The sequence below is a fragment of the Alosa alosa genome, chromosome 22 (assembly GCF_017589495.1).
Source record: "Alosa alosa isolate M-15738 ecotype Scorff River chromosome 22, AALO_Geno_1.1, whole genome shotgun sequence".
In the NCBI taxonomy this organism is placed as follows: Eukaryota; Metazoa; Chordata; class Actinopteri; order Clupeiformes; family Clupeidae; genus Alosa; species Alosa alosa.
Genome location: NC_063210.1, coordinates 17,940,542 through 18,012,630, shown reverse-complemented (window position 1 = coordinate 18,012,630; position 72,089 = coordinate 17,940,542). Strand labels below are relative to the sequence as shown.

The 72,089-nt window shown below is 44.1% G+C and overlaps 3 protein-coding genes and 1 long non-coding RNA gene across 12 annotated transcripts; 3 read left to right on the top strand and 1 right to left on the bottom strand.

Annotated features, from left to right (window-relative positions):
* The first annotated feature begins 726 nt into the window (after positions 1–726).
* Positions 727–3,837, top strand: LOC125287047. Its single transcript, XR_007192292.1, has 3 exons — positions 727–837; positions 2,862–2,933; positions 3,125–3,837. It is a non-coding gene; the product is annotated as an uncharacterized LOC125287047 (long non-coding RNA).
* Positions 3,838–3,916: 79 nt separating this feature from the next.
* On the top strand, positions 3,917–18,229 carry LOC125287046 (E3 SUMO-protein ligase ZBED1-like). 7 transcript variants are annotated; one of them, XM_048232445.1, is made up of 5 exons: positions 3,917–5,876; positions 9,799–10,077; positions 16,053–16,148; positions 16,518–16,616; positions 16,735–18,229. In XM_048232445.1, exons 2-5 carry the CDS (start codon positions 9,801–9,803, stop codon positions 18,213–18,215), a joined length of 1,953 nt encoding a protein of 650 aa, XP_048088402.1. In that variant the 5' UTR covers positions 3,917–5,876; positions 9,799–9,800; the 3' UTR covers positions 18,216–18,229. The 7 variants fall into 7 exon arrangements, with proteins under 7 accessions (XP_048088402.1, XP_048088404.1, XP_048088403.1 ...); XM_048232447.1 differs by having other exon boundaries at positions 3,917–6,588; positions 16,753–18,229; XM_048232446.1 differs by having other exon boundaries at positions 3,917–6,588; positions 16,750–18,229.
* Positions 18,230–22,636: 4,407 nt separating this feature from the next.
* LOC125287909 (E3 SUMO-protein ligase ZBED1-like) lies at positions 22,637–33,678 on the top strand. 3 transcript variants are annotated; one of them, XM_048233992.1, is made up of 5 exons: positions 22,637–22,664; positions 23,882–23,947; positions 24,247–24,351; positions 24,684–25,672; positions 33,173–33,678. In XM_048233992.1, the coding sequence occupies exons 1-5, from the start codon at positions 22,652–22,654 to the stop codon at positions 33,662–33,664; spliced, it is 1,665 nt and encodes a 554-aa protein (XP_048089949.1). In that variant the 5' UTR covers positions 22,637–22,651; the 3' UTR covers positions 33,665–33,678. The 3 variants fall into 3 exon arrangements, with proteins under 3 accessions (XP_048089949.1, XP_048089948.1, XP_048089950.1); XM_048233991.1 differs by lacking the exons at positions 22,637–22,664; positions 23,882–23,947; positions 24,247–24,351; positions 24,684–25,672 and adding exons at positions 28,827–29,288; positions 31,898–31,963 and having other exon boundaries at positions 32,199–33,678; XM_048233993.1 differs by lacking the exons at positions 22,637–22,664; positions 23,882–23,947; positions 24,247–24,351; positions 24,684–25,672 and adding exons at positions 30,130–30,925; positions 31,898–31,963 and having other exon boundaries at positions 32,199–33,678.
* Positions 33,679–42,273: 8,595 nt separating this feature from the next.
* On the bottom strand, positions 42,274–59,326 carry cdc42ep4b (CDC42 effector protein (Rho GTPase binding) 4b). Its single transcript, XM_048232904.1, is given in 3 exon segments — positions 42,274–42,989; positions 42,991–43,971; positions 59,203–59,326. Coding segments are annotated over 2 exon segments (1,200 nt in total). The 5' UTR covers positions 43,663–43,971; positions 59,203–59,326; the 3' UTR covers positions 42,274–42,461.
* Between the last annotated feature and the right edge of the window lie 12,763 nt (positions 59,327–72,089).

The window sequence follows — 72,089 nt, the reverse complement described above, 5'->3', positions numbered from 1 at the left end:
CATTGGACACCAGCAATCTAGCAGCAGTCACCAGCAGGGGGCGACTGCAGTTATGGATGTCTGTATATGCAGGAGTCAGAATGATAGTGTTGATTTGGATATAAAAATAAACAAACTTAAGGACCTCAATGCTATAAAGTAGAATGCTGCCCTTATTTCACTGCCAAATCTAGCATATTGTATTGATTTTTGAGTGTTCTGTATACAAGCAATAGAGAAGATTATATATATATATATATCCTATGCATGTCTTTCATTCAAGTACTACAGCCTAGAATATTTTAAAAGATGTTAACTAATTATTTGGATTATGGAAAAAAGTGTGAAGAATGTTAATACGGTGACTTGGGATAAAACCATTGACCGAATCATGACATCATGGGAAAATGCACACACATAGTGTTATGCGATATGTTCCAGACCACTTTCATTTTTTCAGAAACAAAACTGACAAGGACACTACACCAAGCTATTATTTGTGAATGTATTTCTGATCATAACACACCCATATCCTGTAATATGACCAATGGTATGGGTGTGTTACTTTGAGTAATCATCCACTGAATGGCACAAGCACACACTATTTTTGCAATTTGCATTGGTGTGATTTGCATACCCAAAGAACAAGGACACAGTTGGAGGAAGCCTCAGGCTTCATGCCCACAGATGTCAGCTGATTTTTTTTTCTCATGAGACATAAAAGACCAATGGGTGTGGAGAGAACAACCAGCTTCATTCCAGCACCTTTAAAGCCACAACACACACACACAGACACTCCACACTGAAGTCACTGACAAGGTGCGAAGACACAAGAGAGTGTTCATAGACTACTGTGCGGTAAGTTGATTCACACTTGCACTAATACAAAGAATTACTAGACATTTTCAGACTGAGTTGTTTAATATCAAGCTGTTCTTTAGGCACTCACTCAGCCTCAGTATTCAGGGTTCACTGGTGTAAAATGTGTACTAGTACACTGCTATGCTGTACATTTTGCCAGTAATATGATATATAAGTAATATATGGATTTTTCATGGCAAATTGTTTTTTTACAGCACAATTTCATGTTACTGTGGTCAGAAATACAGTACAATGGCTGAGAATATTATATATATAGAATATAGAATATATATAATAAGGTACTGGCCAATAGCTGCCAGGCTGGGGTTCATCTACCAGCTTGCTATGAGGTTCCTTCAGTGGTTCTCTGTGAGGTTCCTCCAGTGGCTTGCTATGAGGTTCCCTCAGTGGTTCTCTGTGAGGTTCCTCCAGTGGCTGACTGTGGGAATGCTCTACTGACTCTGTGAGGATTCTTCTGTGTATCTTTGTGTGTGGTGTGTGTCTTGCTGTGTATTTCTGTGTATCTGTGTGCATTCACATCAATTTGACCTGATCATCTTATGAAATGGGTCAATTTGACCTGAACATCACACATGGGTTAAAAAGTGCAAAACAGGGTAGGCAGAGGTGAGGGTGGAGTCCTATGTGACAATGTGCTGTCATATCTGGGATTAAAGCTGTCATTCCTAACAGCAATACAGTTTTTTCAACTGCTTACACACTAAATCTTTGCTTGTCACACAATTTTCTAAACATGTCCTCCAAACATCATAACCCGACACCAAATCTGCAAAACCATACACTAATTCTCAGTGTTTGACTGACTAAAACACATTTTGCAAAACACCACACACAATTTTCTACCTAACACACAAAAATCTAACAGGAAGTAACTTGATTTCGTTTTTCAACACATAACCCATCAAACACAACCCATCAAAATGCCACACTAAATCACCAGTGCTTCACTCTTTCTCTTCACATGTGTAAACACTCTTTACTTTACTGAACACCATCCAATCATTGCCTTAGTATAGGTCTATGAATAGATATACTCTCTATATAGGTATGGACCCTTTCAATCTGCTCCTAAAGATTTCCGGTTGAAATATTCAGAACCAATGCAGATACTTTGAAAATTACAGTAATCGGACTTTAGCTTACAGTAATGTTCTACAAAAAGTTGACTTTATGTATGTAAAATTTGTCTTTTTACTCTATTTTTGTTTGTTCCTATGTTACAGTACCATTAGCTCAATACATTTTTCTGTGCCTCCAGAAATGCCTTAGGAACGCTTACTGTAGAATTGTTTGTTTCTGCAGTTGAAAGGGTCTATAGGCCTATGAATACACTGTACACAATCCCCCCCCCCCACACACACACACACACACGCACACACTTGTCTTTGGAAAAAAACAAAATCAGTGTTTTCAAAACTCCATGTACATCTGGTGGTCACTGTATTCTTCTTTGCTTTTTTTCTTGTTTGCTGTAAAATACTGTATTCAAGAACTCAAATTATTTGGGAAAAATCACTATTTTGGTTTGAATATTGCTTGCATTTTACTGTGTATTTCAACTTCTCTTTGTTGATACCGTAACTTTCACTCTTGCATGGAAATACATATAGAAAGCCTAAGACAGAAGAGCTTTTAGTTTTGAGCAACAGTGTGTACATGATGTATCCAAAATGTCATATTATGACAAAAAGTGTTTGTAATGTGAGGCGAATGTTTGCTTTAAAGATGTGTTTTTGACATTTTGAATGTTGTGTGTCATTTTGCTGGAGATTTGAGGCATTTTGCATTTTGTGTGAGCAATTGTGGGTTTTGTGTGTGGAGTTTTGAAAAATAGACACAGAGTTTTGAAAATGTGTGTAAACAATTGTAAAAAACTGTAACACATAAGAGTCTGACAGTTCTTTCAACCAGAGTTGAAATCAGACTGTCAAACTGACAAGTTATAATATGAACTACTGCATGTTATTTCTAACTAAGTGTTTTGTGTTTGTATACTGTAGGTTGGATGTTATCACAAATCAGCGGTGAACAGCCATTTTGTTTGGAAAAGCCACAAGAAGACATAACTAAAGGTAAGTATTTTTTCCAATATCAACATAATCACAATGGAACTTATTTGATATATAAATAGCTTACACCAAAACAGCCACATTGTTTTCTAGTGAACCAGATACAAGTTAAAACAATTAATTTAATAACTATACACATATTTAATTCAGTTAAATATATATAAACAGTTCATGTTTGGCTACTATATTGACAGTAATGGAGTCATCTGGGTGTCGACCTGTCCCAGCTGCCGAAGTTGGCAGAGGTAGAGGGAGAATCAGAGGGAGAGGAAGAATCACAGGGAGAGGAAGATGGAGAGGGAGAGGAAGATGGAGAGGGATAATCCGAGGAAGACTTGAGTCACCACACCAACATGCTGAGAGTGGTTTTAGAAGACACAGAAGTCGTTCCAAAGACAACTCTGATGGGTCCAGATATTATTTCAGTTTCACAAAACAGTGGACTGGAAGAAACCAAGCTTACAGACCTTCCCCGACTTCCCCGAGCTACAACCCGATGTCCCCCAGCCTGACGTCGCCATACTACCACCCCACCTCTCCCCCCTACAACCCGACGTCCCCCAGCTACACACCCAGCTCGCCCTCCTACTCGCCGGTCTCTCCATCCTACTACCCCACCTCTCCAAGCTACACCCCGACGTCCCCCAGCTTCTCCCCCACCTCGCCCTCCTACTTGCCGACCTCTCCATCCTACTCCCCTTCTAGCCCAGGGTACCCCCCACAGTCTCCCACTTACACCCCAAGCTCACCCTCCCACACCCCCAGCTAACCCTCCTACTCCCCGACTTCCCCCAAATACACCTCCACCTCCTACAGTCCAAGTTCCCCAGAGTACACCCTAACGTCCCCCAAGTACTCCCCGACTTCTCCCAAATACTCCCCAACCTCGCCCAAATACAGCCCCACCTCCCCCACCTACTCCCCCACCCCACCCAAGTACAGCCCCACCTCGCCAACAGTGCAGCCCCCTCGCAGCCCCCCCCACGTCTCCCAACTACTCGCCCACTAGCCCCAAGGGCTCCACCTACAGCCCGACGTCCCCCTGATACGGCTCCACCTCCCCCACCTACAGCCCGACGTCCCCCTGATACGGCCCCACCTCCCCCACTGCCTCACCCAGCCCTGCCATCAGGCCTGACGACAGCGATGAGGAGAACAGTTTTTCAACTTTAACTTAAACTTTTCTTCGAGTCGTTTACTTTTGTCTATGTATAGTTAAAGGTGCACTATGAGTTCCTGCATGGTTTCAGCGCAATTTCATTTTTGTCTCAAATCGTTGACATCTCTCCTTGATAAAAAGTTGCCTGCCCCCTGAACTTTGAAAAAGCCCAGTCTATGGACACAACACAGGGTTCGTAAACGTCAGACAAACACTAGGGGCACAGGCTGTGCACCAATATATAACAAACCACGTTCCGGCCAATCACCGACAAGATGGTTGGGGGTGTGGGTGGGGGTTAGTGTGCGTCGAGTTGATTGAGTAGTGTAAAATATTGTATAAAGACCTAGAATATAATTTTACTCACTGGCTCAGCCATCTTAGCGTTAGCGTAGCACAAATCCACTTTCCATTTCCATGCGCGTTCATGACAGTTACGGAAACGTGGGGGGAGGGGCAAGCTTGCTCTGTTTTGTTTGGTATTTACTTGGAACGTCAACAGAAGTGATGTCATGCAGGAACTCATAGTGCGCCTTTAAGTAATGATTATTCTATTTTTTATATATTATGTGCTTGAATAAGATATATAATTTACACTGGCAATGTACTTGTACTGTCAATCTCTTGCACTATGATACCACTGCACCTTTCTGCATTTTATTCCACACCCTTCCACATGATACAATCTAACTTTACTGTAATGGCACACTATTGATCTTCCTTTGGATTTTTGTAGTATGTATGTGTGCGTGGATGTCATACAGTATGTCTGTGTGCCTATATGTATGTGACATGGTGACATCATGGCGACTTCCTGTCCCATCTGAGGAAGTCGGACAGCATTTCTAACCAGCATGCATCGCGTTCAATCTAGTCTGGGTCTCTCTCTCTCTCTCTCTCTACTAGTGTTTACACTCTTTATTTTTTGTTTTTTGTCTTCTTTGTGGGTCTCCCTGCATATTTTGAATGAAATGTTTTACACCATGCCATGACCTACCCAGCTAAATAATACTATCATATTATCAAGGTAAGAGCCACAGTAATTATAACTATATAGTTTGGAGCCCCACTGCTTAACATAAGTGCAGACAGCAGGGCCAGGGTGGTGGGGTCCCACAGCCACCAGAAGGACAGATCAACAAGAATCTGTTGCAGCTGCACCATCTGTTGATAAGAGTACCATGTTGAACCAGTCTCGAAGACATCAACAACTCTTCCCAAGGTCTCAAGGTTGGCAGTGGCACCTCGGAATGTGCGACGAGTCATCACGACCAGTAAATTTCCACACCAGAGACACAGGGCTGCTTTCTGCCCTGCTATGATATATAAGATAAGACTAGAGAGCACATTGTTGGTCAGCTTAGCTTTTTTATTCTTCCCTTGCCAGCTTGAAACGGAGAACTCCTTTTTTTGTGTGCTAATAAAACTGGATCGGTGATAGATTGGGCAAAGAAAGTCCACTCTAGACTGTTTTTATCCTGTTCTTCATTGCATTTTTATCCTTTTCCTGATCTTCTGCCTCACTGCTACATCGCTGCTGAAGTTTGCTCAGGAGTAACCTGCCCATACTGATACTGTTAAGATACCAAGATGTGGAAACTCTAGGGGAAACAGATCCAGAGATAAACGGGAACGCCGCGGGGGGAGACAACAAGGGAGAAACGCAGGACCCGTGGAAACAGTCTCCATTGCAACCAACCACCACACTCAGTTACCACAATCATTATCCCCACCCAAAGGACTTCTCCGCCTGGCCCCCGCTGTCCAGAGGCCCTGCTTTCCCACAGGTGATTTACATTTATTCATTTAGCAGACACTGTTATCCAAAGTGACTTGCCTAATTCATAATGCATAATAGAATATTATGTCAACTATATTACAAGGGATTACATTGCAAGTTGCTGTCCCCTGAGCAACATCTTGCTCAAGGGCACTACGGTATTGAACCCACAACTTTTCAGGCTACTGCAATCTAGCCAGGCTCCTTAACCACTACACTACAACCCAGCCCCCAACCCGGACCGGCTGTCTATGGAGGGCATATATGGGCTGATGAATGGCCTCCTGACTACTAAAATATGAAAGGTCGTCTTTGTCTGGAGCCAGACAAATCTTGACACATGAATTTCTGCAGCTACATGACTGTTGATAAGAGAATACCGCTTTAAACCAGTTCAGACACCCAAAAGCATTGTCATGTGATCAAGGTCACTGCTGTGTGTGTGTGTTGTTGATTATCAGGTGTGTGGTGCCTCTGTGTCTTAGCCCTACCCCTTGGAGGCATATATATATGACCAGTATAACTATTGTGTATTGAGAAGCAGAAACCTTTTTTGTATATTAATGAAGCTGGATGATTGGTGAAGATCGAGCAAAGAAAGTCCAATCTATTTAGATTTTTGTTGTGTTCCTGATTGCATTTATATTTTTCCTCTTTTGTGTATCATCATTATATCAATGCTGAAGTCTGCTATAGTGTAACCTGCCCATACCCAGAAGGTGAGTCCTGTACTTATATTAGTTTTTATTAAAAAATGTAGAAAACCCGTTCACTCGTAGGCCGCCATGGTTATGTACGTCTCAATGCTTTCTGGGTAGTGACGTGAGAAGATGAGTCCTACCTGTACTTGTGGCAAAAACCTTCTTCCAGTAGCAGCAACTGGAATCCATGCATTTTCACGGAATTATTTCGCTCAACTTATCGTGACTAAATTCAAGATGGCTGCAAACGCTAAACTTTGTGAAGATACTGTCTGTATAAATCGTCTTGTAAGTAAACTACCAGTGCTTTTTTAAAGTTCTCAATGTCTCGTTTTAAATGTCAGGGCCCTCGGAAGTCTACCAATGAAGTGTGGAGATACATTGAGCCTCGTGAAATGGTGTAAAACAGTGATTTATTTGCATGGCTAGCCCGATGCCAAGCACCACCATTGAAAAAAAAAAGCTGTTGGTAGCATCGGCTAACTAGCGCCAGATTTTGGAGTGCAGGGGACAAGCCGAGATGGGCTATGAGACATACGTTCACACTCGGTATCATGTTTCAACACACTTTAGGTCAATATCACACCGGATGTCTGTTCTTATCAACAAGACGCTGTGGGATACGGAAAATCTCCTGCGTCTCTCTTTCTCTGCACTGGAAAGGGGCAGAAAGTGGCAGAACCTGCCAGGTGCTGACACCGATTCAGAAAGCACCAAAGTGCCTGACACATACGCAAAAGGAAAAGTGATGTGATGAGCTCGATCTGAATGTCAGAGAGCAAATGAAGAGCTCTTTTCCAAAACACTAGAAATACATTTTTGAAAACATTAATAAGTCATGTTGATTTAATTGTGTATTTCAGGTAATATCAATAATATTGTGTGTTTTTATTGAGTAAAGATAAATCGAAAATAACAATGACCCAAATACAGTTTTCAACAAAACGTTATACAAGATTCAAAAAAACGTTTTTATGAAAATGCATTAAAATGGTGGATATAGCGTAAACTCAAAGCCTTTACACTTTTGGTGAATAAAACATAATGGGAAAACTCTAAATACATGCGTACTGTGACTGAGATAAATTGACAGTCTCAAAACGCACGGTAATAAAATAAACAGATGGCAAAGAGTGAATAAAACTTGAAGCCTGAATCAACTTTAGGGAGAGTGGCCTTGTGAGGTCCTCCTCCTCTGCAGTTGAGCTAAAAAATACAGCCAGACTGTCACAAAGTGAATGCAGTCACAGCTGAAACAGAGACGTGAGCAATCTCTGACATAAGTATTCCTACGAGAGTACGGAGATCTCGTCACATACCCAGAAGGTGAGCCCTACCCGTATCTATGCCAAAACTATAAACATGCTAAGCATGTGTTAAATATGGCTGAAAGGAAGGAGTGGAGTGGCTGTGTAAACCTCCTCCTGGACTACAAACACACTAAACATGTGTTGGAACATGATTGGTTGTGAATGCCTCCTCATACTATAAGGCGGTGTGAGATAACGAAAATCCCTTTTGTTTCTCTCTGCCCTGAAAAGTGTCAGAAGCTATAAAGTGCAGAGGTGAATAAAATAAAAAGTCAATACACCCAAATCATATACAAATTGGATTGCAGTGTCAGGGTGTCATGCATAAACCTGACTGTCAAGAATTCAAAGCCTATACAAAGAGTTTAAAAAACTCAAAGCTTATAAAGAAAAGTGGATCAATGCCTAAACATCACTAAAGGGAGAGGGCAGCCAAATCCACTTTCATATGTGTATGAAAGAGAGAGAGGGAGATAGAGTGATATAAAGGCCCCAAAGTGTCCCATGCATTTGTCAGTCTGACCCAGCACAATTTCACTGAGGACATGTTAAAGATAAATATCAATTTGAGCACATGCGTGGGGGTGGACAATGAGAATTCTATTTTGATTTTGGGTAGTGGGTGTGGCGGAAACAAGAGATGATCAAGAGATGCCATATCTCAGGGAGACTGACAAATCCCCACCAATAAAAGAGGAGGAATGTGTGTGAAAGAGGAGAATTTTGTGTATAAAAACAAAAAGAACTGTCTCATCTTATGCATACTGAAATAACTATGCAAAACCATAATGGTTATTTATTCTACTAGTGCAGTGCCCGTTCAAACATGCCATTCCTGTGGAAAACTTGTAGCCCAATTACATGCCCGCAGGTATGCCTGCTTTAAAAATAGGATGATAAGGAAAACCATCATTCCAGCTAAGCATTCAATAATGAATACTGAATATTATAATATATTAGCCTATAATTAGTGTGCAGTAAGCAGAATTTATGCATGGCTGTATGTGACATTTTTACAGATCAAAATGGCATAAGCCTGCTTTGAGTTAAGGCTATATGTTTATTGTGAAGCTTATTGAATAACTTCCTGATAGAGAAGACAAACCATTTTGTGGAATGATGCATCATTGTATAAAATTTGCAACGATATGACTCAACAATCTGTGGTAGGCCTAGTCTACATCATTTTTACCTCATTTTGAATAGCCATAGCATACCCATGTTTGTTGGCATGTTGTCTGCAGAATCTGGCTCTCTGGCACTCTGAGACACAGACTCACCCTCTTATTCGAGAGACTTTGCTGAAAAAAAAGTGTTTTAGGGAGTACTCTAATTCGAGAGAACAGTTCAACAAACAACCGAGACTAGCCGTTATGACCGCTGCAGCTGCTGCTGCAGACAGTGAGTGGACTAACAACTCAGACCCTGCTGAAGAAACAGACAATGAGCAAGAAAGACCATTCAGGCAATGCGAGAGGCCATAGCCTGTCACCAAAGCCCAGGGGGAAAGAGGCGCCGTCAACCAACATGCACCTCTTATCCAACACAGTGTTGGACCTAGACTTCCGTACAGACAGAGGCACCTTCCTTAACCTGGCTAACACTATATACTGAAAAAAATCTGAAACTTCCATACAGAAAATGATTATGGACAAAATAAGGACTCAGGTCAGATGGAAATGACATGACCGTCGGTCAGTCCTCATTTCACTTGCAACTGAAAAACATAAATGACAACATTTACATTCCATTGGAATTGAAAAATAAATGCATAGACTTATATTTTTCTAGCCCCATCTTATGTGGATTCACCATCCTTGGAAATGTAGTAGAAACAAACAAATCTACCTTTTCAGATCTGCACTGATTGACTGATTTGAGATGATAAGCTGACAACTTGCTTTGTCTATCTAAACAGCAATGGCAAGAAACTCAGGAGGTGTTGAACTCTTCTGCGCTGGCAGCAATCTCAGTGGTGTGATCCATGCCAACGTCAGCGGTCCAAGAGTCTGCAGTTCAGACCAAGAGGATAACATCAGGGAGGACTTCAGGGGAAACTGTGTCAACGTCACAGGGCTCGGTGGCTGGACAACAGACACCAGATTCGCTACGCAAGGAAACTGGCCAAGACATAAACAAACAATGCCGTACTTCGACAGCTGGTCACCTGCTGATGGAAATCCCACTGAATTCCCAGGTGAGATGAAAATGTTAATACGTTCAAATGAACGGAGACAGAATCATGTTGGGTACAGGCTAAACCGGACCGGTTAAGCTGGGCCACTGCTCATTAGAACAGACCAGACTCTGAGTGATGGGGAGAGCAGAGATGCTGATGGAGCAAAGTGGTGGCTGTGTCTAAGTTTCAAGTTTTCCACATTTTGTTATGTTTCAGACTCATCTTAAAATGGATTCAATTCATTTTTACTCCAACACTCCACAAAAAAAAACAGGTGTATGGAGTGTTTTGTAAATTTATGAAGAATAAAAGACATATCCCATTTACATAACATTACATCATATGGCAGATTTAGCTAAAACGTGTCATAATGGATTGGAAATGGCTACAGAAGTCACTGTGTCACAATGGAATTCTAAACAACAGCATCCTCTGCCACCATATGGCATTATTCATTGTTAAATTCCTTTAATAAGCAAGATCATAAGTGGCATGACATGAACCATGTGAAAAAACATCAGTACTATGGATTAAAGTGAGTCGATACCATCATAAGAACAGGAACCTGAGACACAAGACACTCAAGAATATTCCAGGATCTCCAAAAAAAGAAATATAAAAGGCAAAAAGGAGAAACGCAAAAGGTGATCATCGAGGTGCTGGCAGAGGGCCCTTTAGCAGTGGAGTAAACCATGCCAGACCGTGTAGCCAGGCCGAGAAGAACAAACAGAGACATGAGGTCCAGAGATCTGACCTCACACACTCGCAACCATCGGAGAAGAGGGAGAAGTCAACCGCCCCGTAAGAACACACGTGCAGGAACCAGACAAGAACATCCTCCTCCACACATTCCGTCCTTGTTTGACACCTTGTCTTTCGCTGAAGGAGCCCCCAGTCAATCCCGAGGTGAGGATTGTCAGATAAAAAGGGTTGATCATTTCAGTGTTCTTTTCAGAGATGATGATAACCCTTGATGGTCATTCTATTACATGATCTCATAACAACATGAGAATGTTCATGAACAATTGTAGGCTCTCAGTAATACTCATTGAGCTGATCCAACTTTGGGCCTACAAAGAAGCTGAGGAATGTTGTAATGTTGAGTAAGCTGTATAGTGGCTGCCACTGCATTTCTGAGTGCATCATCTAGTGGAGATTCATGGCAAACTGGCAGCAATCCAGAGTTATGCTACTGCAGATTGTGTGTGTGACAGACAGATATGACTAAAACCGAACAAAACTCTAAAAAGAAAACAGCTGTAGGCCCAAGATTGAATGCCATTCATTCAATGTTAATCAGCAGAACATGGGCATATAATATTGTCTTAATGTACCAATAAAAATGTCTTAAACAGGTCAATATTTCATAAACTAGATGTACCGCAGAGCGGTACAAAATATGACCGCCGCCCAGTCCAGCACATTTTGTCCACAAAAATAAATCACGCTGAAAGGCCTATATGATTCTAACTGTCTAACTAAATTGCATTATCCACACTCAATTCTCACTGGTATCTGCTAGACAACAAGTACCAAAACATGATTAGTTCATAGATTTCACATGTAAAATTCATTTTATACAACCCCACCCCCATCTTGCCTGTTCATAATTCTGAGAAATTCTTGAATTGTGTGCATGTGTGCGTGCACGTTTATGTTTATGTGTGTGGGTGTGTGTGTGTGTGTGTGTGTGCGTGCTTGTGTGTTTGCCTGCGTATGTGTGTTTGTGCATGTGCATGCATGCGTACATATGTCTACTGTGTGAGTATGTGTCATACGTATGATTACTGTGAATGTATGTGTGTGCGTGTGTATCTGTTTATGCACATGTGTGCACATGGAATGGGTTAACATGACCCCTGGAGGCAAACATACGGAAAAAATTGGTCATCCTAGGCCCTACGGTTCTCAAGATATTCACATAAAACTGTGTCTGCCCTACCCTCCTTTCGGGGGGTCCAGTACAGCGAGGGGGCTACAGATCAAAACGAAAAACGATGGTTCCATGCTATCCATGTGGGGTTCCATTCCCACCAAGTTTTGTGTACCCCGGTCTTTCAGTGTCCCGGGAATCCTTGTTGGTGTACGGTCACTAAATGTACACATAAATTATTTTATTGTAAGGCCCCCCATGAACGAAGGTTCACAAAACTTGGCATGCATTCGGAGGGTGTCATAATGATCCTACACCCTCAATTTCGTGCAGTTTTGACCATGTCAGCCAGAGATATTGTGATGAAAACATGAAAAAAAAAAAAAAAAATCTGACTAAACCTATATGACCGCCGCTTCGCTGCGCGGCGGTCATAATAAGACATTGCCAAAGGCTGGGATATTCTGGAGACACAATGTTCTAAATCTCAAGCACAAGTATTGGAAGGTTGTTTCCACTGTGCTTCCAATAGAGCCCTGTTATTTTACTACTCCTTGTCATTTTCTTTAATTTTTGTTTTTATGTTCATTATTATTATTAAAAGGGCCATCTGTTGTTATTTTTGAGATTTTTCATCTGTTCTTATCTTTATTCAGTCTATTAATATTTTATCTTATTTTTTATATAAAGCACTTTACATGAATTGACTTGACTTGACCAGACCACAAGCTATCTGAGGAGGAGTCTGTTTTGGCCATTGATGTCACTATGGAATTTAAGATATGAGTAGGCCCAAGCGTGTCACCGTGAAATCAGCCACCACAGATTGCCGATTGTTATTAAACAGGAATAGGCCTATGCTCAAAACATGACATTCTACTTGCTTGTAAGAAACCCCTAAAGTTCAAAAAAGCTACCATCCGCTATCTTGAGATAATTTCCTACGGGAAAATAACATGGGGATTTTGAATTACCGCACCTGTTAAACTCGCGGGTAAGAAGAAATCGGACATGCAAACGTTTTCCTCTCTTTCCACACTTTATTTTTTGCTACCCCAGAGCTAAATTGCAATGCAACTTACCATAGGCAGTTAGCTTCAATTAACACCCGGATCTCCTTATATGAGCAAAGATGGCAGCTTTGGGCACTTTTTGTAGGCGAACTTCAGGTCTATGATCCCTGTGTCACACTGCAGATCACGTCCAATGTTCCTCCTTTGTTGATTTGTTTCCACCCCTCAAACGAAAACACACCTGTTTCTGATTCTTCAACACTCATAAAGGACTTTATTAGGCGATTAGCTCCAATGGGAAGTCAAAGAGTGCAAATGGAAAGTCAAGGTGGGTATCTGAATGGTCGATGTTCAGATGCAGAGGCAGGTAGGCCTACGGGCAGGCAAGGGTGCTGAGGGTGCTCATCTGTCCCTTTGCCCCTCAATGTCTAGGCTTAACCGTGGTGTTTTAATCATTTAACAATAACTGCAGTTAGCTGTGAACGTTTAATAATAATTTATGAAATAATAATTCATGTTGAAACAAATAAAAATAGCTGGCTGCATGTTTATGTCGACGTGAACTCATGACGCGCACTGACGACTGATTATGTTGAAAGAGAAATTAAGCAGGTTAAGTTAATTTAAATAGCCTAGGCTACTTAAGAATGTCTGTTAGCCTGACCATTCAGTTGATGTTGGGAAAACAAACAGTTTATACTATTTATCTCGTAACGTTTTTTTTCTTTGAAAACAATCTTGTTTTGTTGTAGGCTATATTTGCAGCATTGGCTTTTCAACAAAAATGAATGTAAAACGACCTGACGTCAAACGTTATCATTTATTTTACTGTCTATGGTTATTACTCGGTTTCGTTTCCATCGAAACCATTAAGCTCTCAATATCTTTTTAAAATGGCAAGGGGAAAGCGTCGTTTTCAAAACATTTAATTGTTACCTATGCCTACATTTTATTTTGGGCGAATTTCTGTCCACTCCTGGCTGCAGTAGGCCTAGCCTAAGAATGCAAAAGTGTGCGAATGAATGCAAATCTGTTGCGAGGGAACGCAAAAGAGTGATCTGGCTACTGGCAGAGGTCTGAACTCTCCGACTAGGTTCTATTTGTCTCTCGTATCAATTGAGGAAGTGCTGTATGTTGCGTCTGACTTTTGTTTTGTCAGAGGTGAAACTGGCTGGGCTGTATGGCAAGCCGATTGAGCATTTATTCAGATATCTTGATATCAGGCATAATTGTCATGTACATGCAAGCCATTTCTGGCCACTAGTTAACTAGTGAGCCATTTCTGTGTGAACTAGTTAACTAGTGACAGCAAAATGCTCACTAGTTAACTAGTAAGGCTAAATTCTCTCTAGTTAACTAGTTCATATGTTTCATATCTTACTAGTTAACTAGTAATGCTCAGCATGTTCACTAGTTAACTAGTGGACACTGAAATGTGCACTAGTTAACTAGTTTAAAGACTTATATATTTTACTAATCAACTAGTAAGGTACAAAAATGTTTACTAGCTGACTACTGAATGTCAAATTCCCACTTGTTAACTTCTATGTAATTTGGCCAGCCGCTTGAGCATTTATTCTGATATCTTGATATCAGGCCAACATGCAAGCCATTTTTTAGTTAACTAGTGAGTCATGTTTGTGCACACTAGTTAACTAGTGACAGCATAAATGCCCACTAGGTAATTAGTGAACACATATTAGCTTCACTAGTTAACTAGTGAGAGCCAGAAATGTCCACTAGTTAACTAGTAAAGGCCAAAATGCATACCAGTCAGCTAGTTGAAGGCTTTTGGGTCTCACTAGTTAACTAGTGACAGCCAAAAATGTGCACATGTTTACTAGTGAAGTCAAAACTCTTCACTAGTTAACTAGTTGGAGTAGGTCAATGTCACTAGTTAACTAGTGAACCATAAATGGCTTACTAGCTAGCTAGGTGATGGCAGCAGGCTCACTAGTTAACTAGTTGATGCATCCTTTGTCCAAACTAGTTAACTAGTGAGGTCATAAATGTATACTAGTAAACTAGTTGAAGCCTAAATTCACACTAGTCAGCTGGCGCAGAATTAAAATTAGGAGGCGGAGAACTCTGAAAATTGAGGCTTTCTATTGGCTCCCTATGTCCAAATAGAACATGACAACCAATCACAGCGCAGAATTTCACAAAATCCCACCCACAACATTTGCATGTGGCACACAAGTTAACATGCTGGCCAAAGGAACTTTAACTAGTAAACTAGTGGCTTCAATGTGACACTTACATGTAAACTAGTGAAGGCAGAACTGCTCACTAGTTAACTAGTGAAGACACAAATGCCCACTAGTTAACTAGTGAGGTCTGAAAAGTGTCACTAGTTTACTAGTGTGCACCAAAACACCCACTAGTGAACTAGTGGTGGCAATTTCCATTTGACTAGTTAACTAGTGAGGTGCAAAAAGTGTCACTAGTTTACTAGTGTGCCCCAAAATGCCCACTAGTAAACTAGTGAAGGCCATTTCAGCCCCACTAGTTAACTAGTGAGATGCCAAAATGGTCACTTGTTAACATGTAAAGGCCAAAATACCCACTAGTTTATTAGTGAGGGTGTTGTAGGCCTTACTAGTTAACTAGTGGCATGCATATTTTGTTCACTAGTTAACTCGTTACACCTAAAAACAAACAAGCTGACCGTTTTTGTCCACTAGTTAACTAGTCCTACTGCCATTTATGGTTCACTAGTTAACTAGTGACATTGACCTACTGCAACTAGTTAACTAGTGAGGTGTTTTGCCTTCACTAGTAAACATGTGCACATTTTTGGCTGTCACTAGTTAACTAGTGAGACCCAAAAGCCTTCAACTAGCTGACTGGTATGCATTTTGGCCTTTACTAGTTAACTAGTGAGCCTTTTGGCTCCCACTAGTTAACTAGTGTGCATATTTTGGCCCTCACTAGTTAACTAGTTCACACAAACATGGCTCACTAGTTAACTAGTTGACAAAAATGGCTTACATGTACATGACAATTATGCCTGATATCAAGATATCAGAATAAATGCTCAATCGGCTTGCCATAGGGCTGGGCATATTACAATGCGCTGCTGATGGTTTGCATGTTGTGTTCCACAGCCCCACTGAAGACGGAGGAAACTTTACTCTACAAAGAGTATAACCAACAACAGATTGAAGTGGATATCGTCAGTTATCCCAGTATCATGGCATCCAGTAAGAATCCCCAACAGAATTCCTCAATAATACATCAACAAACAAGCATTTTTCAAAAACTGCTTCGATGCCATCATGTTAAGCCCGCCTTAATGGTTGTGATTGGTGCCTGGGTTTAGGGACATTGGAAATCGGAGTGAATGGCCTCTTTGCTAGACGGACCTGCAGAGCAAATTCAAATATGCCAAAGGTTCGTCTGGGTTCTCCCAGGCTAATGTCATGTAGAAAACAAAGATAATTTAAAATAGTAGTTCTAATGAGTGAAAAACAACTACAAATAAAGAACTGCTGTTCCATGTGTCAAACAAGAAGACAAAAAACAAGATACACATATTAACTGGTGCTGTTAAATCTGTTTGCTTGAAATAGGCAGGAAGCAATGCAGAAGGAGGAGTGGGAACAGCAAGAGCAGAAAACGATACTTGGCTGAGTTACAACCCGTGACCGTACCTCAACAAGTCTCTCAAGGTTAGTATTCATGACCTTTTACAAATCTAAAATCATTTGATCATCAATTATGTTATTATATATATTATAATATAACATCATATAGTTCATGTCAGTTAATAGTCCTTTTAATCAACAGTGGTATTCATTTCAGAAGATGAGCATCTGAAGCACCACCTTTTGAAAATGCTGGTAACTGACCTGCTGCCCTTTAGCAAGGTGAAAGACGTGGGCTTTCGAGCCTACTGCCGGGCCCTCAACCCGACCTTTGACCCGCCTTCCTCCGCCCTGTGGGTGCGCACAGAGCTCCAGAGCGTGTACGAGCACATCAAGGCTGAGGTGCGTAACATGCTGCAGTCGGTCCCAGAGGTGGCTCTGACCGCTGAGATGTGGACGCACACCTCTGAGGGCGTCTACTTGACGGTCAGCTGCCACTTCATCGATCGCTACTGGAAGCGCCGGAACTGCCTGCTGGAGACGGTGGCGCTAGATTCGGAAAGGGATGCGTCCCGCGTGGCCGAGCAGCTTCTGAAGACGTCCAGCGACTGGGGCATCGCCGACAAGGTCAAGGTGGTCGTGTCCAACATGATTTGCAAAGGCAGCATGACGGAAAGTTGCGAGGCCAAAGGCTGGGCGCACGTCCGCTGCTTCGTGTGCAATCTGGACATCGTGTTCCGCGAGGCGCTCGCCAAGCTTGACGAGCCGTTGTGGCGCGTGCCACAGCTCCTGCGCAAGTGTCGTGCCATCGTGCGCTTCTTCCAGCAGGAGCGCGATGCCCAGCGGCAGCTCCGTGCCAACCAGGAGAAGCTGAATCTCAGCCCATTGCGGCTCGTCCAGGCCGCCGCGGAGGACACATGGCTGGACGTGGGTACCATGCTCCAGCGGTTGTCCGAGCAGCGAGCTGCCATCAACCTGGTGCTCCTGCAGCATGTCAAGGAGGACCTCTGGCTGAACGATCGCGATGTGGAAAAAATCAATTCTGTACTAGCTGCCCTGCAGCCCCTCAGGGACACAGCAAAGGAGATGGTGAGCGACGGGTACGAGTCACTCTCCAACATCATCCCGCTCGTCGACAACCTGCAGAAGTCGATGGCCCGGCTGTCCGAGGATGGCAATCAGGTGGCCAAGGCGCTGGCAGACGTCTGCTTGAGGCGCTTCAGCCATGCGGGGGACCACCGCTGGATGGCCTTGAGCACTGCGATGGACCCGCGCTTCAAGAACATCATGCTCTTCAGCAGCAGGGCGCAGACGATCGAACAGAAACTCCAAGCGGAGCTGAAAGCTCTGTGCCCGAGTAAAGACGCCAGTCCATTGGGCTTTGGGACAGACGAAGTGGACGCGATACTGAAGAAGTACAAGAGCACCAACACGATGGTCAGAGATCAGAACCCGCTGGACTTTTGGAGACTGCCCAGGGGGTTTAAGAAGCTAAGCCACATCGCACAAAAATATCTTACAGTCGTGTCGACGGCCGTCCCTCTACAGAGGGCCTTCAACCCAGAAATTTCCAGAAGGGTGCACCACAGCAGGTGTCACCTGGAGCCTGAGAACGTGAACTTGATGATGTTCCTGAATGGACACTGGTCCATCGAGAGCAGTAACTCACCAGAGTCAGAATAAATTTTGTTTTCATACCTTTTATATGTGGATAACCTCAGTCAATCTTACACAATTCTGTGTTTCTGGCCTTACTGATAGGTTACGTTGTGCCACTTGAATATGACCGGTTGAATGTAGGATAAAAGTGTGATTTATAAATATATCAGAATATATTTTTGATGAGTACAATACATTTTGTACAATGTTTTATGTTGGTTTATTGGTGACACAGACATACATAGTACCAAACCTGAATAAATACTACCACCTAGTGTTACAACAAAAAAACTGAGTTCTAAATTGAAATAAAATGTCTACTGGTACACCAGTACAAGTGTGTTGGTCATTAAATATTGTCAAAATCAAAGTGAAAATATGTATTTAGGCAACCATGAAGTTTTAATAAACAAGGCCAATAGTTTAGAGGACATCCACACTGTAGATTCTGCATGCAATTATTTGTTATAATATAGAACACAATGTTTCGGTCTCACACCTTCATTAGGTACATTCACCTGATGAAGGTCTGAGACCGAAATGTTGTGTTCTACAGGTGCTGGTCATATAATTAGAATATCATGAAAAAGTTGATTGATTTCAGTATTTCTATTCAAAAAGTGAAACTTGTATAATGTGTACATTCATTCCACACAGACTGATATGTTTCAAGTGTTTATTTCTTTTAATTTTGATGATTATAACTGACAACCAATGAAAACCCCAAATTCAGTATCTCAGAAAATTAGAATATTGTGAAAAGGTTCAATATTGAAGACACCTGGTGCCACACTCTAATCAGCTAATTAACTCAAAACACCTGCAAAGGCCTTTAAATGGTCTCTCAGTCTAGTTCTGTAGGCTACACAATCATGGGGAAGACTGCTGACTGGTCAGTTGTCCAAAAGACGACCATTGACACCTTGCACAAGGAGGGCAAGACACAAAAAGATCATTGCTAAAGAGGCTGGCTGTTCACAGAGCTCTGTGTTCAAGCACATTAATAAAGAGGCGAAGGAAAGGAAAAGATGTGGTAGAAAAAAAAGTGTACAAGCAATAGGGATAACCGCACCCTGGAGAAGATTGTGAAACAAAACCCATTCAAAAATGTGGGGGAGATTCACAAAGAGTGGACTGCAGCTGGAGTCAGTGCTTTAAGAACCACCACACACAGACGTATGTAAGACATGGGTTTCAGCGGTCGCATTCCTTGTGTCAAGCCACTCTTGAACAAGAGACCGCGTCAGAAGCGTCTCGCCTGGACTGCTGCAGAGTGGTCCAAAGTTATGTTCTCTGATGAAAGTACATTTTGCATTTCCTTTGGAAATCAAGGTCCCAGAGTCTGGAGGAAGAGAGGAGAGGCACAGAATCCACATTGCTTGAAGTCCAGTGTAAAGTTTCCACAGTCAGTGATGGTTTGGGGTGCCATGTCATCTGCTGGTGTTGGTCCACTGTGTTTTCTGAGGTCCAGGGTCAACACAGCTGTCTACCAGGAAGTTTTAGAGCACTTCATGCTTCCTGCTGCTGACCAACTTTATGCAGATGCAGATTTCACTTTCCAACAGGACTTGGCCCCTGCACACAGTGCCAAAGCTACCAGTACCTGGTTTAAGGACCATGGTATCCCTGTTCTTAATTGGCCAGCAAACTCGCCTGACCTTAACCCCATAGAAAATCTATGGGATATTGTGAAGAGGAAGATGTGATACGCCAGACCCAACAATGCAGAAGAGCTGAAGGCCACTATCAGAGCAACCTGGGCTCTCATAACACCTGAGCAGTGCCACAGACTGATCGACTCCATGCCACACCGCATTGCTGCAGTAATTCAGGCAAAAGGAGCCCCAAATAAGTATTGAGTGCTGTACATGCTCATACTTTTCATGTTCATACTTTTCAGTTGGCCAACACTTCTAAAAAACCTTTTGTATTATTGGTCTTAAGTAATATTCTAATTTTCTCAGATACTGAATTTGGGATTTTCATTAGTTATCAGTTACAATAATCAAAATTAAAAGAAATAAACATTTGAAATATCAGTCTGTGTGTAATGAAGGAATATAATATACAAGTTTCACTTTTTGAATGGAATTACTGACATAATCAACTTTTTCATGATATTCTAATTCTAAATAGTCTAATGACCAGCACCTGTATATTCTAATAACTGCATGCGGAATGGACAGTGTGCTGGATCTCTTCTAAATTTCCAACGCACCTATCCCCAAAAAGGTGTGCAAAAGCTTTGCCACTTTGAAATAAACAATGGCAAACATTGATTTACCAACATTTTTATAAGGTCAGCTATTGCGCACTAAAAAAAATGTAAAGCAGGCAAAGACACATTTGAGTACATTCTACCGCTGGCTGTCTGTCAATCATTGGCCCCTCCATCATGGAGATTTTGTTTTCCAAAATGACCTCACAATGGATGCCATGGTGACGACTTGAGCTTGACAGCTGAGCTAATGCTCAAGTTTGGCAGTGCTGTTGAATCAAAGAAAGCAGGCGGTCCCATCGACTGGCAGGTGCTGTAAATATACTGTAGAGAGGGTCCACGTTAACCAGAGGAGACACAGAATTAACAAATATCACATATTGAATAATTGGAAACGAACTGAAACTTACTTTCTGATGATGTCCACTGTTGTCATTGTTGGACAAAACCAGATGATGAATAAGAAAAACTATTTCAGGCTAACAAAATAAAATATAGACTTTGTTTTCATTTGGAAATGTGGCATTACGGCATATTTTCCCTAGACTACGCCACCCCAGGAATTGCCAGGGACCCCAGGGACACCCCACACATGATAATAACAGGTCACACAAGTTCGTTGACTGAAAGGGCAGAGACGTGGTTTACAAAAATATAATATGATTTATTAAACAAACCAGAAAAGTCTACTCAGGGCTTAGGCTGGTTTCCAAGGAACTTGAGAGGGATGAAACATCCCCAACCAAGAGGCAAGTCAGAGTGCTCCACAAGAGACACACCAAGCTGGGTGATTAAACAGTACAAGTCAATAGGCACAGCATAGCACAGCACACATTAAACACCTTAAAAGGAAGTTCCCCAATTAGCCCAATCACAGAACAAAAAAAAAACAATACACTAAATGAAAATAACAAAGAATAAACACAGAGGAGTCTGGATGGTGCAACAGGTCTCGGCCTCCGTTGTACAGCTCACACCTTTGGAACAGCAGGGCCCAACAGGGAGAAACTGGAGCCGCCCAAACCAGCCTCATCGACGGAACCACAGAACCAGCGTGAAAGGAGGCAAGACAACATGAAATGAAACCAGAAACAGAACAGCCTCGTATATCGGCCGCCACCCGATGTTCAGGCCTGCAGGAGTGGAGAATAAATAAAATGATCTACAAGAGATCACCAAAAAATGACTAAGTTTAGATAACTAGATGACTAAGCAAAACTGAGACCTACCATCTCTAGTCACATAGAATGTTAACAACCAGTCAGCGGTGACCTTAGAGCAATTTGTGGCCAGCAGTCCTTTACAGACCTACAGGGATCCAGTGCACAGGCGAGTGAATCCAAAAGCATGGCCACTGCTACTACCGTAATCGTACTAATTTGTCGCAGTGGCAAACAAATACCCAACCTGGCTGGAGACACAGGGAAATAACTGGGGTGGCAGCCAGCCAGTGCCCAGAGCTCACACATGTGAGGACAGGCCTGCTCCTCACTTATAGAGCACCAGCCGCCGGTCCTGGTGCTAACAATCAGGGCAACAAGGGGGAAGGGCAAGGGGATGCCAATCAGTTCACCCTGCTACAGTTAATGCTAATTGACTGGTTGGGTAATTAGCACAACTCTGAAGTTTGACTTTTCCTCTTAAGCTAATTGATGTTAAAAAAGACACTAGATTGACATCATTCCAACAGTAGCTGTAGACTACTACTTTGTTTTAAAATAACCCCTCAACATCCCATGCCTTTGAAGCAAATATAAAATGTTAAAAGGCCTATGTTGGGAGATGGTGAACCCAATGTTCAGTTTTTGTAGGCTACTGTCGGCTACAGTTACTGTTCTGCAAAAGTTCCGTTACTCTAGCCTACTGTAAAAAAATGAACAGTCTGGTGTGATTCAGAATTATAATTCATTAAAGAATAAATATCATTAAAGATAAACATTTTTACTACTGAGAAAAACACACCTTTGACATGGAATATTTTATAATGGATGTCAAGATTTGCTGAAAGAAAATTTGAGTGTGGTTAGACTCCATAGCCTAATTGGTTTCATTGATATTGTTATTGTTCTCGCATTCTGACAATGAGATCAATATCCCTGTGCCACACTGGGAGATCATATGTCAATGCTGCCCCTCCCTTGTTGATTTGGTTCCACCCCTCACATGAAAACACACCTGTTTCTGATTCTCCAACACTCATAAAGGACATCGATTAGATTCAATGAGAAGTCGAAGACTTCAAATGGCGAATCCAGGTGGGTTTCTTGAAAGTGTTGGGCAGAGGTAGAGGCAGAAGCAGAGGCGCTGTCTGACAGTGCTCACCTGTCCCTTTGCCCTTAATGTCCAATGTGCTCTTTTGAGAAGGCTTACCCGTGGTCTTTTAACAATTTAACAAAAGGCATAGGCTAGATGCAATTAGCCATGAATGTTTCATAACAATTAATTAAATGATAATAACGTAGGCGTAACGTAACGTAAGTTCAATTGACTGAGGAATGTCTGTAAGCCATTCAGCTGATGTTGGGAAAACAAACCGTGTATAACTTCTTTGAAAACAATCTTGTTTTATTGTAGGCTTTGCAGCATTGACCTTTCAAGAAACATGACTTTATAACGACCTTATATCAGCTGCATTATCACTCTATTTCGTTTCCATTGAAACAGTAAAAGGTGTGTTCGTAAATTGCTGCTCCAAGCACACTTAACCACTCATAACATGGATGTCATGTTTTTATTCAGAGCGTAACACTCTCTGAGCGTTCAGAGCGTGTGAGGTTGAATTTACAAACGCACCCTAAGCCCAAGATCTTTTTGAAATGGCAAGGGGAAAGCACCGTTTTTTAAATATCTCATTGTTAGTTATGCCTACATGTTATCTTGGGCGAATGGAAGAGTGTTGCGACTGAACTATGCGAGGGAACGCAAAAGGTTAATTTAGCAAATAAGAGGTCTGAACTCTCCGGCTACAGTACATTCTATTTGTCGTACTGACCTTGTGAGAAGCCACAGCACTTCTAATTCTGACGTCTTGACTTTCGTTTCGAGTGAAAGTCGCCAGATTTATTTGTATAGCGCATTTAACATGCACAGAGTGCAACCCAAAGCGCTCCACATATAAGACATTGTCATTGACACAGACTAACAAATACAATAGATGCCGGACGGAGCGGCGTAGTCGCCAGCGTACCCGTGACACCAAGACGTGCAACAAACAAATTAATAATAAAAATAAAAATAAAATTAGTCCAGTTTCCAACCGGCTGAAAATGTCCAAGGGCAAAGATGACCCACGTGAAAACTGCGCACAGCTGTGTCTTCACGATGCAACACCAACAAAGTTCTTTATAACTGACCAACCCAGAGAATTCACTGGCAGTCTGGAGAGCACTGGAAGGACTAGACAGTCCGAAAGTGGCTGTGAGGGGCTCATTCCTCTGCGCTGCTAATGGTGTGCATGTTGTGTTCCTCACAGCCCCGTTGAAGACTGAGGAGACTTTACTCTACGAGTATAACCGGAACCAACCAACAATGGCATCCAGTAAGATACACACACACACACACACACACACACACACACACACATTTTTTTAAAAAGGTTTGATATGTTAAGGGTGCCTTCTGGTTGTGATTAGTGCTCAGCTTTAGGAACATTGGAAATGGGAGTGAAATGGGATGGACTCTTTACCAGAAAGAGCAAATTCGGATTTGCCAAAGGTTAATGTCATGTAGGAAACAAAGATCCTTTAAAATAGTAGTTCTAACATGTAAAACGACAAAAAGAACTGAAAATAGATACACATATTAACTGGTGCTGTTAAATCTGTTTGCTTGAAATAGGAAGAAAGCGATGCAGGAGGAGGAGTGGGAAACTGAACAGCAAGAGCAGAAAACTATACTTGGCTGAGTTACAAGCCATCACTGTACCTCAACAAGTCTCTCAAGGTTAGTATTCATGACCTTTTACAAGTCTAAAATCATGGACCTTCATCTTAAATATGTTCAATTACAGTCATGTATTCAAAACTGTGCATATAATATGTATAATATTTAGTTCGGAGGAATTCATTCAGTCTTTAATTTTAACAACTCATTCAGACATTAACAGATAGGAGAATGAAACCAATAATATAAACAAATGAATAATACATACATTTACACATTATAAGTCATATAATCCTGTAACCATTTATCAAAACAGAACAGCATTTGTTGACAAACTCAGGGAGAAGAAATCACAAAATTCAAGGCAGTAACTAGTCCTTTTTTATCAACAGTGGTATTCCCTTCAGGAGATGAGCTTCTGAAGCACCACCTGTTAAAAATGCTGGTGACCGACCTGCTGCCCTTTAGCAAGGTAAAAGACGTGGGCTTTCGAGCCTTCTGCAGGGGCCTGAACCCGACCTTTGACCCGCCGTCCTCCACTCTGTGGGTGCGCACAGAGCTCCAGAGCGTGTATGAGCAGATCAAGGTCAAGTTGCGTAACACGCTACAGTCGGTCCCCGAGGTGGCTCTGACCGCTGAGATGTGGACGCACACCTCGGAGGGCGTCTACTTGACGGTCAGCTGCCACTTCATCGATCGCTACTGGAAGCGGCGGAACTGCATGCTGGAGACGGTGGCACTAGACTCGGACAGGGAAGCGGGCCGCGTGGTCGAGCAGCTTCTGAAGACGTCTAGCGACTGGGGCATCGCCGACAAGGTCAAGGTGGTCGTGTCTAACATGATGAGCAAAGGGAGCATGACGGAAAGTTGCGAGGCCAAAGGCTGGGCGCACGTGCGCTGCTTCGTGTGCACTCTGGACATTGTGTTCCGTGAGGCGCTCGCCCAGCTCGACGAGCCGTCGTGGCGCATGCCGCAGCTCCTGCGCAAGTGTCGTGCCATCGTGCGCTTCTTCCAGCAGGACCGCGATGCCCAGCGGCAGCTCCGTGCCAACCAGGAGAAGCTGAATCTCAGCCCACTGCGGCTCGTCCAGGCCGCCGCGGAGGACACATGGCTGGACGTGGGTACCATGCTCCAGCGGTTGTCCGAGCAGCGAGCTGCCATCAACCTGGTGCTCCTGCAGCATGTCAAGGAGGACCTCTGGCTGAACGATCGCGATATGGAAAAAATCGATGCTGTACTAGTCGCTCTGCAGCCCCTCAGGGACACAGCAAAGGAGATGGTGAGCGACGGGTACGAGTCACTCTCCAACATCATCCCGCTCGTCGACAACCTGCAGAAGTCGATGGCCCGGCTGTCCGAGGATGGCAATCAGGTGGCCAAGGCGCTGGCAGACGCCTGCATGAGGCGCCGACCCACGCTGGGGACAACCGCTGGATGGCCGTGGAGCACTGCGCGATGGACCCGCTTCAAGAACATCATGCTCTTCAGCAGCAGGGCGCAGACGATCGAACAGAAACTCCAAGTGGAGCTGAAAGCTGTGCCCGAAAAGACGCCAGTCCATTGGGCTTTGGGACAGACGGCGGATAATGATACTGAAAGAGTACAAGAGCACCAACACGATGGTCAGAGATCAGAACCCGCTGGACTTTTGGAGACTCCCCAGGGGACTTAAGAAGCTAAGCCACGTCGCACAGAGGTATCTCACAGTCGTGTCGACGGCCGTACCTCTACAGAGGGCCTTCAACCCAGAAATTTCCAGAAGGGTGCACCACAGCAGGTGTCACCTGGAGCCTGAGAACGTGAACTTGATGATGTTCCTGAATGGACACTGGTCCATCGAGAACAGTAACTCACCAGAGTCAGAATAAATTTTGTTTTCATACCTTTTATATGTGGATGACCTCAGTTAATTTTGTACAATTCTGTGTTTCTGGTCTTTCTGATGGGATATGTTGTGCCACTTGAATATGATTGGTTAAATGTAGGATGAAGTTTGATATTTATAAATATATCAGAATATATTTTTGATAAAAACTACAATACAATTGTACAACTTTTAATGGTGGTTTGTTAATGACACCGACATACATACAGTACCAAACCTGAATGAACACTACCACCTAATTATATTTGGTAAAAAGAAGGAAAGCCACTCTCCTAGATATTAAAGGGCTTAACCCTTAAAGGCGTAGGTTTTTGAACATTCTAAGTTCAAGAACAATTGAAGGTTCTAAAATTTTATGTTGAATTCAATGAACCCAGATATTCTTTAGAATGTTCATGTGTGGACAAGCAGCACAATTTCTGCAAGGGAAGCACCCCTTGATGAAGGAGGGCTTCCCTGTGCGAATCACGTCCTGAATGAACACTACCACCTAATTATATTTGGTAAAAAGAAGGAAAGCCACTCTCCTAGATATTAAAGGGCTTAACCCTTAAAGGCGTAGGTTTTTGAACATTCTAAGTTCCGCAACAATTGAAGGTTCTAAAATTTTATGTTGAATTCAATGAACCCAGATATTCTTTAGAATGTTCATGTGTGGACAAGCAGCACAATTTCTGCAAGGGAAGCACCCCTTGATGAAGGAGGGCTTCCCTGTGCGAATCACGTCCGACCTTACAAATAGATTCTTTAAGTTACTCGACCTTTTATGAGTGAAGAGAGGTGGTACAGCAAGTGTTATTCAAAGAGGTGTCTGTTGATAGAATATGCCAATGTGTATTCACAATTGATTTGATGGGTCTTGATAATTTGTTGTATGTGAGTGCGTAGTTCACTGAAAAAGGACGTGTCTGTTTTTTTTTTCCCTCTTCGATAGTAATTCTGATCTTTGCGACGATCTTACTTTCTCATAAGCTGGGGTCAACCATTCTTCAGGGTACCCCCGTGATCGGAATCGGTTAAGCAAAGTTGACTGTTTTTCAAATTCCTCATCTGTCTCGCAGATACGTCGGACCCGGTATAATTGGCTAAGCGGCAACCCTCGTTTCAGCGCCACTGGATGGTGGCTGTCTGCACTCAACAACATGTTTTTGTCGGTCTCTTTACGAAATACTGTGGTGGATATTCGATTGTGTTGTTTCAATATTAAAACATCTAAAAAATGTATTGACTCCAAATCCCTCTCTGATGAAAATTTGATAGTTTCTAGTCTTGAGTTCAAAATGTGTGAACTCGGTCTCATTCCCTTTCCAAATCAAAAAACAGTCATCAATGTATCTTACCCAAAGTTTGACAAGATTGTTATTGTACACAAAATCCAGTTCAAATTTCCCCATGAACAGGTTAGCATAGCTTGGTGCCCATGGCTGTACCCTGCAATTGTAGATAATAATCGTTCTCAAATAGAAAGTAATTGTAGGTGAGAATAAACTCTGTTAAATCAGTGATAAAGTTTGTAGGTATGTCTAGTGGGGTTTCTAGTAAGTAGTGATTTAAAGCTTCTAGACCATCTTTATGAGGGATAGAAGTGTATAGAGAAGACACATCCAATGTCACAAACCAATCATGTTCATCCACATTTTGTATTTAAGTTGTAATCTGTTCAAAAGGTCAGATGTGTCCTTCAAATAAGATGGTAACTTCCTAACAAGAGGCTGTAAGTGGTAATCAACAAATTCTGACACTTTCTCGGTGAGAAAAACCCTAAAATCCAGTGTTGGTGCAATGGGGGAAAATGACTCACAGTTAATATATTGAGTATTGTGGTGTAGCAATACTTTTTGGACAAGAATTGCTAGCCTCTTGGTCACCTCTGTACACGCAAAAAATTAACTCACCATTACAATACAACAGTTAAAAATCAACAGTGAACAGTTTTAAAATGTTGGTAAAACTACATTGAGGAAAATAGCTATAATAAACAATACATTAAATGCAATATAAATGATCAATAGCCTAATGAAAAACAAATACGCTAATATACAAATATTACATACATTATGTATAAATAAACTTTGTTTATATATAAATTTAAGAAGCTTTTTTCACACTTCACAAACACCAACTGGAGAACCTCACCACTCACCTCACACACACACACACACACCAATACTACCCCCACACACACACACACAATCTATTACACCATACCCCACAAACACCATAAACATACACCCTATTACTCCCCCCCACACACACCATTTCACCCCTCACCCTCACCCAAACACACAATATACCCACTCCCCCCACACACAAGTACACCCCCCTCCACCTAACCCCCCTACACACACAAACACACACGCACACAGGTACACCCCTCTCCCCCACACACCCTATTACCCCCCCACCCCTTGAACTTGAGAAGGAAACTGATAAGATGAGTGGCTCATAGGAGGAATATACACTGCCTGTCTGACCCAGGTGTGGCAAAAACATCCCACAGTCAGGTAGATCACAGAATCACATTAGGTCACAAACCACCTGAAGAGTCTGAGCTAAAATGTGTCATAATGGATATGTCAGCTACAGAAGGCAGTGTGTCACAATGGAATTCTAAGCCACAGCATCCTCTGCCACCATAAGTTGTTAAATCCCTTTAGTAAGCAAGATCATATGTGGCTGACATGAACTATGTGAAAAACATCAATACTATCATCAGAACAGGGACCTGAGACAAAAAAACACTCAAGAATATCATACCACATTTTATATTTTGTGAATATACCACAAAATATAAAATACAAAAGGCAAAAGAAGGGAGAAACGTAACAGCTGATCTTCATCAAGGTGCTGGCAGAGGGCCCATTAGCAGCAAACTCAGTGGAGTAAACCATGCCAGACTGTGTAGACAGACCGAGAAGATCAAACAGAGACATGAGGTCCAGAGATTTGACCTCACACAATTGCAACCATCGGAGAAGAAGAGAGAGAAGTCAACCGCCTCTTAAGAACATGCTTGCTGGAACCAGACAAGAAGAACTTCCTCGATCTAAACACATTCTGTCCTTGTTCGACACCTTGTCCTTCACTAAAGGAGCCCCCAGTCAATCCCGAGGTGAGGATTGTCAGATAAAAAGGGTTGATCATTTCAGTGTTCTTTTTAGAGATGAGGACCCTTGATGGTCATTCTATTACATGATCTCTTAAGAACATGTCTTCCATTGTGCAAATGACAAAGAATGTTCATGAGCAATTGCAGGCTCTCAGTAATACTCATTGAGCTGATCCAGTTTGGGGCTACAAAGAAGCTGAGTAATGTTGTAATGTTGAGTAAGCTGTATAGTGGCTGCCACTGCATTTCTGAGTTCATCATCTAGTGGAGATTCATGCCAAACTGGCAGCAATCCAGACTTATGCTACTGCAGTTTGTGTGTGTGACAGACAGATATGACTAAAACTGAACAAAACTGTAAAATTGGCTAACTGATGGCACAGTTGTAGGCCTAAGATTAAATGCCCGTCAATCAATGTCAATCAGCAGAACATACACATACTGTATTGCCCAATAACCAATAAAATATCCAATTAAAGGCACACTATGCAGGTTCTTTAGCTTAATATGCAAGTGTTTTAGCTTAATTTACCTTCATTTAACAGCTTCAGAGTCATTGGAATGGTTATATGACTTTTTTCCGGTTGAATGGTGGCCGTCTCACTTCCCCCTAGCGCCTGTGAGCGGAAAAAAACACCCTTGCAACTGTGGGCCGGCGGGCCGACGGCCTCAGTGTCAGGAAGTATAACGAGTGTAACGAATTGCTTTACTGCATTCAAATACACATACACGCCAGGCACCGGCTAGAAAAAGGTAGCAATGGAGTTTCTCAGACATTCGTCATGACAGAGCCAGCGAAAAAGAAGCAAAAACTGAGAAAACAGTAAGGAAATTGCCAATACTGCATAGTTCACCTTTAAAACAGGTCGATATTTCATATGTGGAAAAACATCAGCAACATGGATTAATTGAGGAGTCGATACCATCATAAGACCAAGGACTTGAGACTTAACAAGACATTCAAAAGTAATTCAGAATCTGCAAAATTTAGAAAATTGCAAAAGGAAAGAAAAGCAAAAATATTTCATCATGATAAACTGATTGGATAGCCTAACTTATCATTAAATATGCTATGCCCTTTTTCAAAGCAAAAGTAGAGCAGTCATAAACCTTTGACCTATATTCCTCATTCAAAAGTGACTATGGTTTCAAGTAAATTGATGCTGTCATTGTATTGACATTCAAGGAGAGATCATTACAATGTTTTTTTCTGTCCGTGTCTCCAGTGAGATCTCTTAAGGCCTCAACACATAGGTCTGGTGTGATTCATAAGTATAATTCACCAAATCACATACATCTTACTAGTGAGAAAAACTTCACCTTTTGACATGGAATATTTTCTAATGGATGTCAAGATGTGCCGAAAGAGAATTTTGGTGTGGTTAGACTCACCAATTTTGGTGTGGTTAGACATAATTTATTGACTTGTTATCACATTCTGACACATTCAATGAGATCAGTATCCCTGTGCCACACTGGAGATCATAGGCCTACTTCAAATGCTGCCCCTCCCTTGTTTATTTGGTTCCACCCCCTCAAACGGAAACAGTTTCTGATTCTCCCACTCATCACCCACAACACTCATAAAGGACTTTGATTAGCGCCAATGGGAAGTCGAAGAGTGCAAATGGCGAGTCCAGGTGAGTTTCTTGAAGGTCAATGCAGAGGCAGTTATGGGCAGGCAGGCAGGCAGGGGTGCTGCTGAGGGGCCTCACCTGTCCCTTTGTCCCTTAATGTCTATGTGCCATTTTGAGAAGGCTTACCTGTAGTCTAGTCTTTTAACAATTTAACGATAGCCTAAGTGCAATTAACCGTGAACGTTTAATAATAATGTATGAAATGTAGTTCATGGTGAAACCAATAAAAATAGCTCCAAGCACACTTAACAGTTCATAGTATGAATGGAATTGTCGTGTGTTTGTTTAGAACGTCACACTCTTGTAGCGTTCAGAGTTTGTCAGGTTGATTTTAAAAACACACTCATAAGCTCTCAAGATCTTTGATATGGCAAGGGGAAAGCACAGCGAGGGAATGCAAAAGTGTGATTTGGCAAATAAGAGGTCTGAACTCTCCTACTACATTCTATTTGTCTCTCGTACTGACTTCGTATTGTGAGAATCTACAGCACTTCCTATGTTGTGTCTGACTTTCGTTTTGTGTGAAAGTGAAACTGGCTGGTTTGCATGTTGTGCAACATGCTGCTTTGAATGTTATGTTCCTCATATCCTTTACTATACAGTAAATATACGGCACCACACTTTATCTCAATTGAAATTCTGGACAAGGTTTATTGAGATAACATATGCGGAGCAACGGAAAAAAACATCAAAAACTTTTTTCAAAAACTGCTTTGATGTCATCGTGTTAAGCCAGCCTTCATGGTTGTGATTGGTGCCCGGGTTTAGGAACATTGGAAATGGGAGTGTCTTTACCAGACAGACTTGCAGAGCTTATCCTAGGTTGTCATGTAGAAAACAAAGATCTTTTAAAATAGTAGTTCTAAAGAGTGAAACAACAACAACAAATAACTGCTATTCCATGTGTCAAACAAGAAGACCGAAAACAAGAAACAAATATTAACTGGTGCTGTTAAATCTGTTTGCTTGAAATAGGCAGGAAGCGATGCAGGAATATGGCTGAGTTACAAGCCATCACTGTACCTCAACAAGTCTCTCAAGGTTAGTATTCATGACCTTTTACGACTCTAAAATCATGGACCTTATCCTAAATGTCTTTAATTAGCCATGTCTTCAAAACTGTGCATATAATAAATATAATAATTACATATACACATTATAAATGATATAATCCTGTAACTATTTATCTTTAAACAGAATAGCATTTTGTTGACAAACTGAGGGAAAAGAGATCACAAAGTTCATGGCAGTTAATCAACAATGGTATTCCTTTCAGGAGATGAGCTTCTGAAGCACCACCTGTTAAAAATGCTGGTAACTGACCTGCTGCCCTTTAGCAAAGTGAAAGACGTGGGCTTTCGAGCCTTCTGCCGGGGCCTGAACCCGACCTTTGACCCGCCATCCTCCGCGCTGTGGGTGCGCACAGAGCTCCAGAGCGTGTACGAGTACATCAAGGCTGAGGTGCATAACATGCTGCAGTCGGTCCCAGAGGTGGCTCTGACCGCTGAGATGTGGACGCACACCTCGGAGGGCGTCTACTTGACGGTCAGCTGCCACTTCATCGATCGCTACTGGAAGCGGCGGAACTGCCTGCTGGAGACGGTGGCTTTAGGCTCGGACAGAGCTGCGGCCCACGTGGTCGAGCAGCTTCTGAAGACGTCTAGCGACTGGGGCATCGCTGAGAAGGTCAAGGTGGTCATGTCCAACGTGAAAAGCAAAGACAGCATGACGGAAAGTTGCGAGGCCAAAGGCTGGGTGCACATGCGCTGCTTCGTGTGCACTCTGGACATCATGTTCCGTGAGGCGCTCGCCCAGCTCGACAAGCCGTCGTGGCGCATGCCGCTGCTCCTGCGCAAGTGTCGTGCCATCGTGCGCTTCTTCCAGCAGGACCGCGATGCCCAGCGGCAGCTCCGTGCCAACCAGGAGAAGCTGAATCTCAGCCCACTGCGGCTCGTCCAGGCTGCCGTGGACGACACATGGCTGGACATGGGCACCATGCTCCAGCGGTTGTCCCAGCAGCGAGACGCCATCAACCTGGTGCTCCTGCAGCATGTCAAGGAGGACCTCTGGCTGAACGATCGCGATATGGAAAAAATCAATGCTGTACTAGCCGCTCTGCAGCCCCTCAGGGACACAGCAAAGGAGATGGTGAGCGACGGGTACGAGTCACTCTCCAACATCATCCCACTCGTCGACAACCTGCAGAAGTCGATGGCCCGGCTGTCCGAGGATGGCAATCAGGTGGCCAAGGCGCTGGCAGACGTCTGCATGAGGCTCTTCGGCCACGCGGGGGACAACCGCTGGATGGCCTTGAGCACTGCGATGGACCCGCGCTTCAAGAACATCATGCTCTTCAGCAGCAGGGCGCAGACGATCGAACAGAAACTCCAAGTGGAGCTGAAAGCTCTGTGCCCGAGTAAAGACGCCAGTCCATTGGGCTTTGGGACAGAAGAAGTGGATGCGATACTGACGGAGTACAAGAGCACCAACACGATGGTCAGAGATCAGAACCCGCTCGACTTTTGGAGACTGCCCAGGGGGTTTAAGAAGCTAAGCCACGTCGCACGTAAGTATCTTACAGTCGTGTCGACGGCCGTCCCTCTACAGAGGGCCTTCAACCCAGAAATTTCCAGAAGGGTGCACCACAGCAGGTGTCACCTGGAGCCTGAGAACGTGAACTTGATGATGTTCCTGAATGGACACTGGTCCATCGAGAGCAGTAACTCACCAGAGTCAGAATAAATTTTGTTTTCATACCTTTTATATGTGGATGACCTCAGTCAATCTTAAACAATTCTGTGTTTCTGGTCTTACTGATGATGGGATAAGTTGTGCCACTTGAATAGGTAGGATGAAATTTGAAATATTTAGAAATATATCAGAATATATTTTTGATAAAAACTACAATGCAATTGTACAACTTTTAATGTTGGTTTATTAATGACATAGACATAGTGAGTACCAAACCTGAATAAACAATACCACCTAGTGGTAAAACAAAAGAATTGAGGTCTAAAAAATGCATATTGAAATATAATATCTAGTGGTATACTAGTACAAGTGTGTTGGTCATTAAATATAGCCAAAATCAAAGTAAAAATATATATTTAGGCAACCACATTTCAATCTGCAGTTTGAATAAACAATGCCAAACAATGATTTATCAACATTTTTGTAACAAAGTCAGCTATTGCTCACTGAAAAATGTAAAGCAGGCAGACACAAGTACATTCTACCTCTGACTGTCTGTCTAGCCCCTCCATCATGGAGTTTTTGTTTTGTTTTGTTTTCCGAAATGATCTGGGGACGCCATGGTGACCACTTGAGGTTGACAGCTGAGCTAATGCTCCAGCTTGGTGATGCTGTCGAATCAAACAAAGCAGGCTGTCCCATCGATTGGCATGTGCTGCCTTTATGTAAATATAGAGAAGGTCCACGTTAACCAGAGGAGACACAGAATATACATTACCACTGTGGATTATTTCCTATACCAAAAAAGTGGCATCACTCTAAAATTGAATAATTAGAAACGTTGGTGAACTGAAATTTACTTTCTGATGATGTCCACTGTTGTCATGAGGCTTCCCAAATTTGGGACTAAAATTGAAAGGAATAAATCAAAGCATAGGATAAAGCAAGCCATTTGGGGCTATTTGATTACATAAGATGAGGGTTAAGTTGACACCTTACTGGCTGCTAGACTTGCAGAATGACCCATATGGGCAGAATCCTATGAAGTACTTCTGACACAAAACCCCTGGAACATGAATAAGTTTACACCAGGGTCCTGAAGGGAACCAAAATGTAAAACCATGAATATTTCTGAAAAATGTCCTGTTAGTACTAGAAAAGAATGTTACATAGGAAAATGGGGGCGGGGGCACTTAATCGTGTTTAGACCCACTATATGAGGCAGCCATGGCCTACTGGTTAGTGCTTCGGACTTGTCACTGGAGGGTTGCCGGTTCGAACCCCGACCAGTAGGCACGGCTGCAGTGCCCTTGGCAAAGGCACCTAACCCCTCACTGCTCCCCGAGTGCCGCTGTTGTTGCAGGCATCTCACTGCGCCGGGATTAGTGTGTGCTTCACCTTACTGTGTGCTGAGTGTGTTTCACTAATTCACAGATTGGGATAAATGCAGAGACCAAATTTCCCTCACGGGATCAAAAGAGTATATACTTACTTATAGTCTGTGCCATTTTGTGGAGGCGCCTGATCTGAATGACCACAGACTCTGAGCGCTCAAGTAGCCGTTAATTTACAGTTTTTTTGACTGCTTAGATTAACTAAATGAAATTGGGATCCACTTGATCTTGAACACATTTTCACATTTTCACATCCTTTTTCAAAACGTTTAACACAGTTCTCATACAAAGACTCCACGCTCGATTGAATTAAAGATTGTTTCAGCGATGGCGGGGTAACGTCACTTCTGTTGACATTCAAACAAAACAGAGAGCTAGCGCATCTCGTCGGTTATTTGTTGGAACACTTTATTTTGCCTTTGAGTGGTTGGCAACACTATGGCAGCTAGCGGATCGTTAGGAAAGATTAGATAAATGTGATCATTTATGTTTGGGCCTTTTTTGGGCCTGCAATCGCTGATACAACCTTTAACTGCGTTGAACAAATGGAAAGCATTTATTCACAGTTAATATTGCTTGCAAAATTATGAGCTTATAATGTCACTGTGTGAAACTCCTTTTTTTAGTTAATAAACAAACAAAATTAATTTGTTTTCAATACATTTTGATCTTCTCAAAGTTTTTTCTGATACCAGCAAAATGAGAAAGAAATTGCACAAACAGCAAAAATGAAGGCTGAAACTCTTGATATTGAAAACTATGTTTTACATTTTGTCGTCCAGTGTGTAATGATTGATTGTAAGAACAGTGATTTGACTACACGTTGTGTGGTTTAAAGGCAAACTTTTCATTTGCTGCATGTTATTGCTTAGTTGTGTTTTTATATTATATACTTTAATTACTCTTTATGCTGTTAAAGAATGTGTTTGTGTTGTATGTATGCTGCTGCTGAGACCTTGAATTTCCCCTGGGGATCAATAAAGTATATATCTATCTATCTATCTTTGTTTTAAATGTGCTGAGAGTTTTAAGAGGTTTTTTTTGCATGCAAAATGTGTCATATTGGCCAGAGTGCTTCTGTTTAGACCTGTGTGTTAATTGTTTTGAAAACGTGAGTTGACACAAGCATTAAAGCGATCAAAAAGAACTGTAAAACGGAGCATGTCTAAGTCATTGTGAATGAAACATGTAGGCTACAGCCTTATCGCCTTGACACCTTCAACATTAATATGGAAGACAACGTTCAACTTACTGCCCCGCAACTAAAGCAAACTCATCCTTTTGTGGTTAATGGTAGGCTTAGGCTACCAGTATTTTGTGTCACTGAGTTAACTTAATTGGTCAAGCGTCCATTCTAAAATGAATCTTGCTAATTGTAGTTTACCGCGATGTAGGCCATTGCTTATGATCCAACTCCACACCGACGCTAAACCTGTGAGCATTCAGCAGTCAAATTAGAAGAGCATTCACAAGTAGGCCTACGTTTCAAAGTATCACAGACCGTATACCTGGCACAAAGTGTTACAAAGAGCAGTTTGTAATGACATCAATGTTAGTTATGCAGAAAGTCACAAACTTACAGACTGCTGAAGTTTCAAACGAGATTTTTGTGTAAAACGGTTACAATAAATTGCATGGACACTAGAGGGCATCACTCGTCTTCCAATGACCTTAATAAGTCAAACATAAGAAACTATTCGTTGACTGTTATTGTGAGAATGTAGGAGTTATGGTAGTAACGTAGAGAGAGAGAGAGAGAGAGAGAGAGAGAGAGAGAGTGATATATATATATGTATATATATATATATATATATATATATATATATATATAGAGCGAGAGAGAGAGCCTCGTGCTCCAGAGTCCATAGGTCGAATGCATCCAACCAGTCATCTTCAGCACGGCGAGAATATGGATGGAATGAGACTCAATAGCATCTGGAAGACAGCTGTGGAAATTTGGATCCCCAGAATGTCAAACTACCTAGTCAGCCTCAAAACCTCACTGAGCGTGTGCTGATTAAAATATAATCAAAAGGCTGCTTATTCAAGATGAAAACATGAGTCCTGCTATACATCATCTGGAATGGATGCCTGTCTGACTATAGCCTACGGAAATATATTTTGATTGCCATGACAGCCCTATTTATCTGTAAAAAAATCAAAGTGAAAGGACAGTATCAAAATCATTATATGATATATTTACACAAAATTTGTGTTCTAGATCTTTTCTGGATGAGATGTTTTAATTGCTGTAAAAAGAAAATCTATCTTAACATTTCAATAGAAGCTAACTTTGAGACGCATCTGGTCCACATCTGGAGAGGTGTGAGGTTTTCCCCCAAATCAATGCCAGATCAATACCACAGTAAGTGCTGGAGTTTCTGATTGGTCACTCTCCCTCATACCCAGATTGCTGCAGTGGGTACCAGTGACATGTTGGCACTTGGCAGCCTTCCGTTTCCATCCAGGCCCTGGGGAGGGGGGCACCAGCCAGTACCATCTGTTTTACATTCCACCACGCCACCCCCTTTGTACCCCTCGCTATTCATAACACCCCCTACCCCCTTCTGCCAGCCCTATGCCCCACACTCCGCACCCACCAATCTGTCACTAACCGTGGTCCATCTGCGATGGTGCATTGCTGCGCTGGCAACACAGTCATGTGTTGCTCCTTGCTGACTTTGTCGTCAGTTTTGGCTGAAAACTTTCTTTTATCAGGTCACCACAGTTCAGGTTGGTTGGAGTCTATTCAAAGTGACTGTTCCAGATCTACATTCTGAGCTCTGACGTAAAAAAAAAAGAAAAGCCCAATTAGCTGGTCTTTATAAATACAGATTTAGCACAGTGCAGCAATTATAGCGGACATTTTTTTTTTTGCTCCCCTTCCACCAGAGCCCCAGGGGTGTGAGGTGGTGTGAATATACTGGGCTGAGCGGAGTAGGTGATCTGAGGCCGGGGTAGACGTTGGCAGCGGGCACTCCGCAGTCTTGGCATCTCTGACTGTCCGCCAACATGGGCAGCTTCGCAGCCTCTCCCAAACACACACACACACACACATAACCAGCTTGTTCACAGCATTTGGAGGGCACAATATGAGCATTGTGAGGCAAGGCTGGCATCAGCTCTGAGGGAAGCCTTGTTTGTTTGTTTTTGTGTGTCCACCCCCTCCCCATCACGCCATGCAGAGGGGCAGTGAAGGAGAGCAAGCATGCCAACCCACTTTATGTTTTGTTATCTGAAATAAAATAGCTATACATATCACAAGGAGTGTTCTCATTGAAGTCTTCATAAGGTATAAGGGATATTCCCATTTCTGTATTTGTAAATAGTTGTTGTAAGAGTAGTTTAAAGGCCGTTTAGTATGTCAGTGTATGTGGTTCAGTGACACACCTGGGTATGGAGTAAAACTACTAAAAGAAGACCCGCATGGCTTTGTTTAGCAAGGATAATGAAGCCACAGAGCTCTGCTATTAGGAGGTTTACCACTTACTCAGAGCGAACTTATCCAACATACTCACACGACCACATAGTTGGAATACCCTCCTGGCTTACTACTTATTTTATTTTCTTTACTTCGACCCCAGAGGCTGTCTTCTGAATAAACTATAAAATGTCGCTTTGAAATTTTGCAAGTCAGTAAACCTAATCTTTTCCGTCTATGGTACCGCCACAGAGACACTCGGGTAACCGCAGAGAGAAATGTTCCCGGAAGGCTGTTTCCGGAAGGCTCCCTCATTAAACCGTTTGACAGAGATTGGCTGAATCAAATGTTTTGAAAGAGGGCATTTGTCAACATGCTGGAAATGGCCAAGCTGTTCAAGTCTGAACTATGGGCTCTTCGTGTAGACAAATAAGTGACCAGTGATGCGTGCACCAACTTGAGGTAAGTATTTTCCCAGCAAGGATACAAGGAAGTTTATTGTCACATGCATATAGTTACTGGATGTAAGAAATGATGTGCGGTCTCTTATTGCCACAGGCATGAATCAAATCTCAGGCAAAACAAAATCACAGAACAAAGTTATGCAAAGATTACCAGCATTCTGTTTTATTGAAAAATATAGCAGTTATTCCAAAGTGAACCACGGGCAGGGTAAATACATATATATAATATTTATTAATATAGAACAGGAGCGAAATGAGTGAAAAGGGGAAAATAATAAAACAGCTCCAAGTCGGCTTGAATAACTGTCACATTTCCTACACTAACCTAGACACCATGTCTCAAAAAGTGTTTTTATTTCTGCAAAATAAAACACACACAGAAGAGAATTTGCTTATAGATACACACAATCCTGATAGCTGGCAGTGATGCCCTTAATTGTATCTCAATGTCACTGAAGTTTAAAAATAAAAACAGACAAATATTTACTTTCTCGTAGCTATCGATGGCACTTTTTGCTGCATTAAGCTAGTAAATTTATGAAGTGTTCTCACACACATTGAGGCCTTCTAAGAATCCACTGTGTGTTCTAAAGTGGAAGCATAAACACTCTCCAGCTGTATCAAGAAAGCAATGTCACGGAATCCTCCAGAAGCTCAATCTGACCAGTTTCCTACACACTGCTTAGCATACAGGTGGGAGTGGATGTCACGTATTGCAGAAGCACTGCCTCTATCTGTTTGGAGGCTTTTGGGAAACGGATACCATTAATGGAACCACACCATATCAACATTAGCGCGCGTGCGTGCAGACGCGCGCAGACAGAGACAGACACAGACACACACGTTTTTGGCCTTCCTGGCTAGGTAACTGATATAACCACAGGGTTTATCATAAACCTAAATTAACCATTGCCTGAACATAAAGTAGTTCAAACAATTCCACACAGAACTTGGCACGTTTGCTCTCTTTACAGTTTCAGTCTCCATGATAAAACTCAAGCGTTTCTACTTTCCCTGCTATCCCTTGCTCCCCATCGTCAAACATCTTAGCTTCCTGATTGAACGACGACGACGACAGGACACCAGACCAAACATCTCCTGGACATGCCACTTCCAAGCCCATTCCACCAGCGAATGGAGGTACAGGGCCACAGGGAACAGGTGATGTGCGGCTGCGTAACCTCAATGGCTTCACACATGGAAGCTCCTCTTGAGCTTGAGATTCAGGAGCAGACCACGAGAAACGAGGCAAAGAGGTATTTTTCACCCACAGAATTAGAAAAACTTCAGAATTCTCACAAATGTAAATGAGGGGACATTCCAGTTCTAGAAAACCAAATTCAGAGCATTCTAATTCCACGGGTTCACCAAACCTAACTCAGTGGCTCATGCCCACTGACTGAGGCTTTCCGGTCAGACCTCATGACTTGGTTCCACTCTCAGGAGAGTGGTCAAACTCTGAACCGGATCAGAGGAAGATCAGGACCAGCTCAGTCACTCATTGCGCAACCACCTGTTCCCATGGCATCCTCCGCTACCGCGTCTCACTCTCGAAGTCTCTCTACACACCTACAGGTTTTCCAATACACCGATTAAGACAATATACACAGATGTGAATGTGCAACACATGTAAACACACACTATACACCTCTCCTGCACACACAATCCATCTGATAATAATCCACACTTTCGATTCCTACTCAATCCAGCAGGATTTATTTTGAAAGGCCACTTGTTTTACGACCACACCTGTGTTGGTGTAAGACTGAGATGGGAACACACACATGTATACAGACACATAAACACACGCATATACACACACACACACACACACCACAAGCTGTTTCTGTATAAAAAAAAAACAGCATTTGGGGTGTTTAATGTAGGTTCACACAACTGCAGCATCCTTGTCCATATAGTGTCATGTGTTATAGTGTCATTTGCGTGGGGTGGTGGTGGGGGGTTGATTGGCAAATCTCTAGCAAGTCTCTATAGAGCAACAAGGAGATAGACCCCCAAAATCACATCTTTGTCAAATACTTGACTTGCAATGTCCTGAATTTCCCATGTCCATGCACATAAAGAGCTGGAATTCCTCCATAAGAAAAAAACACAAAAAACAATTGTAGATGTTAAGACTGAGTGTGACTGAAGACTTCATTTCCCATGGTGCAATTCTTTATCAGTCCAGAAGTCCATATGTTAAGAGATCATGAGTTGAGCTGTTCCAGGTCCCAGTATAGACCAAATTATTGTATTAATGATATGTAGATGAACATACAACACAAATAGGAATCCTCAAGTGAATTTGTAAGACAATAAGGGAGCAGGCCCGTAGGCACACACACACACACACACACACACACACACACACACACACACACACAAAAGAGTAACCCAGCGGTGAACTCCATCCACCTTCTCTCCCATTTCCTCCTCTAGTGCCCAGGACAGCCCATGAACACACCGAGGAAATCCTCCTCATGTGATGTGTGTGACATGACCGCCACATAAACTCACCAGGCTTCACAGAGGAAGAGCCCAGTGACTTCACTCCTATTTGAGCCGTGTGTGTGTGTGTGTGTGTATATATATGTGTGTGTGATATATATATGTGTCGTTTGATGTGCCTTGCTTTGGCGAGAGATAGACTGCACACTGGTGGGATGGGGAGTGTGAAGCAGAGGATTGTGGGATTGCTTCGGAGGTCTTCCCTCCAATGGAGCCACGGAGGTGTTTTAAATGGGCTTCGTGGCTTAGTGCCCATCAGCCAATAGAACAGAGCAGAGACCAGAGAGAGGAGTGTAGAGAGGGAAGTATTATGGGATGGCCTCTAGGAGGTGTTAATTCTTATAGAGCCATGGAGGAGTTGGCAGGTGTCACCGGCTGTTTGCTGTGGTTTGGCCAGGATCCCATTGGCCAGGATGGAGACCATAGAGATGAGGAGTGTGGAGAGAGGGGGATTGTGGGAGGTGGCAGGTGATAATGTCTATGGTGAGCTCTAGGCTTTCTGCAATCACTTCCAGTCAGAGTCAGCGATCAACACTGAAGGTCGATGAGGGAAATAGAGAAAAAGAAAAGAACAAAATAACCTCAAAAGGAGTGGACATTACTGTGTCCATCTAAAGTGGATTAACATTACAGCTACATCATCTATTTTTCTCAGCCTGCTTTCTCCCCTACAGAAACACATGCACACGGTCAGTCACACATTTGCACAAGGAAATAAGCACAAACAAACATGCCCACATACATGTGCAAACACACACGCCCACACATATGTGCAAACACACATGCACGTACACACACACACACAAACAAACAAACACACACACACACACTTTCCAGTCCTGGCTGCAGTGATGACGGTAAGACACAGAGTTGAATAAGCAGGTGGTAGCGTTTTTAATCCACACAGCGGTGAACGGTAAGCGTGTCGAGTCTCTGTGTCCAGTCGAGTGTGACGTTTCTGTCGGACACAGCAGCGATCCTTCAATCCTTCCCCGATTGGCCACACACACACACACACACACACACACACACACACACACACACACCACATCCTGCGTTTACACTCGAATTTCGTCCTCGTCCTCTTCGTCGTCCATGAAGGAGAAGTCCCTGTCCTCGTCGCGTGTCCTCCCCGGCGAGCTGAAGCGGGCGCTGTCGCCGTCTGTCTCGCTCTGGTTGTGCCGGTGGTACAGCCCCCCGTGCGTGGACATCCTGTCCTCCTGGACAGTGGAGCCGGAGCTGGACACGGAGCAGCTGTCCATGTGGTGGTGGTTGTTGGAGGGTCTGGTCACTCCGGCGCTGCGGAGCTCTGGGGTGTAGGGGTTGGGGGCAGCCGAGGAGGTGCGAGGGGGCCTGGAGGGGGGTGCGGGCGACGGGGTGTCGTCGTGGTCACCCTCGTCGTTGTCGTGGTCACCGTTGTCCTCGGGGGGGCTGAGCGGAGACAAGGCCCGGCCCTCCTCGTAGCCGAGGTCGTCCTCCTCCCAGCCGGGCTTGTCCATCACACTCAGGATGTCGCCCAGCATGGACGGGCCCAGGTCGATGTGGAAGGACATGATGGACTCGGCGTGTTTCATGCCCCCGACCGCCGCCGCGGGGGAGGGACGGCGGGAGATCGCTCAGCTCGCCGAAGCGCCGCTCACTCTCCAGGAGGTCCGGCTCGAGGGACGCCAGGGTGACGCCGCCACTGGCGGCGGTCGCCGCCGCGCCATTGGCCGGCTTCCAGCCGTCCACCGCGTCGCCGTCTCCGCCTCCCGGGAGCTTCTTCAGCGGGCTGGACGAGACGCTCTTGGACATCGACACGCCGCCGCCTCCGGCCTCGTTGAGGTACGGCATCGAGATGGCCGATTTCACGTGCGTGGGCGAGCTGCCGCCGGGCATCATCGAGGCCACCGTGATGGAGGACGCGGACGAGGTCTTGTGCTTGTCGGCGCGGTTGACCGACTGCGAGCGCTTGCTGCTGCGGAAGGTTCTGGACAGCAGGCTGGGCTTGTGGCTGGGGGACTCCGGAGGAGGGGGCTGCGGAGGCTGCTGCAGAGTCGCGGCGTGGTGATAGTAGGGGTCAGCGCTGGGCTGCCGGGGGGGCTCCCCCGAGCGGCTACTCAGGAAGGACGTGTCGCCGAAGGTGTCGCCGCCGCGGCCCACGTGCATGGTGTGGCGGAAGTCGCCGAGCGGAGCGCTGATCATCTCCGGCGTGAGGTCGGCGCGCGAGCGGCGCTTGGACTGTGACGAGCTGGACACCAGCTGCTTCAGGATCGGCATGGTGATGCGGTGCCTCTCACGGCGTTACAACAAAAAAAAAACAAATAAAACAAAACAAACAAAAACACTAGATGCAAAACAAAATTCTCAGTCAGAGCCCAGTTGAATTTCACCTCCTCTACAAGTCACTCTGTCAAGTCTTGGAAGAACCTTTTCTTTGTAGTTGGTCTTCTTGATGCTTCAGTGCTTATAGTGGTGTCAAGACGAAAAAGTTGCCAGCTGTCTGCAGGTTAGAGCCATGGTAAGTCCTCATGAAGAATGACAGGCTTTTTGTCTGGGGTTCCAGGGACTTGACTGGCTGAGAGCGACCTAAACAAGGAGAGGGAGAGGGAGAGGGAGAGAGAGAGAGAGAGAGAGAGAGAGAGAGAGAGAGAGAGAGAGAGAGAGAGAGAGAGAGAGAGAGAGAATGAATTCATGGATTCACAGTCATGTTGAACTTTAATGCTGTTACCATCAGCCTTGGCAGGCTAGATGGAAAGGAACAGTTCATGGGCATCCACACACACACAGTCTGCTGAAGTACTTGAACAGAAGAAGCAGCAGCAATCTGAGTATGAACCGTATGTGTGTGTGTGTGTGTGTGTGCGCGCGCGCGCATGTGTGCATGGCCGTAAAAAGCCCAGTAACCATTTTTCCTTTATGGCGGCCCTCGTAGTCGTCTGCTTTAAGGGACGGACGAGAAATCTCAGAGGATGACTCACGCAGCTAAATTTACCCCACTACCCATCTGTCTCCAATCCTCTCCACAATCAGCTATGGAAACTTCCAAGGCCAGCCATCGAGAGGGGGGGGGGGGGGGGGGGGAAAGAGAGAAAAAAAAAAAATAATCGAAAGAATGGAGGAGAGCCATACTGACACATGAACTAAGGCTTATGTAATCGGGGAAAAGAGGAGAGGAGAGGGGAGGAGGAAGAAGAGGAGGAGGAGGAGGAGGAGAGGAAAAGAGCGTAGCCTCAACTGCAGCGGATCTGCACTCCACTACTACACACTCCCAAAACACACTGGCGGTTTCATTGCAGCTGGGAATGTGTTTATGCCACAGGTCGATTCCCAGGTTTCATTTTGTTTGGGAGCCCGAGTAATCCTTTATGTAATGAGTAATGTATTATATAATCAGTGATGCATTATGAATGCCTTTTTAGAATCAAATGTGTTCGCAGGGCAGGAAGCACTGTTAAAAGTTTTAGTGAGTGGAAAAAGCTTCCATCAGACTGGAAACTTGCAAAGGCAGCTGTTATGAAAGCAAAACAAAAATGAATCCATCACAACGTTGACAAACTGGTAGGCAAACTACTAGACATAACAAAAAAATTACAATGACTTTACAACTACCACACCCAGTCTGTGTCTACTTGTTACATAACTGACAGGGTTACATGGGTGTTGGAAGCTGTGGATTCTCTTGCTGACAAATGTGTAGGGAAAGAGAAAGAGAATGTGTGAAAACAAAAAGAAAAGAAAGCTGGGCTCCACCTTCAACTGACAGCTGACCAGAGAGTACTGGGTCAGTAGTGTTCTAGGTCTCCTAAAGGACATCATCAGCATCTAGCTTCATTGTCAGTATGATGGAATACACACCCCCAACCCCAAAAAACACTAAATATTATATCCCCCCCACCCACCCACACAGAGTAGATTGGCACCCTCCTCCACCATTGTGTCCCAGTAAGCCCCCTGTAAGAGCCTCTAAACCCTGTTAAGTCTGTTTTCATTCCCCCGTTAGCCAGCAGCAGTCCGTTTCATTTCCTCTCCTCCGCTCTCCTCCTCTCGTTGCCCCCCCCCATCCCCCCCATCAATCCCTCCTTCTTCCTCTCTCTTCTCTTTGCCCACCATCCCTCTGTTCCGCCTGCCTGACACATGGCCTGGTGAGCAGCTGGCGACATGGCATGTGGCTCTACAGACGGCATTATGACAGGATCACAGCAGAGGGGTATTGTGTATGTGTGTGTGTGTGAGAATGTAGGCGTGTTTTTGTGTATGTAGACCACAGTGTGATGAGGTCACAAGAGAGGAGCATTTTAGAAGTGGCGTCTGTATATGTGTGTGTGGAAGAGGTGTTTATGAGTGTGTGTGTGTGTGTGTGTGTATGTATGTGGTCTTCTTCGGCCCAGCAGCATCTCCCAGGCCCTTCCATCACCTCCCAGCTCCTGCAGTCACTTTGATCTCTGGATCAGCCCTCCAGAGTGATGACCTCATCATCTGGTGACTGCATGACCACACTCGGTGGAACATCACACACACAATGGTTAGCAGAGCAGATTGAGGACTGAAGTCTCTCTCTCTCTCTCTCTCTCTGTGTGTGTGTGACGTGGGTGACAAGACCACTGATAGAATCGACACACACAAGTTGCCCCTTTTCATCATTCATTCCAGCTACGGCTGCTGAGGAGGGACAAAAGGCAGCAGAAAGGAAGTCCCAGGAAGGAGTTAAGAAGGAGAAGCTGGACATTGCTCTGAGCTTAGACTGAAACACAAAACCTGGTGGCCTAGTTTTGAGCCCCCCTCTCTCTTTCTTTCTCTCTTTCTGTGTGTGTGTGTGTGTGTGTGTGTGTGTGTGTGTGTGTGTGTGTGTGTGTGTGTGTGTGACATATGACTCTCTAAAAAAGACAGTGTGTGTGAGAGTGTGGGACAGAGGAGACGGAGAGAGGAAACCCTGATGCAGACAGAAAGATTGTGTGCCTCTGTGTTTTCTATTACAGTAATCCACATAGAAATAAATCTGAAAATCAAGTTTTGCAGTAGAAATACGCTTTAGGCAGTGGAGATCACTTGTACTACACACTAACAACCAGACCAATGTGACTCGGCTTGTATTTTGTGTACAGCATAGTCAATGGACCAGAAAAGTCTTTAGTAGTATAGTATATACTCTTTTGATCCCTTGAGGGAAATTTGGTCTCTGCATTTCTCTGCACTTTGATGTGTGTGATAGTGTGTGTCTGAAAAGGAGAGTCTATGGTATATGTAGGAAATATATATACATACATACATACATGTGTGTGTGTGTGTGTGTGTGTGTGTGTGTGTGTGTGTGTGTGTGTGTGTGTGTGTGAGTGTGTGTGGGGGGGCACGGACTGGCATGCCATGTAGGTCAAATGACACTACAGGCAACCGTATCCATTGGCAACATCACCATTGGAAACATTTGCATGTCGGGAAAACAAAAGCCCATTGACAGCTCCGGCCACCCTAGCCAGCCAGAACACTGGATGGGAGGGGGTTCTGATGAGCGATAAGGTTCTGGACCAGTTCCTGTCTGAGTGGCCATCACCCCTGTGGAGAACATTAACTTCTAGTTGTGTCAAGAACCAAGAAGTGGAGTCACGGTTCAACAGCTCCAAGTAACCTTGGTTTTGGGACTTGAAAGGGTTTGTGTGTCCCTGTGTTTGTGGATGACAAGGAAAATATGTACACATGCTTGTGCAAATGAGGATTCTTGTATGTGGGGGCTCTGAATGACCACACACACACGCCAGAGGGAAAGAAAAGATTTGTGAATGACTAATGCTCTTGAGATTTATCATAGCAGACGTCATTGCCAGGCAGGAAAAAGACAAAGACTCCTCAGGCAGCTGTACACACACACACACACACACACACACACACACACACACACACAGACACACACACACACACCTCAGGGTTTGACTTTAAAACCTAAACTAAGCCATTCAAACAACTTTCTAAACTTTCAACATTTGCTAAATGTTGGAGCACGTTTGTAAAGCATTTGAGTGCGTCATATGGTATAACCAACAAACACTATTATATGAACAAGCTTAAAGAATGGAATGGGGGATGGGGAGGGGGGTTATTAACCTGGCTTCGGTAGGATGAAAGGGTTTAATTATTACAATACCTTTGGGCAAGACACAATTGCCATTAAGTAGGCATGGGCTCTGGTGGGATGAAAGGGTTTAATTATTACAATAGCTTTGGGCAAGACACAATTGCCATTAAGTAGGGGTGCTGTACTTGGCAAAGTCCAAATGTTCACCTTGATAAACACTTTCAGAGCAGGCTATGGTAGATACCTGAAACTGACAGAGCCAAAATGGCCATGGAAAGACTGGGAACAAAGTCAGGGTGGTCTGTCGTAAGAAGCTGACTAGCTGCTTATTGACAGAGTGTGTGTGTGTGTGTGTGTGTGTGTGTGTGTGTGTGTGTGTGTGTGTGTGTGTGTGTGTGTGTGTGTGCGTGCACGCATGGGTGTGTGTGGCGTGCACGTCAGAAGGGATGGCCTCGGCCAAGGAGACTTGGCAAAGATATCAGACCGACATAAAGTATGAGGGGAAAGCAAGGGGGAGGGAGAGAGAGAGAGTGCAAGACCAAAAGGGAGAGAAAGATAACTTTTGCAACTCTATGTTGGATTGGTAAAACCTGTATTTCATTTTAAGACCAGGAGAGAAGGAGGGACTGGGGTTCTTCAAAGTTCTTCCAAGTAGTTCCGCAACATTCTGCAGAATGTTTCTAATCAAAAGGTTCCATTTTATGAGGTCATAATTAACTTAAGAAACATTTCAGCAGTCAAGATCCTTCTAGAAGTCTTTGGACATGAAAGTCTTTAGTAGGAAAGCAAACTTTGTTCTTTCTTCTCAATCTATTGTTTTCTTGCCTTCAAAGTATTTTGAAATCTTAAACTGGACTTGGGCTGAGACGAGAGGAGGGCAGTTCATTTGTCAGTCCTCTCCTCTAGTCTCTATCACACCATCTCTCTCTTATCATCATCCCCTCCTACCCTCTCCCCTCTCCTTATCGGTCCCTCCCTGTCTCCAGGGTGCTATAGTGTTTCTGTTCGCACCCATGGTTTTGAAGTTCATAAAAGCCATCTCTTCATCACAAAGCCCTCTCTTTCTCTTTCTTTCTTTCTCCAATTTCCCACAGAAGCACCCCCCCCACCATTCTCCCCCAACACACACACACACAATGTTCACCAACAACCAACACATTCAGCTTCATGACTTTGAATATCCACACACACCTCACTCCCCACCCCACCTCAACCCCTCAGCAGGCAGGTCATCATGGGCATCTACAACCTCCTAAATGACCTCCCCCCGCCATCCCCAACAACTCTCTCCACAGCAGGGACTCCGCAAATCAATGCCCTTAAAGAGTGCCCAGTTCCTCCTCGGTAGTTAGTGCGTTTAGCATTAGCCCCGTGGCTCCTCCATCACAAAGGGGAGGCCTGGGGAGAGGAGGCCATTAGGACTCGACACCGGAGTCAATTAGCAAGTCAGGCTAAGCTCAATTAGCGAGTGCTTACCGACACCGTCCTCACACCAAGTGAGAGTGAGAGTCAGAAGAGAGAGAGAGTGAGAGTGAGAGTGAGAGTGAGAGTGAGAGTGAGAGAGAGAGTGAGAGTGAGAGTGAGAGAGAGAGAGAGAGAGAGAGAGAGAGAGAGAGAGGAGAGAGTGAGAGTGAGAGAGAGAGAGAGAGAGAGAGAGAGAGAGAGAGAGAGAGTGAGAGAGAGAGAGAGAGAGAGAGAGAGAGAGAGAGAGAGAGAGAGAGAGAGAGAGAGAGAGAGAGAGAGAGAGAGAGAGAGAGAGAGTGAGAGAGAGACCCATGGCCAGATGAAACAGCAGCAGGAAAGGAAAATAAAACAAAAAAAGAAAATGGAGTTAGGAGGAGGACAAGAAAAATCAAAGCTCTACTGCCAGGTAAAACTGCACTGATGGAAAACTTTGATTCCTGGAGTGATGTGTGTTTAACTCTTTACCTCAACACAGAAACATGGGGTTGTGTGTTTGAGCGCGGGTGTGTGTGTTCAACCCCATTAAACATCAGAGCTATGAAAATATCATGAACAAACACACCCACCCACCAACACACACGTTCCTCAGGGATATTTGAGTGTAGAGGTTATAATTTAAAGAATCAAAAGGCTGACTGAGCTCCAGTGGGCCTGGGTGTTTGCAGGACAGCTGGGGGTCTTTGGGGTCCCACAGCATGCCCAGATGCCTCGCCACAGTCCCTCTCCCTGGGGGAGACGAACGAGCAAACCAGGGCACACTGGAGCACCAGACATAACACTGTGCACAAGCAAACACACATGTGCGACCACACACACACACACACACACAGGGAGCAGCAGGCAGTCATGTCACATCTGGACACACACACACACACAGAGTGAGCAGTCTGGTCTGGTCACATCTGGAGACACACACACACGCATGCAGCGAGCAGTCCTGTCACATCTGGAATGCTGGGGCCTTGGCTGAAATGTCACAAAGACAAAGGAGAAAAATCAAGAGCAAAACTACCATCTGAATATCAGGGTCTGATCTTTACAGTCTTTGAGACACCATGTAGGTATAATCACCTTAGTGACTCCATCTGATAAGGTAGCTGCCATTCTAAAATATATTACAGAGCGATAACAGTGTCCCACTAAACAAACAACCCCCACACACACACACACACACCCCCTCATCTCTGGAGATGGCAAAAATAAAACAGAGACCGGGCCAAAAAGGGACACACACACACACACACACACACACACACACAAGCAGCAGAATTAGAATCTCTGACTGATTCCCCATGCAGTGATGCTTTTACTGGAACTCAGGGCTGCTCCTCGCAGTCACATGATCCAAGCAGTTGGGTGATGCATCAATGATTAACCAGATCTTATCTGGTCGTCACGGAAACATACCCTCTCAACCCTCCGTATTGAACACATGTTTCTTAGTAAACATGAATGACGCATTCCAAGATCATCCCAGTTAAAGTGTGCCATCTTCTCTGGTCCATTGACAGAACTCATTACTGTGTAATGTATGTGAAAGATACAGATAGGCATGGCCAATTTGGGGCACGTGTGCACACACACACACACCTGATCAGATCCAGTCTAGAGCAGGTCAGATGCAATGTGTGGAGTCATCCTTCAGTTCACATATGGGAGAGAATACACTACGCATTCTGCCAGTTTTATTTATAGAAAGTGTTTCATTTTTTAAAAGGGAATACACACACACAGAGAGAGAGAGAGAGAGAGAGAGAGAGAGAGAGAGAATAAGAGAGAGGGGGGAGAAAGAGAACATGTGATGATGCCACTATGAAAAAGAAAGAGGGGGAAGAGAGCAGACATAACTAATTCACTACTTTGGTTGGCGCTACGCAGGACGTAGTGGGAGGCTGAAAACAAAGACGAGAGACTAGCTCAAAATATCAATATTACATAATTATAATAATATTCTATTTTAATAAAGTTAAAGAATATAGTCATAATAAACTTATTTTTAGAAAATGACAGCTTAGTAGAGCTGGGCTGTCTCCACAGTGTGTGTGTGTGTGTATGAGAGAGTGAGAGTGAGTGTGGTGACAAATGATAATTAACTGATTCAAACTCAGAAGAATTGTGACAAAGCAACAGGATACTGCAGAAGGTGTAGCTTTAATCCAACACAGAGCATAGGTTCATGAAGCCAGCTACCAGCATCCTGTCTTTACACAGCTTATATACCCCTTTTCAGTAGCATCACTTGTTTTTGCTAATAGAATACAACAGAGCTCCTATGTCCTCCTTACCTCTTTTGGTAATACATATGTGCCTAGGTATTTATTCCATTTCTACAAAGGACCTTTGACCCTGGCTAAACAACTGCTAGGGATGTCCAGTCTCTTCTATGCCTTCATATCTTTATAGGTAAACGTCTGGGCCCCAAGCTTGTGCATCCCTTAACTATATTTACCCCTGCTGTTTCACCACATAGATGTCAGACAGTATCCCAATGTATAGAACATCTTTTAGTACAACTACAGAATATCTTATCAGGAAACTTTACAAAAAGTCACCACATGAGAGAGAGTGAGAGCGTGTGTGATGGGAAGAGAGGAAAAAAAAAGTATGTTTGACAGCTGTGTGTGCTGGATGATTGAGTTAGCCAAGTGCAGGGCCGCGTTAAGCTGTTGAATGTGCACCTGAATGGGCATCATGTGCGTCTAATCTGACCGCAGATGGCTCCAGACCAGGCATCAGAAGAGTCAAAAGTGCGTTCACCAAGACAACATTTCAACCAATGGAAAGTGGGCATGTGCGTGTGTGTGTGTGAGCCTGCTAGCGAGCGAATGAATGTGTGAGAGTGGCATGACCGCATACGACCACTTTTATCATTTTATCATTATTTTTTAAACATTATTTCTATTGAGGAAACCCTTGCTTTATCAGTTTCATAACAACATTAGGGATTACAAGACCAAACCTTGCAGCTCTTATACTGTGGAAATACATTTGAATCTTTATTTACACAATATTTAAGTAGATTGATATTATATGCCGTGGCACTGATCGTTTGCAAATCATCTAGCCTGTGATCTAAAAGCAGCAAAAGGCTGTTTCATGACTCATGAGTAACCCTGGTGTGAGTGTGTGGACACAATAGAAACATCCGATCCGGTCAACACACTACTGCCTCTCTCTCTCTCCCTGTTTAAGTGGGGGTCCATAAAATTGTCATGTTTAAATTTAGAGGTGTGAATTGCTCATTTCCTATTGTCTGCACACACTTTCACACTCACTCACACACAAAGCACGTGGGTGGCGTTCTTGTCTTTGTAGAAGTGGTGGTCTCAACGGCTTCTTTTATTATAGTGCTAATGCGAAGAGGCCATCAATCAGCTGATGCCGTCCACACACACACACACACACACACGGCCTAATGAGTCAAACAGAAGCCAAAAGCCCTTAAATCAATGGCAACTTGACCAGTGAAAACATCCATAGAGCTTTGACTGCTGCAGTGCCTCAGTACATGATGTTGTTCATTCCATGTCTCTCTGACAAGCTAAAAATAAAACCTTATAAACTTTAAAAAGTTGGTGGTGTCACTCATCTGCTGAAAGTCACCCACCCACAAATCACTTCTCCTTTGTGTATGAATGGACGTTCAGGGCCTGAATGATACAAATAGAGTGCTGTGGACGTGTGGGTCTGTGGTTTGGGTGTGTGCCTTTATGAGAGCCTAAAGGGAAGAGTCAGAGTGGTTGTCTGTGAATATTTGTGCAACAGGGCATGTTTGTGTGTGTGTGGGGGTGTGTTTGCACACATGTGGGTGTTTGCATATGTGTGTGATCTTCGACCCCTAGGCACCATTACAATGGCTACTAACACTTACGGTAAACTCATTACCTGACCTTTCACCTGTAACTATTCACACACACACACACACACACACACACACACACCTGTGTCACGTTTCACTACTGTTTTCCATTTTTGCCTCTCCTCACTCAACCTCTACTGAAAACATTTATCACCAAAACATATTGAGTAGAGCTTGGCAACGCTGACGTTCATGGACCTCTTCCCATCAACTATTAACATACGTTTTAAGATAGAGTATGATGCATCACTAGTTATCCAAATCATAATTCAGAACCAATTGATTTTGTCTCTGTTGTATGCACCTGTCCTTCTGTGCCCTGTGTCTGTGTGTGTGTGACTGTGTGCCCGGTGTGTATGTGTGTGTGTGTGTGTGTGTGTGTGTGTGTGCCTGTGTGTGTGTGTGTGTGTGTGTGTGTGTGTGTGTGTGTGTGTGTGTGTGTGTGTGTGTGTGTGTGTGTGTGTGTGTGTGTGTGTGTGTGTGTGTGTGTGTGTGTGTGTGTGTGTGTGTGTGTCTGTGCCCTGTGTCTGTGTGTGTGTGACTGTGTGCCCGGTGTGTGTGTGTATGTGTGTGTGTGTGTGTGTGTGTGTCTGTGCCCTGTGTGTGTGTGTCTGTGTGTCTGTGTGCCCGGTGTGTGTTGCCCAGAGTTGATTTGCATATGTTCTGTTCGCCGTCATGGGGGAGTGCCGCCATAACCTGATCTTCCTGTTTACCTTCACCTGTGTTATCGCCCGAACACCGCCGTGGGTTTCTGTGTGTCATGTTTTGCCTTAAAGCGATGGTTCGGAGTAATTTCACCCTAGGGTCCTTTGCACCATGAACCCGAGCCAAACACCCTCCCAGAACCTGTTCTCCCTTGGTCCAACCCTGGTCGAGTAGCGCTGTCAGAAACGAATGAGTTTCTGCAGGCGTAATGGAACCAACTTTTATCTCTTAAATGACCCCACTAATAATGCCCTGAATGGTACCAAACTTCTACAGTATGTTCTTTACTCATAAAACGAGGCATTGAAAAGTTTGTAAATAGTACAATTCATACCATATAGGCGCAGCTATTGACCTACAACCACACACATGTATAATCCATATGAGTAAGTGTGAGTAGGGAAAGGGTGGCTACGTTTTAAGCTGTTATGTGTGTGTGTGTGTGTGTGGGGTGTGGGTGTGGGTGTGTGTGTGTGTGTGTGTGGGGGGGGTCTATTAACATCAATGATGTTATACGACTGGAAGTGTAGGGCAGGGGCTTCTGATTGGTGTGTGTGTGTGTATTGCACACAGCACATGGGTCTTAAAGCAACAGCAGGTCAATATGAAACATCATATGTAGGCTACTAATATAATCTAGCACTAATTCACTGTAATGGGGTACGTTAAAGCTATCTAAGGCCATCATCTGTACCCAGAACGTTGGGTTAATATCTAAACCTCTCACTTCAGCATGGCACAGGATTTTACTACATCAGAATAAATCGTTAAATACCAGTAAGTATGCAAAGCAGTGCATATGAAAATAGGTCTGTATTCAGTCCAGTCTGGTACGCATGTAAGGGCTTTTGACACATTTAGTGGGCTTAAGGGTAAGAACACAGAGTTTGTGTGGGTTAATAGAAATGGGTTAACGTGCTTACGCGCAGTTGATCCGGGGGAGAGGCATGATAGCTCATGGCACAGAGGCAACAGACACAGGCTTTTTACACACAGTGTTAATGTGATGATGTTGACTGACTGTCCCAGAAGTGGGTTAAATATTGACATAGATAAACAGATGTACATTAAAAGAGAGGCATTCAATATGGACATGCCCTAAATACAAGCTAGCATGCACATACATACTGTAGGTTTTACAAACTTTAGACACCCTGACGTGGAGATGGTAGGTGTGTCAGAATGGGTCTCTGTGTGAGTCTCTCTGTGTGTGTGTGTAGGGCATGAGATGGGTGTTGTGTGAGTAAAGATTCTTGTCTGTGTGTGTGAGACTGTGAGGTAGTGTGTGTGTGTGTGTGTTAGAGAGAGAGAGAGAGAGAGAGCGAATGTGAGGTTAGGTGAGTGTGCGAGGTTGGGACTTGCCTGTGGGAAGCATCTTATTATCGGATAGGAATGCCATTCAAAACGTCCCTTAAAGGCATTCAGAAAGTGGAAATACAATGAATTGTTACTGACACACACAGACAAATGTGGACACTCACACGTGCATACACTTGCCCACACATAACCACTCACACAGACACACACTGGTTTATTTACCATTAAGGATGTCCAGGCTTGTTTGACAGAGGAATCCCACACACACAGACAACGAAAGTGATTACTTTCCTGTTGAACTCCTGACTCGCTTCAAGTTTACGTGTGTGTGTGTGTGTTTCCTCCACACCCCCTGGGCCTCCTGCCACACACACACAGACCACAGAAAGATTACTGTGTTCATGTTCAAAGGAGGTAAAATAAACTGATCCCAGGGAAGCCAGTCGTGCCCGTACACACAGCAAACATGACCACCTCTCACACACACACACACAGCGCACACACACAGTGTCTTAAACGTAACCACCGACAGACTGAACACACACGCGCACACACACCTGAAGTCTTGTACCAGACCTATCTTCATCTGTCTCATTTGCTTCACACTCACTCTACAGGAATTTGATGGTTGTTGGGTCTAACCTGGGTAACCCATTTCCCACAAGAGATTATGCCAGATTTCCACTTTAATCAGCTCAAATCCAGCAACCGGACACACACACACACACACACACACACACACACACCTGCTGCCAGTGCTTCTTAAATTATTCTTGAGTTTTTTTTGTGTAAAGGAGATGTCTGGGTGTGTGTGTGTGTAGCTATAGCTACATACCAAAGTGTGTGGGCAGGTAGGTGTGTATCATATTTTGAACTGCATTATGTTTGGTGTGTGTGTGTGTGTGTGTGTGCATGGGTCTTCCTTGGCTATGCAGAGTAGAGGTTAAAAAAAGAGTGTGTGTGTTGAATGCATTCTGTTCCAACAAGTAATCAAGTGGATCATCAACTTTCTTAGCTCTTGTGAACGCAATCTAATTACACGTTGAAGCAGCTTTCACTCAAAGTAAAAAGTAAGATTGAGATTAATACGAGGATTGAGAGAGTTTTGTTTTATCCCTTACCAAAATATATTATAAAGCAAACTGAAAGTGCAATCATACATATCACTAACACATCACAACACTAAAAGCATAAAAACAAGTTGAACTAGTTCAAACTAGAGGGACACTTGGAAAGTGCCGACCCACACTAAGGTTAGGTATTACCCCCAGGGGAAAGTGAAACAATTTTTTGTTGAGTGGACGAACAGGTCCGAACCACTCCAATATGTGAAGGGTCCGGTCCTTAAGCCATCCTACACACGGTAGTTTAATCCTGGTCCAAGACAAAATGAGAACATTGGTGCAAAAATAAATGCAGCAAAATAATCTAAGTTATTGGTGCTTTTATAATAGTTGAAAATATATTAATCTGATTAATTGCACAGTCCTCAATCCACACCATTCCTGCCTAAGATACACTGGTGCATGGAACACACACACACAGATGGGCCAGTGCCTGGACTTGGAGTTTGGCAGAAGTGTGAGAAGTGGGCAGCCAAGAGTTCCACCCTGTGTGTGTGTGTGTGTGTAGAGCTACTGCTCGTTAAGCCTTTCACCCACCCAGACACAGACATTGTGTCCTGACTTTTAATCAATCCACTTGCCATCCACATAAAAACCACACACACACTATTAAAGAGAAGGAGAGTACAGAGACTAATGAAATGCACAGCTGTTCTCACACACACACACGCAACCACAGAGACATACACACAGACATCCTTCGGAACAGGAGAAGGTGCTATTTTCCCTTAGTTTTCAATTTCAAATGGAGTGCGGGTAAAGGGCAACAATGGAGTTGGAGAAAAATGCTGCATCACTGCTTTTGTTTCATCCCCGTTCGACCAAGAAAAACTGACCGCGGCCAGCATTTCACAAAGGAAGAAAAAGATCCCTACATACAATATTTCAACTCTGGACCACTTCTTCCTCTCAGAGAGAGAGAGAGAGAGAGAGAGAGAGAGAGAAACAAAGAGAGTGAGGTAGAGAGAAAGGGAGTCATACTGGTGCCTCATGTTGGATGGCGGGCTGAAAAATGTGCCAAATCACCACAAAGTTAAGCAACAGATAACAGGGCAGCACAGAGCGGTCAGTGTTCTGCCAATGCAGCAACTACCTCACACACACACAGGTTAACGTGCCACAAACAGCATTCACGTCTGTCCTCTCTATGCTTCTGCTTTACTTGCCATTCCTCCACTCACTCCAAGTTAATGAGGTTCCTCAGCCACACACACACACACACACACACACACACACACACACACACACACACACACACACACACACAGGGTTGAATGACTCATTGCCATTGATGTGTCTGCTGGTCCTGAATTGATTTGGGGTGCTGCTGCTGCTGACTCTCAGAGTGGAGCAGAGAATCAGCTGAGGTGAGGTGTTAAAAAACACATTTTAAAGACACACCACAAACATAAACATGCCTTGGTCAAGCAAAGCAAACACATACATGCAAACAAACAGACACACACAAACACACACTTTAAAAAAAGAATCACAGCTTTGTGTGCTGTGTATCCAAAGGTGTATGGAATTTATACACAGTTTATGTACACTAAAGCCCTGGCCTCGGTCTTTTAGACACAAACACAAACACACACACACACACCTACTCTGGATATAGATCATCTTAAGGCTGTGTGTTATGGAAAAAAAATTCCCCAGATACAATTACAAAGTCTGGGAAACGTCATATCAAATCAAAACTACATTGCAGCAACACATGCTGGTTTTTCACCTCATCTTTCTTTCTCTTTCTCACACACAGAGTAAGGTGTGTAAGCTAGAGTTACCGATATGATAATTTATACGATGAGCTCAGCCTTTAGATGCTATCTGTGTTTCCTTCCATCTGTGACAGCTAGGTACACACTGGAGTCTTTCACCTTCGGGCACAGACAGCTGAGTCGACCGTGTGACAGTAGACGACAGAAGAGAATCCCCAGTGAAAAGTACAGGGCACTCGCGGTTATCACGGTACTTCCCTGTGGGTGTGAGTGTACTCCAAGTCCGTCAACAGCTTCTTGAAGTTGTACGTATTGTAAACACTATCTGTGGTCACCCATAACCTTCCCACAGTGTCATATAAGACACACACACACACTTAAAGTATTAAAGTATGAGCATAAATCTAAAGATTTGTCCCCCTGGTAAACCAAAACACACAAACAAATAAATTTACTATTGAATACAGCAAGGAAACAAACATGAGTACCAGAAGAAGAAAAGGTGTTCAAGAGTTTTTGGGGGGGAGGGGGGTTTCACAAATCACACCATAGACCGAGAGCGATAGGAATCAGGAGGATCAGGTTTCCCGCCGGTGCACTGCCACTCGTCATAGTCACAGTCTCCAGGGAAACACTCAGAGAGAGAGAGAGAGAAAATGAGTAATAGAAAATTATGGATTGATGGTGGCAGAGGTATGACAGAAGGATGTGTGGAGGAGAGGGGGGAGTAAAGTGAGGATAGAATGACAGGCGAAATGAGGTGGAGTGATAGGGTCAAGTGAAAAGAAAGAAAGAAAGAAAGAGAGAAAGAAAGAAAGAAAGAAAGAAAGAAAGAAAGAAAGAAAGAAAGACATTAAAAATAGATAGAGAAAGAAAAGGAGAGAGAGAAATAATGCATTTCTATTTTGTACTTTCAGCAGTCACATGCTCAAGGTTGACAAAACAACTGGGGGGGGGGGCACACAATAATAATAATAACAACACACACACCAAACATAATGCAGTTCAAAACAAAAGCACAAAACTGACAGCTCGTCTGAACATTGACCACCAAGCACAAACACAGGGCCACAGAGAGGGAGGAGGAGGGAACATTACACAACCATGGACGGGGGGTGGGGGCGGGGGCAGGGGGTGGTGACACTAACTGACCACACACAATCACAGTGCGCAGTGAATAACAACTACAACACTTACAGTATATCCCACGGTCACAAGGGTGTGGTTTTGTGCCATTACATAATGAGGAGACTAACTAAGCAGCATTAATGACCCAAGCTCACAAAAGAGCTAGACGTGAAAGCCACTGCCGTCATTTCACAACTTCAATCACTTCAGTAACAGCCAAAAAGATGTGCCGCGCATTGTGTAGTCTTCCAAGGAACCTGGCTATCAGTTCAGGGCAGTCAGTTTTTAAAAAATCTTACCAAACGAGTCAGGGAAGAACATTGTGGCTGTCCCTCAGGTAATGGGCGAGGGAGGTAAAATGCAAGAAGAGTCACAGACAACAAAATGTCAGCTGTCAATGATATGGGCTTAGTGTCACGTAGTGTCACTCACCATCTTTGGAATTTGGGTTCAGCCAGAAGATTGTAGGGCTTGGGACAGGAACGGAAGCCCTGAAGTGCAGCTTGATAACAAAGGGCCCGTCCTGAACCGGTTTTTAGACACCCTAGCAGTCACCTTGCCATAGCGACCGTGCAACAATCACAGTAGAACACTGAGATTTATTTTGTGATGCAACAATGCCTAACAATTCCACAGGGGACTTAACATGTCACAGAGCGAAGTGTTGATTACAGATGTTTATCAAAGCACTGCTCCCAAAAGCAACGTTTTCAAAGTTTAACTGTGTAACGTCTTTAAAATCTGACTGGACAGTAGGTCTAGGCTACAAATTGGTCGACAAAAAAAAATAAATAAATAAATAAATAAATAAATAAACAAACAGTGGATATTTCAGACATTCTCACCTCTGATTTATGTATAAGGAGAGGACAGAGATTAGATAGATAGACTGTCAAAGAGGTGCGCTGTGGTTTGCTTGGGTTTGTGCAGCCATAGCGCAGTCAAAGGCTAAGGCGTAGCCACATATCGACACTTTCCCCCTCCCTGAAGTTGTTTGGATTAGGCCAGAGAAAAGGGCCTGTCTGCGGGCCCATGTGGAGAGCGTTCCCCTCATTCAAAGCAACTGGCCCCTTACTCCAGGAGAGGGAGCGTCCTGCCATTGTCCCAAAACCCAAATCCATCTCAACGATGACTCCTTAGAATCACACACCAATCAAAGGGATCTCTGTTTGTCCATGCTTGTGAACTACGCCAAGATGTAGGATACCAAACACACACAAACACAAACGCACATGCGCACACACACACACACACACACAATTAAATCACTGCAAATAATGCATGCACCATTCATCTAAATATGCCTTGGCACTAATGTGTTTAGAAAGGAATTGCTGGAAAGCAATGGAAAGCTTAGGGCATGTGTGGACATTAGCCCAGGGTTCAAAGGCCCTCATAACAGCTGGGACATGGACTAGCCAAGGCTGAGGCCGAGGCGAAGGCTGGATTGGCGCAGCTTTAACCACTAACTGAGGGAGGTTAAGCATCAGGGCTACAGAACATGATGGAGGCCAAAGAGCATGACGGATCATAGTTAAGGGGTCTACTACAGACCGGGCCAGAAGGTACCATGACGGAGCATAGTTAAGGGGTCTACTACAGACCGGGCCAGAAGTGTCTCACCATACAAATGCCATCCTGGCTTTGCAGGCTCAGCTGGCAGTCAAGAAAAATTAAAAAAAAAGTTGTGAAACATTCACAAACAAGTGAATGGATTTGCATTTATGATTTCATAAATCTGCCTGGCCAGTGCTTTGGTTGACTGAGGCAAAGCACTCATGCACTAATCTTGCCCCCAAATACTGCCTGGAAATCCCAATTGTTTCCTTCGCAGATACACAAAAACATGTGCAGTGTTTAAAATCCAACAACCAAAGTAAGCATTTTTCAGAAGAGAAAGTGCTCATGTTGGCTTCTACGGCTCCGAGTGTCCACTCTCCCTCCCTCCCTCACTCACCCCCATGTGAGTTTACACTGCAGAGAGGCTGACCTCACACTGACATCCAGCCAGAACTCCAGCATGGAGACAGTGAGAGTGAGAGAGAGAGAGAAAGGGGGGGTGATAGAGAGAGAGAGAGAGAGAGAGAGAGAGAGAGAGAGAAAAAGAAAGGGGTGGTGAGAGAGAGAGAGAGAAAGGGGTGAGAGAGAGAGAGAGAGAGGTGAGAGAGAGAGAGAGAAAGGGGTGAGAGAGAGAGAGAGAGAGAAAGGTGAGAGAGAGTAAATAAATAAATAAATAAGCTACACTGCTACAGAACTATTTGAATTGATTACAAATTGGCACCATATTTAAATGAAATTAAAACCATCGTCATAGAAAACTCCTGTCAAAGCATCGACTGAGTGATCATTCCCTTGCAATAGAAAAGGGTAGACACCGCCAAACCTGATAGCTCGTGAAGATCGAATATGTAAATTCTGTAATACTGAGTAGTAGAGGACGGCCACTTCCTCACAGAATGTCCCAATTATCAACACTTAAGAGCTATATATTCTACCCACAAATTGAAATCACTTGTCCCGGCTTTATGACTGCCACCAATGAACAAAACTACACCTCCTGGGAGAAATAGATAAAAGTGCCCACTTAGCCTACCAATATTTACAGTCCCAAGCCACATTTTAAGAGAAAACTTCACATAGAAAAAGTGCATACAGTATATAGTTTTTGTTAAATAGTTTTATATAGACTATTGTATAAGTTTCCTTTAAATTTAGATTTAAGAATACATGTTTAAGTTTTCTTTAAACATGGATTTAGTTACTATTTTTTTTTAACATAAGTTTTCTTTAGTTTAGATAAGCTTCTTTTTTGACCCCCTTAAAACAAATATTGTATATGTTTGTATTGTCATGTTACTGCTTTGGCAACACTATTTTCTGAGTCATGCCAATAAAGCACATTTGAATTTGAATTTGAATTTGAGAGAGAGAGAGAGAGAGAAAGGGGTGAGAGAGAGAGAGAGAGAGAGAGAGAGGGGTGAGAGAGAGAGAGAGAGGTGAGAGAGAGAGAGAGAGAGAGAAAGGGGTGAGAGAGAGAGAGAGGTGAGAGAGAGAGAGAGAGAGAAAGGGGTGAGAGAGAGCGAGAGAAAGGGGTGAGAGAGAGAGAGAGAGAGGGGTGAGAGAGAGAGAGAGAGAGAGAGAGAGAGAGAGAGAGAGGAGAGAGAGAGAGAGGAGAGAGAGGAGAGAGAGAGAGAGAAAGGGATGAGAGAGAGAGAGAAAGGGGTGAGAGAGAGAGAGAGAGAGAGAGAGAGAGAGAGAGAGAGAGAGAGAGAGAGAGAGAGAGAGAGAGGTGAGAGAGAGGTGAGAGAGAGAGAGGAGAGAGAGAGAGAGAGAGAGAGAGAGAGAGAGAGAGAGAGGTGAGAGAGAGAGAAAGGGAGAGAGAGAGAGAGAGAGAAAGGGGTGAGAGAGAGAGAGAGAGAGAGAGAGAGGGAGAGAGAGAGAGAGAGAGAGGTGAGAGAGAGAGAGAGAGAGAGAGAGAGAGAGAGAGAGAGAGAGAGAGAGAGAGAGAGAGAGAGAGAGAGGTGAGAGAGAGAGAGAGAGAGAGAGAGAGAGAGAGAGAGAGAGAGAGAGAGAGAGAGAGAGGGAGAGAGAGAAAGAAAGAAAGAAAGAAAGAAAGAAAGAAATGTCCCATGGGGCGAAGGGAGCAAATTACAAAACAAAAAGAGTGTAAGAAAGAAGGAGCTCCACATGCCTACAGAAAAAGGACAAAAAAGAAAGGCAGGTCGTCGTGAGCAGTTTGGCTGGACTGTGGCAGTCCTCTGGTCTGCTGGAGACACATTTATGCGGTGCGGAGCCGAGCCGAGCCGAACTGGAGGGGAGGCAGGAGGCACGTGAGCGGTCAAGTGAGCCCTGGCATTCTCCCAAAGGCATTCTGGCAAAACTGGACATGCGATACCTGCTGCAGCCAGCCAGACAGACAGACAGACAGGGAGGCAGGGCGGATCGCTTGGGCCAGGTTTAGAAATGTATTAAGTAGAAAAAGAGAGCGAGAGAGAGAAAGTGGTGGACACAGAGTTAGTGAGAGAGGGAGAGAGAGAAGGAATGAGAGCTATAGGCACTATAAATTAGTCGGGCATTAAGAGGGCGGCCGTCCAAGTGTCTCATTAATCGTGGGACTGTTTTGGCCACAATCGACTCACCACCCTCTCCTGGCAATCTCCTAAGTAACAGAGCAGAGAGGCCATGGGAGAAGGGAGAGAGAGAGAGAGAGAGAGAGAGAGAGAGAGAGAGAGAGAGACGAAATGAGAGCGTGTGAGACAGGAAAAGGGCAAAAGGTTAAACAGAGAAAGTCAAAAAAAGAAAGAAAAAGTGGGACAGAATGAGGGCTTGACATCATCGGTCCAGTTTTGTTTTCTTGCTCTTGTCTCTTTCACTCCCTTGTTTAGTTGTGTGTGTGTGTGTGTGTGTGTGTGTGTAAGCAAATGCAGGCCCGGACCTTGGGGCAGTGACTGATGGCAGGGAGAGTTATTGTCAAGGCAACAGGGACACCTCCCACTTGATGGACACCTCACAGAGCAGGCTGACAGGACCCTATTGCAGACAAGGCCAGAGTTCACGGAAGGGGCTCTACTCCCCAGACATGAGCAATGAGAAGAACCATGACTCCTAATGATTCATAACATATAAACCAGCACCCCCTTCACAAACACACATACTCTATCTCTCCCTCATTACATTTGGAGACTTTAGGAGTTGAAAGGTTAAAGATAAGGGGAATCATTTTCCAACGCAGGCTGACTGACAGCTGAGTTACTGCTGTTAAGACTTTGGCAGGAATGGCCCATTAAAGTTCGATCAGGCACTCTCTTGGGCCCACACAAATCCCTGGCTGCAGATCGGGCCATCGTGCCTGAATAATGTTGTTTCATTCAACGGGCCTGGGGCGAAAGGCTAACAAAGCGGAAAAACGGCTTCAGTTTGGCATTTACACATTTGGCACAACCCGGGATGGGGACTGAAAAAAAAACGGCATTGCATGTGTGGCCAAGTCATCACATAGTTAAAAACAAAACAATTCACAAAACAACGTTCGTGCTCTTGCGCGGTCTTTTGATGCCAGCCGAGACCGAAAATGATACAAAATGTTCTACTTTGCGTTTGCATTGTGCGCTCGCAGCTGGACGGTGTCATGATCCGTTTCAAACGCGACCATGGAGTAGTTCTGCTTACCGCGCCACTTACCCTACTATGCCTCCTTACATAATTTTCTTCTGTGAGAGCACAGCCAGTTTGCTATCACCATCTGTTAGATTGTAAACATCTGAATGTCCCCCGTTGCGATAGTTGTTCGGGACAACTATTAAAGACTGGCTGAATTGTTTCATCTCAGTGAAAGTCTTCACAGTTCAGCCAAGGAGGATAGTCCAATCCCAAACGAACAGTGTACCAAAATGAGTTATGCAAATCTGCTGCGAGGACATGGTTTGGATAGTTATCATGTCTGACAAGCAAGAAACAAGATTAAATATGTAATATGGGTTGTGCAAATCTGCCTCTCCCTCCCTCCCTCTCTCTCTCTCACACACACAAACACTTATCAGTCTCTAATGAGTCCTCACAACTTACGTATCTAACCAAAAAAGTGCTTATCATATGCAGTGACCTGCGATGATTGCAGAACAAACAAAGTAAGATGACAGGAGACTCGAGAACACTGTGCTATCTGTATTCATTTGATCAACGAAACACGGCGAGCGAGCGGGTCCCATCACAAGACCACAAACTTGCTGATAAACACAGCCGGGACATGGGCAGGCAAGCAGGGCAGGACACCCAGGCAACTCCGCCAACTCCTCTCGCCCGTAGTCCACATTGACTGAGTGAGTCACAAGATTTGCGGTTAACTCATTTTATCTGGTGCCCCCACAGTAACAGACAACCTGGCCCTGACCAAAGACGCTTAGGTATTGCAAAAACAATGGTGAGAGAAAAAGAAACACAAAGCAGTGTACATTGAGTGTAAAAGGATTTTTCTTTTCTTTTAATTAACAGTGTCTGGGACAAGCTCAACTCCCGTCACTGGTAGTGCAGCATAGGACAAAACAACGCGTTGTGAAAGGACAGACAATGAGACGGTCGTGGTGGGGACATTCGTTGTACTGTTGTCTACTAGTCGCCTAGTCGCACAATGAACTTGCTCAAGCTCACTCCGTGTGTGCCATATGGGCCGAGGATGGTGATGATACAAGTCATCGACAGACTGCCTGGCGCTGATTTCCACAGACTAGGCTACGCTATACGGGCGTGAATTCAAAACATTTAATCTGGAGAAAAGTGTTGTGTCGCCACAAAGCGCGTCGTTGATTGTAGTAGCCCAGTCACAGCTCTTTTGGAATAACTTGCTAGGAAAAGACATTTAAATCTATGCTGCTGTTGGGTGTGGGGGTCTCGTTTAATTAAAGCCCATAAACGAGACAATAACGTTTGAAGTTGAAGTGCACACATTGTTTTAAAACAATATTTTAAGAACCGCTCGTAGCCTACGTTTAACACATAAAATAAATAAAATGTCACTTACTGTGGCGATGTTCGTAAAATTTCCCTGCGAGTGAATGGGAATCCTCTTAACCGCCAAGTTCACAGCAATTTCCCTTTGTTAACAGGAACGGCTCCTCTCGTAATTTATCAGGAACTAATAAATGGGCAGAAGGGGGTCTTCTAATGGAACACTAGCTTTGATCCTGTGCAGTTGGCTGGACCCGGCAGGGATTCTGGTCCACGTACCGCAACGCGTAGAGTCTGTGAGCTTGTTCACTTTGCGATGGCGCAGTAGTGGAATCACCCGTTTTCCTTTTTTTCCTTTAGTGATCTCCGCCTCCATGCAGGTTTTAAAGGGCCAGTGTGAAATTTATTGTCAAGGCCACAAGAGCGGTTGAACATTCTCACAAATGACAGCCAGCTAAATTTATGTCCTTCATTTATCTGTTCCCAATACAGCAATTTGGTTTTTGTTATTGCGGTGTGATATTCCTCCAAGATATATTTTCATTGTTGTATGTTAATATTACCAGTGTCAAAATGGAACTTCACAAAGGGATATCAAACTGTTCTTTCCGTATGCCTTAGGCTCTATTTCCAAATAACACACCATACAAACCGACAACAGAGATCACAATTTGAAATCATTTCAAATTTTATTTAGAAAATAATATTTATATATATTTTTTTGTCATCAGGTTACCTCAAATCCTAGTCACTGGACATTGCCCCGGACAGTTTAAAGCATTGAAAGGGGACCAGGAACTCCTTCAAGTGTTTTGATTTTCCACTTAGTTTAGTAAAGTATATATTTGATCACACTGAACACACTCTTGGCACTAAACACTCAATATATTACAATATGTCTTGGTAGGTAGGCCACACACACCCCACACACACACTATCACTCACGCACAAATCATTTCTGGGTGTTTGTCAAGGTCCCACAAGTGATAATCACTTAGAATACTGTAAAAGCCAAACCAATGATAATAAAGACACAATTAAAGTAACATGTTCATTTTTGCCAGAGGTGGAAATCAAACTCTCAGTAAAAGGCCTATTTCCATAGACAATAATACCCAGACACCCTTTACTAATATTTCCTGGTCACTATTCCACAGAATTGCTTTGAACGGACAACACATGAGTAATATTCAGCGCGAGCCTGGTCGGCTGTTGAGAAGTGTGGCTTAACAGCCAATGAGTGTTTGAGATGAGAGTGTGAATAGGTGTGAGAGTGTGTCAAGAGTGTGCGTGTGATCCTCAGGTGGCACCTCTCTTGTCTGTGGACAGTTTGATCTTGTGTGTTGTGAACTATAAACATTGTGTGTCAGCCAAACACATGGATAAACTGTACTGAATTTCAGATCGTTAAAGTGTTTTGTTTACAAAAAATAAATATGTTTTTTCTTCCTGTCATTTTTTTTTGTCATGATAAAGTTGTGTTTTTTTTTCATATATGTTTTGTTTTTAGTCCTTGACTGTGTTGCCTTTGGATTATCACTAACACAAGTATGTGGTGTGACTGCAGCCAATCAGGTCTCCCAGAGGAGATGGACAGTAGCCCACTTGATGTGATGTCACTTCCGGTAGGCCTCGGAATTCCATCCCTCCCTCAACACAAACACTGAGTTACAAAGAGTGACACTCAGTAGACCATCAAGAAGAAAATCACAGACACATGTACACACACACACACACACCGACTACACACACATACACACACACACATACACACACACAGACAGACACACACGCACAATCTCTTAGTATCCTGTACACATATGTGCAAATTGGGCCCCATATGCAGCTCAAATCTCTAAGTGGAAAACTTTATAGAGAATTTATGGTGGAAGCCAGGTGTGCAGGATGTGAACTCCTTTGGGAAGGTTAGAAAAGGTTGCCATATTTTTCACCATCTGTGACTGGATGGCATGCAGGTGGATTCTTTTTGGGAGCAAAGGCAACATCTTAGACTCTGCCACAAAAATGAGTGACATCCCTCAATGTGTACAATCCGGAGCAGACCAGAACAATTACATGCCTGTGATGGGTTCTTATAAAATGATCAAAGCCTTTATAGGAACAGCAGAAATGAAATGTGAGAAGTGTGTGTGTGTGGGTGTGCATTCACATGTGTGCATATGCTATGTCTGCGTAGGTGTGTGTGTTTGTGCGTATTCCGTACATGTGCTGTCTATGTAGGTGTGTGTGTGTGTGTGTGTGTGTGTGTGTGTGTGTGCATAAGCGTTCATGCCTGTGCAAAGCTGTGGATATGTATAATTTACAGGTGCGGCCGATAAGGCACCATAGGAGAGAGCCAGACCAAAGCTTCTGTCTGATCCCCCTGTCTGAGCCAATCCCCCTTCTTCTCCACGGCCCATTTTATAACAAAGCTGGTAAAGCAGAAAGAGCATAGTTTTAAAAACACATGCTTCTCTAAGCACGGCTCTGGCGAAGGGAGAAGGGAGAAGGCCCAATAAAGTCTTTGATGGCATAGAAATGTTACCAAAGAACACCTGGAATGGACGATTACTTCCGTGTGTGTTCACTCACACACACACACACACACACACACACCTGGGTGTGGGCACATGGGCATGCATGGAGCTCTTATTGGAAGCAGATCCTAAACCAATTGATGTCCATGTGGCAGCCGGCCCGGCTTCCTGAAGGGACGGATATGAAATCTATCAATTAGTGATTTATGCACGGATGTGGTGCAGGGAGGAAGCTGGACACAGGAGGGGGGGGGTAGCCTACTGTAGACACAGTTCTGAGGGAGTGAGAGCGAGAGAGAGAGATGGAGGGAGGGAGAGAAGGAGAGATAGACAGAGAGAGAGAGAGTGGGAGGGATGGATGGATGGATGGGTGCAGAGGCATTCTCAAGAAAGACAGGAACGAGGGTGTGAAGAAGGTATAGAAGATCTGGCATCCTCTTAAAAAGAGGGAGAGGTAAGGAGGAGGGGCTTGAAAGAGATACATCCTCTAGAAAGAAGAGAGGGGTAGATAGAGGGATCATCCAGAAAGGAGGGATGGAGGGACCCTCTAGGCAAAAGAGATTGAGGCAGGTGAGTAAACAGTAGTGGTGCAGGTAGTCTCACGGTTGGTGTTACCTGTGTTTCTTTAGTTGCAGTGATTGTGTTTGTCAACACAGTAAGCTATTTGTGTGTGTGTGTGTGTGTGTGTATGAGAGAGAGAGATAATTTACAAATGTTTGTGTCTGTCTGTAAATTACATACACACACACACACACACACACACACACACACACACACACACCATGTTATTTGCATGTCTCCTTCCTCCGCCTCTCTGACTGACCACACGCCACAGGAATGACTCCATATTGACCGTAGCTGAAGATGCAGCCCACCAACGACTATCTGCTTGAAGCAGTTCATGAAATCTCCTACTCCTAGAGAGGGCCGTCTCACATATCCAGCTCATTACAACCAGAGTCACAACAAACCACAGCTAGAAGTCTTAATCCATTCCGTAAGATCCATCTGGGAAGTGTCAGTAAACAAGACCAGCACTGCAGGTCTACACAAACGTGTCTGGAAATAAGTCATTAAAATCCTTTCATCTCTCAAATTTACTCTTTTTCTCTCTCATGAAAATGTTGAAAACGTTGTTGGAAATTTAGGGTAATACCTTAATTTTTTCCTTTCCTTTCCAACTTCATACCGACCAATCCTGACACACAGGTGGCATTAACATGCTTCTAAACATTCTCTGAATCACAGCTCCAGTCTCTAGCCAGACACATTCACATCCCAACTCCAGTACACCCTCTGCCTCTGTGCATCTCTGTAGGTTCTTCCCTTCAGTGGAGACCGCCTCCCCCTCCAGCGCTCCTCCCCTTGCATTGGACCCTTCAGGCTCCATCTCGCACTCTCTTGTCCAATAGAAAGAAAGCACCCCCCTCCCTATCTATGGCCCTCTCCCTTTCCCCTTCAGAGAGCAATGTGCTCTCCATCACAACAACCTGATTAACTTCAGGCAACACCCCCATAACACCCCCCCCACACACACACACGCACCCCTCTGCCCCCCATCCTCCCCTTGGGGTTCTACCCTCTACTTCTCCCAGCCCCATGTTCTGCACCCCACACAGCCCCTCTCCTACGGTTCTGCACCCCATAGAGCCCCTCTCCTACGGTTCTGCAGCCCATACAGCCCCTCTCCTACGGTTCTGCAGCCCATACAGCCCCTCTCCTACGGTTCTGCACCCCATACAGCCATACAGCCCCTCTCCTACGGTTCTGCAGCCCATAGAGCCCCTCTCCTACAGTTCTGTCTCTCTGGCTGTTTCTGTGGCATGCTGGCCTACTTGACTTTGACTGATGATGACTTTTCTAGCCCTCTCTGGACGGGGTCAGGCAGAGAAAGAGAGGAACAAAAGGGACTTGAGAAAGCCCCGGAGGGCCCCCCAAACACCACACACACACACACACACACACACACACACACACACACACACTGCAAGCAAAGCAAGGAGAAGAGACAAGCAAGCACAGAATAATATGTGTTCTTAATGTCTTAATGCGAGATTATCACAGAAAAGAAAAATCAATTGAATGGGAAGATGTTGAAAGTTGGTGAAGCGACCGTAGATTTGGTGTGTGTGTGTGTATATTTGTGATTATGTGTGTGTGTGTGCATGTGTGTATGGAGAGATGAGAGATACAGAGAGGGATTGTGTGTTTCAGGAGGGTGAGGCACAGGAATGCCATGTCAGCTCTGCCTGAGGCTGCTCGCGGCTCTAAGTAACATTACCTCTAATCTGTCAATATTGACTCCCCTTCACTTTTCTCTCTCAATAACTCTGGTTCAGTCAAAGACATAATGCCTCACACCAGCAGCCAAACATCCTGCTGTGTGTGTGTGTAATAGAGAAAGAGAGAGAGAGAGAGAGAGAGAGAGAGAGAGAGCCTTAGGGTGTGAGTAAGATAGACACTCAGTGGAAATCTCCACATCGATGTGTGTGTCTCTGCAAATGTTCACAGGACACGGGAGGTTAATTGCGGTTTGTGAAGCCTCAGCAGAGCTTAGACAAACAAGAGCAGAGTCCGAGAGAGAGAGGACACCAGGTCCACACAGAACTATAAGGATGCCCAGTCTAATTTTGGGAAACTGGTATTTCCTTTCAAATATGGGTAGTAGAACTTGCAAATGACCACACAACATAATAAATGTGCAGGCATCTGTGTGAGGTCCAGTTGTAACCTTTGGAGATGAATTGTATGTATATATGTATGTAGACATAATTTCACTGCATTGACATAATTTCACTGCATTTCTTACTTCCTTGTATTCCTTGTAATAAACTTCCTTGTATCCTTGTATGTCTGTCTGTCTGTCTGTCTGTCTGTCTATCTATCTATCTATCTATCTATCCATCTATGTATCTATCTATCTAATTAAAACAATCAAACAAACTCAAATGGGAGGGGGTATGATGCCCTCTGGGAGTACTGGGGGGGGGGGCAGGCTGGGGCTAGATGGGGTCAGCCAGAAGGGTCACTAGAGGCTAGATGGGGTCAGCCAGAAGGGTCACTAGAGGGTGGATGGGGTCAGCCAGAAGGGTCACTAGGGGCTAGATGGGGTCAGCCAGAAGGGTCACTAGAGGCTAGATGGGGTCAGCCAGAAGGGTCACTAGAGGGTGGATGGGGTCAGCCAGAAGGGTCACTAGAGGGTGGATGGGGTCAGCCAGAAGGGTCACTAGGGGCTAGATGGGGTCAGCCAGAAGGGTCACTAGGGGCTAGATGGGGTCAGCCAGAAGGGTCACCAGAGGGGTGGATGGGGTCAGCCAGGAAGGGGTCACTAGAGGCTGGGGATGGGGGTCAGCCAGAAGGGTCACTAGAGGCTAGATGGGGTCAGCCAGAAGGGTCACTAGGGGCTAGATGGGGTCAGCCAGAAGGGTCACTAGAGGCTAGATGGGGTCAGCCAGAAGGGTCACTAGGGGCTAGATGGGGTCAGCCAGAAGGGTCACTAGAGGGTGGATAGAGCCACGTAACAGGATTTGAGCGAGCAGCTGATCCGATTTATACCTTCCACCTTAACACACTCCGGGCTGGGATCTCATGAGGCTGAGACGGGGGATTAGGGCTAATGGCCCGCATACGCACATATGAGGACAGGTACACAAAGGTGTGAGCGCGCGTGTGTAGACACACACACCCATGCACGCACGCACACAAACACACACACACACACACACACACACTGTCACTCTTTCTCATGCTGACTCAAGTGCATGAACAGCAGACACATTTATTCTGTCCTTCCTCTCTTTCTCTCACTCACTCACACACACACACACACATAAACACATGCACATGCACACACACACACACACACACACACACACACACACACACACATAAACACACACACACACACACACACACACACACACACACACACACACACACACACACACACACACACACATAAACACACGACACACACACACACACACACACACACACACACACACACACACACACACACAACTTTTTGCAGACCACCTAAACAGCTGGGCTGAGTGTGACCACCACCCTCTCATGAAGTACAACTATACATGAAGTATCTTTCAGTAACAACCCCAAACTAAGGTATAAAAAAGTGAAAATCTTGTTCTTAATACTGAAGCTATGGCAACTGATTTAATAAAAAAACATAAATAAAAAGTAGTAACACATGAAACAGTATGAGTGTGACTGTAAGTGACCTTGTGTAATTTCCTGATGTACATATTTGGCCACTTTTTTCAGCCTTGTCTCTTTGTCACACACACAATCACATACGGCTTACTGCAAATACCATTTGTG

Coding starts and splice junctions, on each gene's coding strand:
- LOC125287046 (XM_048232445.1), top strand. CDS start 9,801: ATGGCAAGAAACTCAGGAGGTGTTGAACTCTTCTGCGCTGGCAGCAAT. Junction 10,078..16,052: donor AAATCCCACTGAATTCCCAG/GTGAGATGAAAA, acceptor TGTGTTCCACAG/CCCCACTGAAGACGGAGGAA. Junction 16,149..16,517: donor TCCCAGTATCATGGCATCCA/GTAAGAATCCCC, acceptor TGCTTGAAATAG/GCAGGAAGCAATGCAGAAGG.
- LOC125287909 (XM_048233991.1), top strand. CDS start 29,066: ATGCCAGACTGTGTAGACAGACCGAGAAGATCAAACAGAGACATGAGG. Junction 29,289..31,897: donor AGCCCCCAGTCAATCCCGAG/GTGAGGATTGTC, acceptor TGCTTGAAATAG/GCAGGAAGCGATGCAGGAAT. Junction 31,964..32,198: donor ACCTCAACAAGTCTCTCAAG/GTTAGTATTCAT, acceptor TATTCCTTTCAG/GAGATGAGCTTCTGAAGCAC.